Source organism: Microtus oregoni, unplaced genomic scaffold, assembly GCF_018167655.1.
Source record: "Microtus oregoni isolate MIOR12 unplaced genomic scaffold, Mior012 000165F_ref0000029, whole genome shotgun sequence".
Classification (NCBI taxonomy): domain Eukaryota; kingdom Metazoa; phylum Chordata; class Mammalia; order Rodentia; family Cricetidae; genus Microtus; species Microtus oregoni.
In genome coordinates this window covers 565850-634472 of record NW_024544820.1, presented here as the reverse complement: position 1 = coordinate 634472, position 68623 = coordinate 565850, and the positions used below count along the sequence as shown (strand labels likewise).

At 36.4% G+C, this 68623-nt stretch overlaps 1 protein-coding gene across 1 annotated transcript; it reads right to left on the bottom strand.

Moving 5' to 3' along the window:
- Nucleotides 1–11682: 11682 nt before the first annotated feature.
- Nucleotides 11683–58503, bottom strand: LOC121445200 (heat shock factor protein 3-like). The gene is made up of 12 exons (XM_041647210.1): nucleotides 58408–58503; nucleotides 49474–49582; nucleotides 33484–33608; nucleotides 25117–25241; nucleotides 20353–20428; nucleotides 19856–19917; nucleotides 18060–18144; nucleotides 17729–17859; nucleotides 16303–16518; nucleotides 15096–15189; nucleotides 12688–12748; nucleotides 11683–11984 (listed from the first exon to the last, which is right to left on the bottom strand). The coding sequence occupies exons 1-12, from the start codon at nucleotides 58501–58503 to the stop codon at nucleotides 11683–11685; spliced, it is 1482 nt and encodes a 493-aa protein (XP_041503144.1).
- Between the last annotated feature and the right edge of the window lie 10120 nt (nucleotides 58504–68623).

Below are 68623 nucleotides of genomic sequence, written 5' to 3'. Positions count from 1 at the left end.
CAGTTCAGCCACCCTCTCCTCTTCTGCCCAAGGACCTAGCTGGGGCCATCTCCTGAGATAACTAGGAACCCCTCTAGAGCCAAGTCTCTTGCCAATCCCCAAATGGCTCCCTTAATTAAGATATCTCCTTCCCTGCTCCCATATTCACCCTTCCTCCATCTCTATCATCCCATTCCCCCAAGCTCTCCCCAATCCTCCTCTTCTCACTTCTTTCTCCCCATCTCCCCTTCCCCCCAATCAACCCCACCCCCCTGTTCCCAACTTTTGTCTGGCGATCTTGTCAACTTCCAATATCCAGGAGGATAACTATATGTTTTTTCTTTGGGTTCACCTTCTTATTTAGCTTCTCTAGGAGCATGAACTATAGGCTCAATGTCCTTTGTTTATGGCTAGAATCTGCTTATGAGTGAGTACATACTATATTCCTATTTTTGGGTCTGGGTTATCTCACTCAGTAAAGTGTTTTCTATTTCGAAACATTTGCATGCAAAATTCAAGATATCATTGTTTTTTACAGCTGAGTAGAACTATAAAATATATATGTGCCACACCTTCTTTATCCATTCTTGTGTTGAGGGGCACCTAGGTTGTTTCCAGGTTCTGGCTATTACAAATAGTGCTGCTATGAACATAGTTGAACAAATGCTTTTGTAGTATGATTAGGCATCTCTTGAGTATATTCCCAGGAGTGGAATTGCTGGATCCTGAGGTAGGTTGACTCCCAGTTTCCTGAGATACTGCCACATTGATTTCCAAAGTGGTTGCACAAGTTTGCATTCCCACCAACAATGGATGAGTGTTCCCTTTACTCCACAACCTCTCCAGCATAAGCTATCATTGGTGTTTTTGATTTTAGCCATTCTGATAGGTGTAAGATGGTATCTCAAAGTTGTTTTGATTTGCATTTCCCTGATTGCTAAGGAGGTTGAGCATGACCTTAAGTGTCTTTTGGCCATTTGAACTTCTTCTGTTGAGAATTCTCTGTTCAGTTCAGTACCCCATTTTTTAATTGGGTTAATTAGAGTTTTAATGTCTAGTTTCTTGAGTTCTTTATATATTTTTGGAGATCAGACCTTTGTCTGATGCGAAGTTGGTGAAGATCTTCTTTCATTCAGTAGGATGCCTTTTTGTCTTAATGACAGTGTCCTTTGCATTACAGAAGCTTCTCAGTTTCAGGAGGTCCCATTTATTCATTGTTGCTCTTATTGTTTGTGCTACTGGGGTTATATGTAGGAATTGTTCTCCTGTGCCCATGTGTTGCAGACTACTTCCCACTTTCTCTTCTATCAGGTTCAGTGTGGTCAGATTTATATTGAGGTCTTTAATCCATTTGAACTTGAGTTTTGTGCATGGTGATAGATATGGATCTATTTTCATTCTTCTACATGTTGAAATCCAGTTATGCCAGCACCATTGGTTAAAGATGCTTTCTTTTTTCCATTGTATAATTTTAGCTCCTTTGTTGAAAATCAGGTGTTCATAGGTTTGTGGGTTAATATCTGGGTCTTTGATTCAATTCCATTGGTCAACATCTCTGTTTTAATGCCAATACCATGCTGTTTTCATTACTGTAGCTCTGTAATAGAGTTTGAAATCAGGGATGGTAATGCCTCCTGAAGTACTTTTATTATATAGGATTGTTTTGGCTATCCTGGGTTTTATGTTTTTCCATATAAAGTTGATCTCAAGGTCTGTGAAGAATTTTGTTGGGATTTTGATGGGGATTGCATTGAATCTATAGATTGCATTTGATAGAATTGCCATTTTTACTATGTTGATCCTCCCTATTCAAGAGCAAGGGAGATTTTTCCATTTTCTGGTATCCTCTTCAATTTGTTTGTTCAAAGACTTAAAGTTCTTATCAAATAGATCATTCACATCCTTGGTTAGAGTTACCCCAAGATATTTTATGCTATTTGTGGCTATTGTGAAAGGTGATGCTTCTCTGATTTCCCTCTCTGCTTCTTTATCCTTTCTGTATATGAGGGCAACTGATTTTTTGGAGTTGATTTTGTATCCTTTCACATTACTAAAGATGTTTATCAGCTGTAGGAGTTCTTTGGTAGAGTTTTTCGGGTCGCTTATATACACTATCATATCATCTGCGAATAACAAAAGTTTAACTTCTTCCTTTCCAATTTGAATCCCCTTGATCTCCTTATGTTGTCTTATTGATATTGCTAGAACTTCAAGCACTATATTGAAGAGGAATGGAGAGAGTGTACAGTCTTGTCTTGTTCCTGATCTTAGTGAAATGCCTTTGAGTTTCTCTCCATTTAATTTGATGTTAGCTGTTGGCTTGCTGTATATAGCTTTTATTATATTTAGGTATGAACCTTGTATCCCTAATCTCTCCAAGACCTTTATCATAAAGGGGTGTTGAATTCTGTCAAATGCTTTTCAGCATCTAATGAAATGTCATATTTTTTCTTTCAGTTTATTTATATGATGGATTACATTGATAGATTTTCGTATGTTGAACCAGCCATGCATCTCTGGGATGAAGCCTATTTGATCATAATGGATGATTTTTTTAAATGTGTTCTTGGATTTGGTTTGCCAGTATTTTATTTGAGAATTTTTGTGTTGATATTCATGAATAAATTTGGCCTCTAATTCTCTTTCTTGGTTGAGTCTTTGTGTGGTTTTGGTATCAGGGTAACTGTAGCTTCATAAAAGGAATTTGGCAATGACTCTTCTGTTTCTATTTTGTGAAATACATTAAGGAGTATAAGTATTCGCTCTTCTTGGAAGTTCTGGTAGAATTCTGCATTGAAACGATCTGGTCCTTGACTTTTTTTGGTAGGGAGGTTTTTGATAACAGCTTCTAATTCTTCACGACTTACAGTTCTATTTAAATTGTTCACCTGGTCTTGATTTAACTTTGTTATATGATACTTACCAAAAAAATGTCCGTTTCTTTTACATTTTTAAATTTTGTGGCATACAGGCTTTTGTAGTAAGATCTAAAGATTCTCTGAATTTCCTCTGTGTCTGTGGTTATGTCCTTCTTTTCTTTTCTGATCTTATTAATTTGCATGTTCTCTCTCTGCTGTTTGATTAGTTTGGATAGTGGTTTGTCAATCTTGTTGATTTTCTCCAAGAACCAGCTTTTTGTTTCCTTGATTCTTTGGATTGTTTTCTGTGTTTCTATTTTGTTGATTTCTGCCCTCAGTTTGATTATTTCCATTCTTCTACTCCTCATGTGTGAGTCTGCTTCTTTGTTTTTCTAGAGCTTTCACATGTGCTGTTAAGTCTCTAATGTGTGATTTATCTGTTTTTTTTTTTTATGTGAGGACTTAGTGCTATGAACTTTCCTCTTAGCACTGCTTTCATAGTGTCCCATAGGTTTGAGTATGTTGTGTCTTTATTTTCATTAAATTCAAGGAAGATTTTAATTTCTTTCTTTTTTTTCCCCTTACCCAGGGGTGGTTCAGTAGTTGACTCTTCAGTTTCCATGAGTTTGTAGGCTTTCTGGGGGTAGAATTGTTGTTGAATTCTAACTTTATTCCATGGTGATCCAATAGTACACAGGTGGTTACTACAATTTCTTTGTATCTATGGATGTTTGCTTTGTTACCAATAATGTGGTCAATTTTTGAGAAGGTTCCATGAGATGCGGAGAAGAAGGTATATTCTTTTCTGTTTGGGTGGAATGTTCTATAGATGTCTGTTAAGTCCATTTGGTTCATCACATCTGTTAGTTCTCTTATTTCTCTGTTAAGTTTTTATCTGGTTGACCTGTCCATTGGTGAGAGCGGAGTGTTGAAATCTCCTACTATTAGAGTGTTCAGTTTGATGTGTGCTTTGAGTTCTAGTAGTGTTTCTTTGACATATGTGGGTGCTTTTATATTAGGGGCGTAGATATTCAGGATTGAGAATTCATCCTGATGAATTGTTACTGTTATGAGAATAAAGTGTCTTTTTCCATCTCTTCTGATTGATTTTAGTTTGAAGTCAATTTTGTTAGATATTAGTATAGCCACATCTGCTTGTTTCTTTGGACCATTTGATTGGAAAGCCTTTTCCCAACTCTTTACTCTGAGGTAGTGTCTGTCTTTGAGTTTGAGGTGTGTTTCTCATAAACAGCAGAATGTTGGATCCTGCTTTCGTATCCATTCTCTTAACCTGTGCCTTTTTATAGGTGAATTGAGTCCATTGATATTAAGTGATATTAATGAGCAGTGGTTGCTAACTCTGGTTATTTTTTCTGGTGGTAGTGTTTGTGTTTCCCTTTTTTGAGTTGTGCTGGTGGAAAGTTTTTAGATGCTTGTGTTATTATGGGTGTTGTTGGCTTCCTTGGTTTGTGCTTTTCCTTCTCGTATTTTCTGTAAGGCTGGGTTTGTGGCTAAGAATTGTTTAAATCTGTTTTTGTCCTGGAATATCTTTTTTTCTCCATTGATGGTGAATGTGAGCTTTGCTGGATATAGTAGTCTAGGCTTGCATCCATGCTCTCTTAGTGTCTTCAGCACATCTATCCAAGACCTTCTGGCTTTCATGGTTTCCATAGAGAAGTTGAGTGTAATTCTGATAGGTTTCCCTTTATATTTTACTTGACCTTTTTCCCTTGTAGCTCTTAATATTCATTCTTTATTTTGTATGTTTTGTGTTTTGATTATTATATGGCAAGGGGATGATTTTTTTTTGATCCAGTCTATTTGGTGTTCTGTATGCTTCTTGTACCTTCATAATGATATCCTTCTTTCAGTTGGGAAAGTTTTCTTCTATAATTTTATTGAATATATTTTCTGGGCCTTTGAGCTGTAATTCTTCTCCTTCTTCTACCCCTATAATTCTTAGGTTTGGTCTTTTCATGGTGTCCCAGATTTCCTGGATGTTTTGTGTTAAGAATTTGTTGGATTTGTTATTTTCTTTAATCAATGAGCTTTTTTCCTCTATAGTATCTTTGGTGTCTGAGATTCTTTCTTTTATCTCTTATATTCTGTTGGTTATGCTTGTCTCTGTAGTTCCTGATCGATTACCCAGATTTTCCATATCCAACCTTCCCTCGGTTTGTGTTTTCTTCATTACCTCCATTTCATTTTTCAAGTCTTGAACTGTTTCCATTATCTGTTTGATTGCTTTATCATGGTTTTCCTGGGTATTTTTGAGAGATTTATTCATTTCTTCTACCTTTTTGTTTGTCTTCTCCACTTCTTTACAGCAGTTTTTCACATCCTGTTTAAGGTCCTCTATTATTTTCATAATGTTACATTTAAAGTTGATTTCTTCTGCTTCTTCTGGAATAGGGTGCTCAAGTCTTCTTGTTGCATGATTCCTGGAATCTGGTGTTGGCATGTTGCCTTTTAAGTTGTTGGAGGAATTCTTGCATTGATATCTGACAATCTCCTCCTTCAAATGCAGCCAGGAGTGTCTTGGTGTCTTGGTCTAGTCAATGCTGTGACTGACTTTGGGTGGATCTCCTCAGTGCAGGAGCAGGAACTGTTCCTCTCTGGGTGGATAGCCTTAGTGCAGGAGTAGGCACTGTTCCTGAGCCAAGGATCTCACAGCCAATAGGGCAGGCTTTGCGGGGGGTGGGGGGGGTGGGGGGGGTGGGCAGGGAGGTGTGGAACAAAGAAGCCCCTGCAGCAGTAGCTGAAGGGGCCCAGTGCTCCTTTCCCAGATGTTCTGCTCCGCCCCGGGATGGTACCCACTCACCAGTCTGAAAGGTTGTCCTCAGCACAGGCAAAGGAATCTTGGAGGTCGAAGGACCCTGCAGACAAAAGGGCGAACTTGGGGGTGGGTTGGGGAGGGTTGTGTGGAGCCAAATAGCCCCTGCAGCAGGAGCTAGAGGTGTCGTGCACTCCCCTCCGGCCTGGTGGGTGCACACTCACCCCTCTGGGTGGGTAGCCTTAGTGCAGTAGCAGGAACTGTTCCTGGGCCAAAGAACTCACAGACAATAGCAAGTTCATCAAAATCTTAACAAAGAATAGTTTAATTGCTGTTGACTTAATTTCCAAGCTTTGCAGATTGACAATGATACTTTCTTATTTTCCCCATATTTTCTTCCACTTTATATGTATAACCTTAGTTCTATTAGCCTTAACTTGGAAAACCATGGTCTCATAGTTTCATGCACTTCAGAGTGATGAGTTGATTTTTTAATCACTATATTTTAGTATGATATGACAGTCAAACTCATGACAGGGTTGTTGGGAAATACAAGCACACCCAGATAATATGCTGACTAAAGTGGAAAATGGTCTTGTTGACAAAATAGTAAACTCATAATTGCATTCCCATGAAAAAAATGAAGCAACTATGGAAGTGCCCCAAGAGGATGAAAACTGGGGTTCAGAAAGGGCAAGTGAAAAAAAAAAACCAAATTAACAATCAACAAGAACTTAATAAGGTCATCAGAATGCCTGAGGTTGCCAAGTCAACAAGACTTTTGTTCCTGGTTTTTTTTGGTTACTGTCTTAGGTTTTTTTTATTGCTGTGGTGAAACACTGTGGCCAAAAGCAAGATAGGGGGAAAAGGGGTTGTTTCAGCTTAGACTTCCTGGTAACACTCCATCATTGAAGAAAGATAAGGCAAGAACCTGGAGGCAAGGGCTGATGCAGAGACTATAGAAGGGTGCTCCTTGCAGGCTTCCTCCCTATGACTTGCTCAGCCTGTTTTCTTATAGAAAGAACCCAGAACCACCAGCCCAGGCAGGGATAGCACCACTACAATGGGTTGAATGTTTTGAATGCATATTCTCATTTGAGGTTCCTTCCTTTCAGATTTTTCAGAACTCTGGCTTTTGCTAAGTTGACATAAAACTGGCCAGTATAATTACCAAGAAAAAATGGTGAACTTAAATTAATTACTACTTTTTCTTTGCTGAGGTGTTTTGGTTGGTGCTAGTGAGGATGAAACATGAACAAACAACTCTAAAATCCCAGATATCTGCAGCAAAACCGGCCGATTGACTGCTGAGTCTTGTGAGGAGGTAAAATCTTGCAGCAGATGGTTTTTTTAAATAAATATGACTCACATAGCAACTAAAATCTAGCTGCATCTGTCTCTATTTTGGAAACCAATAAAAGAGAAAATTTTATCAAAGTCTTTTAGCTAATACTTCCACTGGGTTACTTTTTTAAGTTGTTATAATCCTTCCAAGTGAGGGTGTTGAGATGTAAATAAATAAATAAATGCATATTCAGGAACAGTTTTGTGGCTGGGTTAATGTTTACATTTCTTTTTTGATAGTGTGTAGAGTATCTGTGTGTAGAGTATTCTGTGCTGAAGATTAGAATGTAGGGATGGAGGTTCTATATAGGCACCAATTTGAGTTCTTCATGTTTAATAAGTTATGTAAGTATTGTCCAACAGTAGGGCCTTGCCATCAGTTTGTAGACAGCAAGCTACAGCTTCAGAAACAGCCTGGGCTCTTTGGAGATTCTCATGAGATCCCTTTGACCAACAACTTAATTAGATGTAACCCAATCTTGTTACTAGAAGCTTAATTTAGTGACAAGAGATGGCCAATTGGGACTAGGTCTCCACAATTATTTGGTAATTTCATTTAAATCACCTTAATATATGTATTTATGTTAGGAAGCTTCAACTGTATCAGGTTTCCATACTACCCCTCAAATGGCACTTACTTTTAGCTGTCTCTCCATACTTTCCCTCCCTGGTCCTACACTCCTTTCCCCTCCCCAATTGATCCTCTTTCCACCAGTCCACCCATCATCCATAGCTATCTATATTTCCCTTCCATAGGGAGATCTATCTGTAATTCCTGGTCCTTTACGAAATAAATACATAACCTCTGTGGTTCTTCAGATTACGGCTTGATTATCATTGACTTAAAAACTAACATCCACATGTAAGTGAATACATACTGTAGACATAAGTCACAAAATAATCTCACACTAGTTTGGAATTATGATTAATAAATGGGTTATTTATTAAGGGGAAAACTTAAGGTTCACTGTCATGGACAACAGCCCTCTATGGGACCAGGAACAGAGTCTAGTAGATGGAAGCGGAGCCCGAAGCAAGAGAGAGAGCAGGGCTACTGCTGCATTTTAAAGCAAAAGAGACCACACCCAATGGCTACTGAACAGTTTAAAAGGCAATAAATGTCCTTAGCTACATAATAGTCAGAATGGTTAAAGCCATGAAAGTAACTGAAATCAAATTTTGGAGGGAATTCACGTGTGCTATTGCAAGTCTAGCCAACTAACCATGGCCGGTGTGTTCATGGTCCCTAGAGGTAAGACTACTGTTGCCAGCTTCCTAAACCAGTATAATTCCTAACTGCTTCTAAATACCCATTCTTGTACTCAGAGATAAATGGAATTCTTAGCCCTCAGTTTTTAGAAAAAAGATGAGCTCCTTTTAGTGGCAGACAGAGACCATTACTAAAATCCATAAATGGACAGGGCAGAGAACAACTAACTGTGGGGTATTCATCCCCAGGTGACGCACCAACAACATAGTCCTCACATCTAAGTTTCAGGGAAGGGAGTGGGAAGATTATCAGAGCCAGAGGACAAAGATGTACACTATCAAATAGTGTTTTGTTTTGTTTCTGTGAAAGGGAAGCTGAACCCAAGAAATCTTAACAATATGTATGCCTAACTAAGATCTACAAAATGACAACACCAGTTGACACTCCATGGGCATGGGGGAAATTTCACAAGGCCACACCCATACATGATGAACTATAGGTAAATAATTGCTAAGAGAGGAAGAATTAATTTTTTATGAATCCTTTGCAGGTTAGGCAGTACCAAATTACAAAGTGGTCATCCTTAAATATCAGAAATAAATAAATCCAGTAGGATATATATATATATATATATATATATATATATATATATATGTGTGTGTGTGTGTGTGTGTGTGTGTGGTGTGTATTAGGATAACATATATATGTACATATAAAAATGTGTGTGAAATAACAATATATATGATATAATAGTGACCAAAGAAGATGAGGTTATATATTTGAGAGGGGTGGAATGGGCATGGGAGGATTTGGATTGGAGAGAGGATTGTTAGAAATGAGGCAAATACGAACTTGGGTCTAAAATGCTCAAAATTAATTGATTAAACAAATAAATGTAAAGAAAGAAAAACTACTTTGAGATTTCATTTTACCCTGGTCAGAATTGCCATCGTTAGGAATACAAATGACAACAAATATTAGTATGCCATGTGGTAAGTCAAAAGCTTACACATTGTTAGTAAGAGTGCCAACTAGTAAAGCCACTTTGAAATTCAGTATGCAGGTTTCTCAAAACACTAGAAATAGTACCACCATATGACCAAGTGAAATGATTCCTGGGCATGTAGCCAATATTTTATGTCCCACTACAGACACACAGACACACACACACACACACACACACACACACACACACACACAGACACACACACACACACACACACAGACACACAGACACAGACACACACACACACACACACACACACATCCATCTTCACTGCAGCTTTATTCACACAGCAACTCAAAGCTGGAATTGGCCGAGATATCCATCAATTGACTTATGAATTAGAAAAATGTGACACATAGACACAATATTGTATTACTCAGTGATAAAAGAAAGATTAAAATAAAAGATAAAAGAAAGTGAAATCTGCAGGTTAATGGACGAAACTGGAAAATATGCAGAGAGCTAAAGCAGGACCAGAGAAAAGCACCCTATATTCTCTTTCCTATGTGGATCCTAGCTTCAAACTTTTGTTTTGTGCACTTAACTTAGTGAATAAGTGGACACCAGGAAACTAGAAAGGGGCAATTGTGGGAGGTGTGTTAAGGGAGTAGAGACAGTAGATTATAGGTAAGAAAAAGTAGAAATGGATTTCTCTAGGTCGAAAGGCTTAACCCAGCAGGAGCACTGGAGTAGGAGGGGAATTAGTAAGAGTGGGGGGGGACTTATTCCAAACGGAGACGGTATGAAAAGTCATTTGAAGCCTACTATATCACATACAGCCAAAACAAATCAACTGCAGGAATTGCAGAGTATCCAATATGTAAACTGCAGGGAGAGAGAAAATATTAGAGGTTAAAGAATTAAACAGAGATGGGGTCCCAAGGATTGCGAGGGAGAGGAGTAGTGAGTGGCTAAACCAATACAAAGGGATGCATGAAAAAGCCTTATGGAAGTTCATTCATTTGTACGTTAATTCCAAAATCCCATAAAAAATGGAGTTAGAACGGATATACTGTGCATGGTGGGGGGTGGTGATAATGTCGCTCCCAGAAGATATGAATTATTAAGTCAAAATCACAGTGCCAAGCATAGTTTTCCTTCCTATGAGTTATAGGTTTCTTTGAAGTGAAAAGAAATAGCACAGGCATAAATTTATGCATGTGTGTGACACGTTTTCCTAACTACACATACATGCATCCTAGAAGTTTCAATCCTTTTGTCACAGGTCCTGGTTTACAGCAAAGAATATGATACCACGAAAAGTATGCTCAGCTCTTTATTGACTTATACAAGACAGCAACAGTTCAGCCAGGGCTACATGAGATCTGGACTGTCCTTGACACTTTTCAAAACTAAACAAACCATTTTATTTAAAACACGCACACACACACGTTTTAAAATTAGACACTGAAAGCAATGAGCTATTTCCTCTTCCTTTTAAAGCTGACTCCATTGTTGTGAGTTTTAACAGATGGAACAGAGCATTAGGAAAGTGCCATAGACCGAAGCCTTTAAAAACATGATGTTTTAGTATTCACGTTACTAACAGAAAACCTTAAATACGCTCCTCAGTGCTTCTTCAATGAAACATAACCCTATAGTCTAAGTGCTATGGCGCTCATTGCTTAGGCATATATGGATGTTAATGTTAATGTTGAAAAAATTTGTATGAAAACTGCTCCAGGCTTATGTAAAACCACACTATTTTTGAAACACTATATTCTATTAAGTAATTACTTAGGAGTCAAAGAATACTGATAAAACTGAAGATGCATTTGGAAATGAGAGACAGAAATAGTTGAAAAATTATTGACTGAGTTTTTTAATTTCTAATAAGTCATTTGCTTTCGGGTTCCCTTATGCTTTAAGTAAAAACTTTGCTAAAGTCTGATTTTTGGAGTTCTTCTCCAAAGTTTTAGGTGAGAATCAATGTGTTGACTTTGATTCTCTATGCAGATGGTCATTAGACAGAAAAATACAATTCTGCTGAAATTTCAACATTCTTTAGGAGTCAAAAGTTGTGTAAGACTGTAATAAAGTGGATAGCTATAGAATAGCTTAACCTATAAAATCAAGGACTTACATTAGCCATACCATTCTCATTAGCTCAAACATTTGCTTTTATACATGAGATTTGTTCCAGTAAATATTGGAATGACTGTTTATTCCAAGCAAAGGTTAGCTACATAAATTTGCTAATTGGAAAAATGCAATAACACTATTACAAGTAAGATATTAGAATATTATTGGCTTAAAAGTAAAAACTAACATTTTGTTATTTTAAAATTTGGATATATTCCTTATCTTTTTGTGGTTTGAATTTCATCCTAGTTGTCAAAGCTTGTCTTCATACTGGGAGGTTGCAATTTTAACATATTTTTAAGTTACAGAAGATCCACGATGAAGATAGATATACCAGCCAACATCTGTGGAATATTTATTTCCCAGCAGGAAGCAAGATCCATTGAAATTCAAAATAAATTATAATAGAAGATTAAGCTTAATATGCTCTTCAAAAAATATTAGTAACAGGATTGAGAAAGAAAAATGGGAATACATTGGATTCCCCACCGGCTTCCATAGACAACTGGGGAACAACATTTTCAATGGTGTTTGCAGTATCTTCTTGTGTAGTGGAAATATTGAAGGATATATAGTCATGATCACATAAAGCTGTTAAGACATTAGGTGGGTTCTTCAGGTTATCCAAAAGGAGGTCACCAGAATCTTGAAGATCTTCTCCAAAATTACATATTGATGTCCCATCTAATAGTAAAAGCTGGGAGTTTTCCACACCTTGTTCCACATGTTTGTCTGTGGAAAGACAGTGCCTTGTTACATGTGACACAGGAGGAGAAGATTTAAAACAAAGCATAATGCACACGTTTTACACTATTCTGTGCTTCGTGGAAGACTTTCAGTCTTATCCCTCTACTCTGCTCGGCTACACTCAGAACTGGTTATATTAGTCAAGACAAAGATACTATTTTCTTAAAAGTTACTATCAGTCTTTCCTACTATACCTGTAGACTATCAGATTTTTTTTTAAAGTAATTCTGTATGGGAAAAGAGGTCTAGTTACATTTAAGTATGTGTTTGGAATTAAGGACAGAAATTTGGTGAACTACACTACCCATAAAATAGAAAACTAATTGTGAATGACCAGGCTTAGTAAACAGCAAAGGAATTCTTTTCTAGAAAAGACCTTGTAGAAACTTTCAATTTCACGTGAGGCACACAAAATTATACTGTGTCTTTTTAATGTTTGCCCATGGGTTTTGTCTTAAAGTCAGTTACATATTAATATACTCTCCCTGAAGTTTATAAAGTCAATATCAGAGATTTTTTCACATAATCTTATTTAAAATAACTTATGAACAAAGAAAAGCAGTTTACACAAGCACAGACTAGGACTTCAGAATATTACATGGCTTGCAGAATGTCATATGGATGGTCAGTTGTCAGCCTGGGTCTAGGACATACATTTACTGATGGTTCTACAAATATTCTTTTGTACCTTTTTCCATATTGGCTTCAAGCAGACTTCCTTTTCCTTCGTTATCCATGAGACTTAGACTCTGTATACAAAGAGAAAACACTAGAGTCCTTATCAACACACCATTTTTTTTTAGTGATAAAGTTAAATAACTGAGGTAAAACCTTTCCCTCGAGGCTGTGACTGTATAACATGCTTTGCAAATGTGAGATTATAGTTTCAATTCTCTGCGCCCAAAGAAGCTTTTTTCTTGAGAGATTAACAAAGGTAAGAAAAGCACATTTCTATTTATCTTGTTTTCTAAAAGTATAGCTTTCTTTTCTAATTGCTTTTTAGACAGAGGAAAAAAAAACCAATTCTAGAGCCAACTATTCCATGTAAGTCTATTTTACATTTAACTTGAACTAGTATCTACTAATATTTATTGGACAAGTGAGAAGCAAACACAGTACACACTGTTTTCCAACATGCATGTTTGACTAGTAGTAATGAGACGCACCAAATATGCCTACTACACCTGACAAAGGGAAACAATACTTCTTTCAAGTCATTCCTGTCTGAACAATATAACAAGAATGAATTACAGCAAGATCTAGCCCCATTACTCATTAATGGTAAAAGAATAACGGTTGCAACTATACAGTTTCCGTAATTGGAAAAATCATTCTGAGAGAATAGGGTTTTAGTTTTGTCTTAAAACAGCAACAGCAATAAGATCTTACTAAGCTATGACAAGGACCTGTAAATATTCTTTTAAAGACAGTTGCCTAGGAAGAATTGTGTTTTCTTACTATTTGAAGGCAAGCGAGGAAGATGTTCAAAAATTTATTTTATTATTTTACACATTTTAATTAATATATAATTATACCACTTACCTCCCTCCAGTCCCTCCAAGCTTCCACCCCTGTAACTCCTTCCATGCACCCAATCTCACTTAGCAAGGAAGATTTTTGCTTGTTTGTTTTGAGATATGGTTTCTCTATGTAATCCTGCCTGTCCAGGAAATCACTCTGTAGACCAGTCTGGCCTTGAACTCAAAGACTGGCCTCTACCTTATAAGCGCTCAGATTAGAGGTGTGCACCACCACACCTGACTTAAGATAATTTTCAACAACTGGCTTTCCTATTTCTTTGTATTTCTCTTTTAATTTCTAGTAGTAACTATACTCATTTCACCACCCAATTAATTCCACTCAAAATTCAGGATTTTTATGATAAAATCTGGGTGATAATTATAATAGTAACAGTAGTAATTTAGTATTCAGATATTTAATCATGTCAGAGACTAAAATGCAGAATTTCCCTCTGTGAAACATTTTACCTATAATTATAAAGTTATGGCATAAGAGAACGGGGGTGGCATTCAATAGAAATATTTTAAAAATTGGTAAAAAGATGGATGATGAAGTAATACTAGTGCTAAGTCAGTCTTACTAACTCAATCCTGCCCCTCAACATTGCTGACATGTCTCTCAATAACTCAACTTTGTCATAAAAAATAATTGGGACAATATATGTAACTTGAAAGATTCTGTTAAGCAAAATAACCTAATCCCAGAAAACCAAATGGACATGATCTTTCTCTTATGTAGATCTTTACTCTGTTAAATATATGTATCATAATAGAAGTAAATATTGGTAAAAGTCAAGAAACTAGAAAGGGGCCCACTAGGATGGAAAAAAGTGGCTTTAAGGAATCAGTATGGTGAAGACAACAGAACAATCTAGAAGAGGGATACTAGGGGTAAATGGGGTACAGCAATAAAAAGAGATAGAGAGATATAAAAAGGAATAGAGACAGACATGGGTCTTACATTGGTGTCTGCCATGTTATCCACATCAAGTAAATTTTCAGGTTTGTTTGTCATCAGAACAGGAAACGCATCACAGGATGGCTGAAAGAAACGAAATCCTCTTAATGTAATGACATATTATAAATAAACATGTAAACATAATGTTTATGTGTTATAAACATCTAAACATAAAGTTTATTTATTATAAATAAACATCTAAAATAATATTTATTTATTATAAATAAATATCTGGCTATCATGGAAAATGGAGATTTTGTACAGCAATGAGAAATACTGAGAAAAGAAGGGAAATTTTGAATACATAAAACCACTATAAATAAAACATCATAATTTCATACCATGGGATACTTCAATGCTTAATATTTTAAGTTATGAGAGAAAGGAAAAGATCATGTAAAGACAAATAGTGATGTTGCTATAAGGAAAGGAGATATAATGATTTGAGAAAAACCAGGAAAATATGAGATATATTAAATTAGAAAAGCCAAGGTAAAAGCACAAGCAGTCCTGAGTCCCAGGCCTGATCTTCTCAGTTCTAATTTTCACATGCCATTCTGCTTTTTGAACAATCAATATAAATGCAAGAAAGTCACAAATCTGAGTTGATAAGCTTACCTCACTGAAATTATCAAAGTCAAAGTCCACTGTCTTCTCAGATAATAATGAATCTAGCATGTCCTCTTCCACATGATGCATATGCGCTTCATCACTTCGAGAAACACAGCGAGAGGGAGCAAAGGTGGAGGCAAACCATGATATTCTTAGTTCAAAGAAACAATCTTAGAGAAATCCAGCAGACAATAAATTGAAAAGATTATGCTGGGTTCTCAACTAAGAAACCATAAACCAATATTGCATTTTTCAGTTAATAGCTTTTCTGAGAAATATTTGCATTTCCATAAATAATTATTATCAATATTGCTACTCAACTTGACTTTAAGAGGCTATTAAATTCTTGTAGGCCAATATCATAGGAAGTCTTTGATTTTCCCTATATCTTTCTTAATCTAGTAGATCTTGGACTCAGCTCTGATGGCCAAGTCCATTAATGTTAAAACAACTTATAATAATCATCCCAATCAACACTGTTATTGTCACAGTTAGTTATGGTTCTGGTGAGACTCAGCACCCTAAAAGATAATTTTCTTGTCTAGAGTTGTTACTTTATGCACATGTCTAAGAGTCTCCACTGAAGTTTGGGATCAAACTGAGGAAGCTCTTTTGGGGTGTGTATGTCAAGAGGATATTTATATAACAGGTATACCAAGGACTAAATGTGACCTCTGTGCCTCTGAGATTGGTCAATAAATGAGAAGCAGTAATGAGGCAGCATAATAGAAACATAAGATGATAACACATGCAAATAGACAATCAGAAGCACTGCTGAGGAAGGTGAAACAGGCAGACATTCTCAGGACAGAGATGTGCTGACAATGGTGCCTTTGGGGCTCCAATTTCGTAGTATTTTTGCTGGAGCATGCACAACCTTCAAGTTTCAGGAAATGAAGCCATTTCTCCTTTTTTTCTTATAGTTCTGTTTCAAGGAGGAAGTTTCATTGAAATTTAAGAGCTAATATTGGGTACAGAATTGAGTATTTTACAATAACAATGCTGGGTGTTCGTTTTCATTCCAGAAGAGAAACACTAAATGCACTATCAGAGTGTATTTGTAATATATGAGAAGCAATGATAATGTCAGGAATTGAGGTACCTCAGGGAAATGTTTCTTTAATCACATCTTGCTTCTCTCAGCATACTATTAAACACTTTTTCAAAACCATGTAAATGTACATCTAGATTAAAGATGGAAGACACTGAATACCTGTTAATTATATTGTTACACTGAGTGTCTGATGTATCCTCCATCAAAACTGAATCCTGAGAAGAAAGCACTGATTCCAAATTAATATCCTCAGGTTCTTGTTCAAAGGACTCGTCAATTATTTTTTCTTGTGAAAACGGTATGGTCAAATCGAATTGAAGGGTCAGTGAATCCTCATTCACAAGTATAACAGGAACTGGCACGTTAGGGTCTTTTCTGAAAGATAGTGCAGAAAAATATTAACTCAACATGATTCAAGAGTTTAAATCACATGAGCTATAATCTATCTATTTATATTGCATAAGCAGATTTTCAACACTCAGATCAAAGAATTTATATAGTGCAAATATGCTCTCCTTTAATTTCATTTATAAAACATATGAGACAATGCTCAAACATACTGACAGTTCAAGTGGTTATTTGGCAATAAAAAATAACTAAACTAGTAATCCTAAATGAAGCAGAAATGAACCTTGGAAACGTGCTAAGAGAAATAAACCAAACACAAAAGATTACTTGTGATGGATGGTGGTGGCCCATGCCTTTAATTCCAGCACTCAGGAGGCAGAGACAGGCAGTTCTCTGTGAGTGTAAGGCCAGCCTAGTCTACAGAGCGAGTTCCAGGACAGCCTCTAAAGCTATAGGAAATCCTGTCTTGAAAAACCAAAAAATTACTTGTGCAATATTATTGATATGAAGCATTTCTATTTAAATTTTTAGCATGTATACAGACTCTAAAAACAATTCAGTGGGTATTGGTGTATGCATGTGTGTGCATTCCTGCTTTCCTGTGCATATGAATGTGGTGGGTAGATGTCAGTAGAGGGTGCCTTTATCTGTCTCTGCCTTGATTTTTGGGGACAGAGTCTCTCCATTCAACATGGACCTCACTATTTAGACTGTAATGGCTGGTCAGCGGGTCTGCAAGACCTAGCCATTTCTGTCCTTCAATACTAGGGTTATCGAATTTTGTCACTATGTTCAGCTTTTATGTGGGTGCTAAGACTTGCACAGCAAGCACTTTACCCACTGAACCATCTCCCTAGTTCCTGAAAATCTTAACTTTGTTGCCCCCCTTTTAAAAAATGTGCTAGCTACATTTATTACACTTGTAATATGTTCTGAATTATTTTTTTTGTAGTGCTGAGTCACTCAACCTAGGAAATTCCATGTGCCAAGGATTACTTTACCAATGTATCTTAACCCTTTTAACTTATATTTTATAAATATATGTCTATGTATCTATATCCTGTTGTGACTGTGCTGTTTTGCAGTAATAGTATTTTTGTTGTTTTCAAAGAGGAATAAGCATTTAAATGGATTCAACTACTACTATATAGTAAATATATACAAATGAATGAAGTATTGCAAATTTATCACCAGTATAATGTTTCATTGCCAATATATTGCCTACTAATTTGCTTACCCATCATCTTCATTTGGCTGGTCTACAGATGAAGTTAAGTTTTTGGATTCTTTCAACATTGGTAAGACTCTGTCAAGAAGACTTTTATATTTGTCATCAATAAATTCATAACCATCTTTTAATATCTCCATCTAAATAGAAAGATTAGAGAAAATGAGAGTTGGATATGCTCCTTTTATACATCTAGTATTTCTTGGATCATAATTGATGGAATTCCCATTCAAACTATTTAACAATTATATAAAAAATAACAGGAACTAGAATTAGAAAATGTACTAATAAATGTTTGTTTCAACCCATCCACCGCCACCATTTTACTTCAGCATCTTACAGCTTCTTTCTTCTTGTCATCTGGAATATGAAAGTACTGATGATCCCATTCAGAATCTGAAACTCCAGATATGGATGATAGTAACCTGCAATGAGACCCACAAGCTTACTGTCTTAAGCTATATTAATGTTGCAATGGTCAGCCAACTTTAGTCCCCCTTTGACATAGTGATTCCTGTTAGAAATTAGTGCTAGAGGTTTTAGACCAAAGGTAAAGGGCACTGCACATTTAAGAGAGAGGTCATTTGGAATTATATCCCTGTACGTTAGCCATCTTTCAAAAAGGTTTAAATCTTTTAGTACATCATGCAATGTAAAATTAAAGCAAAGAGTAAAAGCTCCTTGAATTATACCTGATTCTAGAGCTGGGGAAGACAAAAGACAGATAGAGCCTGGGACATTTTACTATGTTCAAAGTAAATATTAACTGTAACAATGTCAGGATATATTTATTAATGGATCTATTTTAGTAAAGATTAAAATATTTCGGATAAATTATGAATATATGATTATATACTGAAATTAACGAATATAATCAGGAAAAAGAAAATATTCATTCTCAAATAGAATGCAAACTAAACATGAAGAATTATGTAACCACAAAACAATCACAGTGCACCATAATAGCAATAGTACTATAGATTCAATTAGAAACCTTCAAGTAGAGACTTCGGCACCACTCTCAGCCATTCAGTGAGGCGAGAGTGCAAGCTGAGACCTCCGTCCTTGTGGCAGAGCTTCACTCAGCCCTCACTTTTCCTTATTTAATTGATATTCAGGGCAATACAACATGCCAGCTTGGTCCTCCAACTCATGTCTTGTGTTCCTTCCACGCACTCATTGCTTTGTACACTTGCCTACTTCTTTTGCCTCTCCTAAAGACCATAGCCTAGCTTGGTTTGCATGGTCTGAAGGGCTCAACCTCCTGGGAAATGAGACTGTTACCCTTTACTCGAGTGCATATTTTTATTTGTTTACTTCGTCTCTAACCAAAACTCCCATACCCTTCCTTTTTCGTTCTTTTTCTTCTATTATTTCCCTTTCTGTACACTTTCCACTCTTCTTTGTCCTGACTAGCAACCTAATGCTAACACTAGTCCCAGTGATGTCTTGCTTGTTTTCCTTTCTACTCATATTCGCAATACCATAACTATTACTTTACACAGTGCTGTAAGTATTCATTTGTTTCCTAAAACAATTGGCTTTTAAGGAGAAACGACTCAGTGTTTTGTAGTCAACAGGTATTCTAATTTCGTAGTGGCTGTTGGTGTTTTGAATATGAATGGCTCCCATGGACACATACGGTTTGAACGCTCAGCCCATAGGAAGTGGCACTACTAGGAGGTGTGGCCTTGTTGGAGGACATGTGTCACTGTGGAGGCAGGCTTTGAGGTCTTATCTGCTCAAGGTACATACAGTGTGGCAAACAGTTTTTCCTTCTGCTGCCCGCGAATCAAGATGTAAAACTCGCAGCTCCTTTTCTGGCACCAAGTCTGCTTGCAAATTGCCATGTCCCACCATAATGATAATGGACTAAGTATTTGAAATTATAAGCTAGCCCCAATTAAATGGTTTTCCTTTACAAGTGTTGTTCGTGGTCAGGGTGTCGCCTCACAGTAATAAAACCCTAACTAAGACAGTGGGTTTACTGCTGAATAATGAATGATACGGTTTGTTTTTCTTAGCAGGTATTTTTTCCCTCTGGCGGCAATACTCTATCCATACACTATGGCTTGTTTAGAACTAAGCAAGAGAATAAAGGAGCCTTTGGAGAACACTTGGAGTTAGCGAACTGACCTTTTCCTCTTTCTTAGGACTGTATGATTTCCATTCATCAAATCCAAGATAAAATGGAGTACCTGAAAATAACAGACTATTTTAATCCTGACACCGTTCTCAACATTTCGGGAAATCAGCAACAACACAGGAAGGCTGTGAGAGATCCTCTAATGTACCGCCAAAACTTGGCATACTCATTTGGTTTTCACAGGACTTTATATTGTAAATAGTTTGTATTTATGTACGCAGTGCCACAAAATAACAGTAATTCCCAGAAAATAAAAACAAAGACTCCATGGGCTGGAGAGGTGGCTCAGTGGTTAAGAGCACTGACTGCTCTTCCAGAGGTCCTGAGTTCAATTCCCAGCAACCACACGGTGGCTCACAACCATCCGTAATGTGATCTGGTGTTGCCTTTTGGCCTTCAGGCATACATGCAGACAGAATACAGTATACAAAATAAATAAATAAAGATTTAAAAAAGACTCCAAAAAAAAAAAAAACCCAACTTATACCTGTGTTAACAGCTGCTGTTGCTCACAGTACTTCTTTTTTAGGTTTGTAATTTCCAGATGTAAGTTTGAATAGTCCCTGGAACATAAATAGATGACTTAAATGAAGAAAGATATTAGTGTTCCTTAAAAACTTGAAAATATTCAAAAATATAATGAATTATCTGAACTAAGAGTATCCCTTATGCTCTTCACAAAATCATATCTGTATTGTCCTAGTGGAATATTACTGCCTTTTAGTTTAAAGTCACCACCTTTACTAGTTCAGTATGTCGCGCAGATTTAGAGCAATGAGTTTTTAGCAGTGATGGTAATAACTTGGAGCATCGCACATTCTAGGAAATACTTCTACTACTAAGTTGCATCTCCAACCCCATACATTTATATTTTTAAGACTCAGATTAACTTGATATTTTGGACTTCAGTGATGAATGGAATGGCAGATGTCATACTTAGCTTTCTCACAGTACTACCTTAATGCTTTTCTAGACTTAAGCAAAGGAAGAAATAAATTGCTTATTAATTAACTTCAACTGCTTGAAGAGAAAAAGATTCTACAGAAGTATATGAGTACAAATAAATCTTCAGGTTAGGAGTTTTACACCAAACTATCACATTTAAGACATTTAAATAATACAAGAGACACATGCTACAGATTGCATTTATAATGCTGAATTAGTTTTTATATGCAATTTTTCATTGAGTTTTGTGTTTTAAGAATAAACAGCAATATAGCAAAATTTCAATAAGTTGAAAGTGCTTGCAGTTATGCTCCCTCTGGTACTTTTCAATTATTAGAGAGGAACTGCTTGAAATGCACAATATTTGAACATGTCTAATTATCTGTTGATCTTTGACATTTTGACTGGGAAAAGCCTAGTCTATCTGGGACCCTGCTGTGAGATTTTTGTCTTCTAGTAACATCAGAGGCTACTCCCATAAAGTCTCACCAACATGACTGCTCAAATAATGTCAGCATTATACAGACTAAATAGGGTATATATCGGAATATATGTATATGCATATAACATATGCATGTAATAACAATTAATAAAAAAGAGTGAGGATGGATATATGGGAGTGTTTGGAGAAAGTAAAGGGAAAGGAGACATATAATTAAATTACAATTTTAAGAATAAAAAATGGCAACACTAGTAAGAGGAGCAGATAAATGGGTCCAGTGATGGCTTTTTAGAATTAGTTATTTTTTCTTTTATTCAGCGTATAGATTCTTACATCTTCAGTTTTTATTGTGGGCACCTAAATTCTTCAAGAAATTACTTCTAAATATGATATGAAATATAGAACTTCACATGGGAAAATATCACAAATATTTGCTTAGAAAGAACTTCATAAGGCTACTTTTTCACTATTTAGGAGTAGTGTTTTGACTTGTTTGCATATAAACCAGGCAGAACTAACTGGAACATTATCACCCATATGATATATACATATGCAATGGTTAGCATTCAACAACAGACTGACATCTAAAATTAACACGGACTGGCCCATGTTCAATTTCAATGAAAATCTTGGTTTCTTTTCAATGTTGATGAAAAATGCTTCTATCGACTCCATTCCTACTTTCCTTTTTCTGTTTCTGTATATGAAAAGCTTAATTTGTTAAGTCAAAAAAAATCATGAAATTTAAGGTTCATTTGCATGTTACGGTAAAATGTTCAAAAAATTCTATTTTAATTTGAATACTGAAAAAACGAAATATAGGTAGGATTAGCATAATAAAAATGGCAATCTTGTCAAAAGCAATATACAGATGTAATGCAATCCCCATCAAAATCCCAACAAAATTCTTCACAGACCTCGAAAGTACAATACTCAACTTCATATGAAAAAACAGAGTCCAGGATATCCAAAAAATTAAGCACAATAAAGGAACTGCCAGAGGCATCACCATCCCTGACTTCCAGCACTACTATAGAGCTATAGCAATAAAAGCAGCTTAAAAACAGGCATGTGGATCAATGGAATCTAAATGAAGACCCAGACATAAATCCACATACCTATGGATGCCTGATTTTTGACAAGGAAGCCAAAACTGGACAATGGAAAAAAAAGAAAGCATCTTCAACAAATGTTGCTGGCATAACTGAATGTCTACATGTAGAAGATTGCAAAGAGATTCATATCTATCGCCATGCTCAAAATCCAAAGCCAAGTGTATCAAATAACTCAATATAAATCCAGTTACACTGAACCTGATAGAAGAGAAAGTGGGAAGTAGTCTTGACTGAATTGTCACAGGAGACCACTTCCTAAATATAACATCAGCACCACAGACACTGAGAAAAACAACCAATAAACAGGACCTCTTATAACTGAAAAGCTTCTGTAAGGCAAAGAAAATGGTAAATAAAATGAAACAAAAATGGTAAATAAAACAGAATGGGAAAAGATCTTCACCAACCCAACATCTGACGGAGAGTTGATCTCTAATACATATAAGGAACTAAAGAGACTAGACATCAAAATACCAAATAATCCAATTTAAAAATGGGGTGCAAATCTAAACAGAGAATTCTCAATAGAAGAAAGATATTTAAGGAATTGCTCAACATCCTTAGCCATCAGGGAAATACAAATAAAAATGACTCTGAGATATCATATTACACCTATCAGAATAGCTAAGATTAAAAAAAACACTGAGGACAGCATATGTTGGAGAGGGTGTGGAGTTAGGGGAACACTCCTCCACTCTCGTGGGAGTTCAAACTTGTCAGCTACTTTGGAAATCAGTATGGTGATTTCTCAGAAAACTGGGAATCAATCTACCTCACGATCCAGAATTACCAGTCTTGGGCATATACCCAAAGGACACTCAATCATACACAGGGACACCTGTTCAACTATGTTCATAGCTGCATTATTCATAATAGCCAGAACCCGGAAATTATCCAAAGAATGGATAAAGAAAATACAATACATTTACACAATGGAGTATTATTCAGCTGTAAAAAGCAATGACATCATGAAATTGGTAGGCAAATGGGTGGAACTGGAAAAAAAAATCATCCTGAGCAAGGTAACACAGACTCAGAAACAAAACCCAAGTATTTACTTACTCATAAGTGGATATTTGATGTAAAGCAAAAGATAACCAGGATACAATCCATAGCACCAGAGAAACTTAGTAACAAGGAAGACCCTAAGAAGGACACATGGATTTCCCTGGGAAGGTAGATGAGATCTCCTAAGTAAACTGGGGTGGGAGGTAGAGAGAAGGGAACTGGGGAAGAGAACATGAGAGATCAGGATGGTCGAACTTGAGGAGTGACAGAGTAGGAGCAATGAAAGAGATATCTTGTTAGAAGGTGCCATTATGGGGTTAGGGAGAAGCCTCATGTTAGAGTAATTCCCGGGAATCCACAAGGATGACTGTAGCTAAGACTCCTAGGAATAGTGGAGAGGGTGCCAGAACTGGCCTTCCCCTATAATCAGATTGGTGACTCCCCTAATTGTCATCATAGAGCCTTCATCCAGTAACTGATGGAACCAAATGCAGAGATCCACAGCCAAACACCAGGTTGAGTTCTGGGAGTCCAGTCGAAAAAGAGGGAGGAGGGATTATATGATCAAGGGTGGTCAAGATCAAGCGGGACAAGTCCACAGAGATTACAGTACACTGGAGCTCACAGGAACTCACAAACTCTCTACCTGTAGCTAGGGAGCCTGCATGGGACTGAACTAGGCCCTCCACAAGTGAGTGACAATTGTGTAGCTTGATCTGTTTGAGGGGCTCCTGTAAATCGGACTAGGCTCTATCTCTGATGCATGAACTGATTCTTTGGAAACCATTACCTATGGTGGGATGCCTTGTTCATACTTGATACAGGGGAAGGGGCTTGGTTCTTCCTCAACTTCCTCTCCATGGGAAGCCTTACTCTTTCTGAGGAGTGGATGGGGTGGTTTGGGTGGATATGGGGGAGAAACAGTGGAGGAGAGGGAGGGGGAACTGTTGTTGGTAAGTAAAATGAATTAAAAAAATTTAAAATAAAAGAATAAATAAAAAAGAAAATTAGGCCTTAAAGTACAAAAACTTGATTCACTAGAAATCCCAATATGGAAAAGAAAAATAAATATCTTCAGTAAAAACTGAATATTAATGAATATTTGCTAAAACATGTCCACATATATCTCCTGTACGATAATGAATTACAGTATTTCCTCAAATGTATTATTGTGTAAATATCTAGCTAGTTAAAATTTGCCTTATAATATCACTGCCTGGGTAAAAGTCTTACTGTTAGAGATATTTCATGCTGTTAGAGATATTTCATGGTGTCTTATGGACTCTGATTCCTTATAAAACACTGAAGAAGATTATAAAGAATTTATTTGGTAGGCCAAACTAAGGGGGAAAGACTGAAGGAAGAATCAGTAAATGTACAGGGCATGCACATCAGAGTACTTTAATACACAATTTATACATTTAGCAACCTTGTATCATTTTCTTTCTCAGTTAAAATGGAAATTTCTATATACCGTAGTACTCACATTTCTGTTGTCTTCTACCCTGGGAATTTTCCTTCTGACTTGTACAGAGGTATTCTAGGCAATCACAGTTATAGTTGAGCTACCAGCTCATCAATAGCAATTCCAGAATTAAATACTTTGATTTAGTGTTGTGTTTTAACTTAAAAGACATCACACTAAAAAGTTCCATATAAAATAAGAGTGGAGTTTCCCAACTTGGAAGTAATCAAACTTAAAACCCTGGAACCAGGCCCTAGAAAACAGATTAACACCCACTGTTTCATTTGTGAATATCTGGCATCCATGTCGCTCTGCATGTTTCTAAGCTCTTGCATTTCAGTCAGAACTTTCTGAAATTCATCACAGTAGAGGTTGGCATCGTCAATTTTTATTGTTGGCCCCTAAAGTGGGAACAGTACAGTCAGGCTGGTTAAAAATTTGGCAAACTATTAGCTATCCATTATGAGCACTAAAGACAGAGAGAGAGAAAAAAACATGACTAATGGAAAAAATTACATCCGCTTCTGCAAATGTACCTTGATTATAGTGCTACACTATACATGCTTCATGTTATAGTTACTGCATACGTTATTATGCTTTCACGAACTTGGATGCTCCTGGAGGTTAGGAAACTAGAGAGGGGCCTTATCAGTCCATAATACTGGCTGCTCTTCTGGATTATTCTGTAACTTAAGTCTCAGGGGATATGACACCCTCTTCTGGTTTCTGCGAGAACTACATGCTCATAGTAGTAGACATTGAGGCAAAATACCCACACATATAAAAGTTAAATAAGAAATGAAAATATTTAATTTTTGACTATACTTCTTCCTGATCTCAAGAACAATACCTTACACATAGAATACTTTCAATAAACCCAGAATATACATAAATATATATACACACAAACATGTACTTGTATGTATTATATAATACACACATTACATACACAGACATCTATAACACCTTAACTCTGAGGGTTAGGAAGGGATCATAAGTTTGAGGCTGAACATGCCTCAGCCACCGCCACCAAAAAAAAAAAAGAAAACTCTAGTTAAGTATGGCAGAATTTCTATTCCTAACAAAATGATAATACCTTACAAAGACAGAAAAAAATACAATTTATTAAATACTGTAACATAACCAAATACGGTATATATCATTATCTGTGACTTCAACAATATATTATATTCTGTCATACATATATCTCAATTTTTTTAGAGTTGAACTCTGAACTTTTCCCTCCTTTTCCTGTTGTGAGTGATTATGAAAATAATATGTGATTAGTTTTATTGTGTAAATAATATACAATGTGGTCAGCTCTAAGAAATAATCCATAGCAGACTATAGATCCATTTTGGCCTGTTGAATTGTGAGCATATTAAATTATGTTTTTTAATGAAATGAAACACCATACTATGGTTATACAACGTAATACATAATAATGCCTATAATAATGTGAAAATTAATTTTGCAGGTGGTGCTTGGAACAGCTTTAATGATTTGACTGTGTATTATTTCCAAAGGTTTAAGTGCATTATCACCAGAGTTAATAGAACTTTTAAAGTTTCATTCATTCACAATCTCACAGTATGGACATAATAAAAGCTTATTAAAACTTTTTAATGCAGATGAGAGAAGCAATACAAGATAAAAAATTTAAGAGAATAAAACATTATCAATTATTCTAAATTAAAGCTTTATATCAGACCAGCACTACAAATAGGAACTAGAGGCTCCTGGTCCCTCAAAGTAAAACTTCAAAACTGTCAATAAAAACTTCTACCTCGTTTTACCTGCTGGAAATGTGTCAGAAGAATAAGTTGATCTGTGAAACCCTGTTGTATAATTAACAGACTGGAGAGAAACTGGATACTTAAACATAAAACGATGGCCATGAGAAACAGTATGTAGTAAACTGAAAATTAGTAGTATAGACATATTTTTATCAGGATTAACTGCCATCAGACAAACTCTATCCAGTAACTGATGGAAGCAGAGCCAGAGATTCACAGACGAGCACTGCACTGAGCTCTGAGAGTCTTCTGGAAGAAAGGGAGGAGGGATTGTAGGAGCCAGGGGCATCAGGATTGGGGAACCCACAGAGAATGCTGATCTGAGAGCTCAGGGAAGCTCAAGGACGTTAAACTAACAGGGATCCTGCATGCTACAGACCTAGGCCCTCTGCAGGTGTGTGACCATCCTGTAGCTTGGTCTCCTGGCCCTTAGCTGGCTCTTGGCAACCTGTTCCCATACTGGATTACCTTGCCCTGCCTCAGGCCTGTCCCAGCTTGATGTGCCATGCTTTGTGCAAGCTCATGGGAGGTCTGCACCTTTCTGAAAGGAGATGGAGGAACAGAGGATGGGGAGGGCGTAGATGGGACATGAGGAGGGAAGGGAAACTAACTGATACAAAAAAAAAAACCCGAAAAAATGTTATTTAAATAAAATTAAAAAGAAAAAAAGAAGAGGGAGCAATTATATTACCAACAAGCCAGTTCTCTCTTGATTCTGTGAAGAAAAACAAATTGCCTACCACCTGGATAGCTCATAAACTAGGCATCTCCTCTTTAGACAGTCTGTATCCTCTCTATGATATTCACCAAACTAATGGAATAAAAGCTACCAAACCACTGCTGCAAAAATTCTGTCTTTTTTCAATCATAAAAATTAAAATAAAAAGATGGTATCCCTCTTACATATTATCACTTTCAATAACTAATGAGATATGAGAATCATTGTTCCCCATGTGGAAGTTTTAATCTCAAATCAAACACTCTTCAGATCATATGTCTTAAAATTATTCTTAATTAGACCAAGAAGATTAAGTGTTCAGTAGAATCAGCAATGTCTGAACATAACTCCCTTTTCAATGGATTGAAAAATGACTCCACGAAGCATTGTTTTCCATTCTCTAGCTCCTAGAATAGAAACTGTCATTCTGAAATCACCATGACTAAATTGAGAGCAGTTCAATTCGGTATAAGAAAAACAAAATTTGATCTAGTTTCCTTTTAAATTAAAACTATTTTACATACCAGCCGCAGTCCCCCTCTTCTCCTTCTTTTCCCTCCTCCACCTTCTTTCTACCCATCCCCAATCCAGGCCTCAGAAGGGCTAAGAGCCTCCCGTGGAGAGCCAACAAAGCCTGGCACCTTGAGGCAGGACCAAGCTTCTTCTGACTGCATTAAGGCTGAGTAAGGCATTCCACCATAGGGAATGGGTTCCAAAAAGACAGCTCATGTGCCAGGGACAGATCCTGGTCAAATAGATGAAACCACACAACTGTCAATGACATGCAGAGGGCCTAGGTGGGTCCCATGTAGGTTACCTAGCTGTTGGTTTAAAGTCACTGAGCTCCCACTAGCTCTGGTCAGCTATCTCTGTGAGTTTCCCTATCACCATCTTGAACCCCTTTGCTCATATAATCCTCCTCCCTCTCTTCGATTGTACTTATGGAGCTCGGCCTGGTGCTTGCCTGTGGATCTCTGCATCTGCTTTCATCAGTTACTGGGTGAAGGTTCTGTGATGACAGTTAGGGTAGTCACAAATCTGATTACAGGAGAAGGCCAGTTCAGACACCCTCTTCACTATTGTTAGAAGTTTTAGCTGGGGTCATCCTTGTGGATTCCTGGGAGTTTCCCTGGCACCAGGTTTCTCCCTAACCCCATAATGGCCTCCTCTATCAAAATATCTCTTTCATTGCTCCCCCGCTCGTTCCCTTGCCCAACTTTATCAAGGTGTTTTTATTACTATAGCTCTATAGTAGAACTTGAAGTCTGGGATGGTGATCCTTTATTATATATTTATATATATTTATTTTATATTTATATTATGTTATATATAATAGTATTGTTTTGGCTATTTTGTTTTTTTTCATATGAAGTATTGTACTTTTGAGGTCTGTGAAGAATTTTGCTGGGATTTTGATGGGCATTGCATTGAATCTGTAGATTGTTTTTGATAAGATTGCCATTTTTACTATGTTAATTCTACCTACCCAAAATCATGGGAGATCTTTCCATTTTCTGATATCTTCTTTGATTTCTTTCTTCAAAGACTTAAGGTACTTAAAGTCTTTCACTTGTTTAGTTAGAGTTACCCCAAGGTATTTTTTTTTTTTGGTTTTTTCGAGGTATTTTATATTATTTGTGGTTATTGTAAAGGACATTGTTTCCCTGATGTCTTTCTCAGCCGATTTATCATTTGTATATAGGAGAGCTACTGTTTTTTTTTGTTTGTTTGTTTTGCTTTTAAGTTAACTTTTCATCTTGCCACATCACTGAAAATTTTTTATCAGTTGTAGGAATTCTCTGGTAGAATTTTTGGGGTCCTTTGTGTATACTATCATATTATCAGCAAATAATGAAAGTGTGACTTCTTTTCCAATTTGTATCCCCCGATCTCTTTTTCTTGTCTTATTGCTCTAGATAGAACTTCAAGCACTAAATTGAATAGATATGGAGTGGACAGCCTTGTCTTATTGCTTATTTTAGTAGCCTCACTTTGAGATTCTCTCCATTTAATTTGATGTTGGCTGTCAGCTTGCTGTATATTGCCTTTATTATGTTTAGGTATGTTCCTTGTACCCCTGCTCTCTCCAATATCTTTACCATTAAGGGGTGTTGAATTTTGTCAAAGGCCTTTTCAGCATCTAATAAGATGACCATGTGTTTTTTTTTTCTTTCAGTTTGTTTATACTGTGGATTACATTGATAGATTTTCATATGTTTAACCATCCCTGCATCTCTGGGATGAATACTACTTGATTGTGGTGGATGATTTTTCTGATGTGTGTTTGGATTTGGTTTGCCAGTATTTATTGAGTATTTTTGCATCAAGTTCAGGAGGAAGATTGGTCTATAATTCTCTTTTTAGTTGCACCTTTGTGTGATTTGGGTATCAGGGTAACTCTAGCCTTGTAAAAAGTTTTTGGCAATCTCCCTTCTGTTTCTATTGTGTGGAACAATCTGAGGAGTATTAGTATTAGTTCTTTGAAATTCTGGTAGAATTCTGCACTGAAACCATCTGGCTCTGGGTTTTTTGTTGTTGTTGTTGGGGAAGTTTTGATGACTGCTTCTATTTCCTTAAAAGTTATAGGTCTCTTTAAATTGTTTATCTGTCCTTGATTTAATTTTGTTATGTGGTACCAATCTAGAAAAATGTCCATTTCCTTTAAATTTTCCAATTCTGTAGAGTACAGGGTTTTGAAGTATGGCCCAATGATTTTCTGGACACACAGCGTGAATGGGTTTACAGGTCTGAGAAGAAGTAGTGGTGCTAAAAGCATATCAATGCCTTCAAATGGGACTGTGCAGCTCCAAGTGGTTAGTGGAGGGTTAGAAGCAGTCTCAGTTCAGAATAGCTGAAAGATGCTGTTTGGAAAAGACTTCTGTGGACCTAGTGCCTTGACCACTGTGACTGTATGTGAACAGTATCTCCCAGGAAGCTCAGAGTGAATGACACATGCCTACGTGCTGAATTTGGTCTAAGAAAATTCTTCCAGATAATAGGGAAACCCCTTTGAGTCAGAAATAAGCAAGGCGGAATCTAATTTGGAGCCAAATGTTGCCATTGAATGGTATAGGCCCTAAGCTGCTCACCAGATAATGGAAGCAATCTTCCCCCTAGAGATGAGTCGATCATTAGTAACATGATACCTGAGAATTACTCAGAAATATGATCAGCATCTGAGTTTCCACCAGTCAAGCCCTCCCCACTGACAAGAATAGCCCGATCTCCAGGAAGAAAGCATAGAATCAATAACAAGATGGCCAGTCTAAGTCAGATTTCTGGGAGCTAAGCAACAACAGGCTAGATAGAATGCATCCATCCTCTACATTCCACGTTTATCCTCATCCGTATTATCTCTCTCACGCCCCCTTCACTAGTCTTTCTTTTTACATTTTTGTTTCCCAAAGAACATAGGCTCGCAAGGTTTGCATATGTCTCCTCCTTCAATTTACCTTTAATATGTTCCCCCTCCCCCTACTTCTTGTTCCTTTGTAGATATTTTCTTCTCCACTTTTTCTCAGTCAAATAACAAACACTACTGCTCTTACCCTGCATTCTTTCTGTTGCTGTAGCTGTTGCTATTTGTTGATTTTTCTTTCTACTCATATCAAAAGCAACTAATATACTTGTACACAAACTAATATCTGTGTTCCTTTAACTTCTAAATTGGTTACTGAATAAGAACAGATAACTTTTTATTGGGTTAATACCAGATAGTGATTTTTTTCCAGACAATATTGTAACTGCAGGGGAATACTATGGATCAAATCTGGTGTCCTCATTAGCTGTATTGCAGATGAAAACAATACGTCAACCCTATAACAACATAGCTTCACTTGTAAAGACCAGACAGTTCCCCTGAAATAATGAGGACGATTTAAAATTAATGAGTTAGTTAATCATAATGAAATTTAAAAATAAATAAATTCAGTCAAGAGCTAAGCTCCAGATATACAAGACCCAATGGAAAGCCATAATTTGAAAAACCAAAAAAGTAATAGTAGTCCTCCAAAAATCACTAATTCTATAAAACTCATCTCCAGTAAGAATTAGTTACATGAAATTTTAGTTAGGTGACTCTAAAGTATGAAATTAAGAAAGATAAACCGAAGGAATTCTAAGAACTCACACAAAAATTCAAGGAAGTAATAAATATAAAAATAATAAATATAAAAAGTAAATATTACGTATCAAAGAAGAATCCAAACATGGCAACATTAAAGCAAAACCAAACTGAAATATTGGAAAAATGCAAACAAAATGAAAATGTCTGTAGAATGATTCAAGGGCAGGATACAACACTTGTGCTTGAAGTTATAATGGAGGAATCAGAATATTTCAGAAAGGCCTCACATAAATTAACCTAAAAGTATGGCTCATACAGTCAGGATAATCATCATGCTATGATAATACCAAATCTAAGAATCATTGATATAAAAGAACAATAAATTTCCATTATGAAGGTATAGTTAATGGTTTGGGCACCAGAAAATTTCCCAGAGTTGTGAAAAGAGATGCCAACCTAGATATAGGAAGCATTTTGGACACAAACAGAAAATAAACATGAAAGAACTTCACTTCAACTAAACTACTAACTACAGAAACCAAAAACCTATTTTGAAAGCAACACAAGAGACATCACCTACAAAATCAGGCTTGTGAGGGTAACAGTAACAATGGGAAAAAATCTAAAAAGCATGAGATGACATATTTTAAGTTCTGAAAAACAACTACCATCCCAAAATATTATATGCAGCAAAACTATGTGGAAAATTTTAAGGAAAACAGGCTGAAGGCATTCATGACCACGACACCAGATTTATGGAAGATACTTAAAGGAGTCCTTTGGAGTAAAAAGGAAAACATCCATAGGGCCACAGAAAAAATAAACTGCACTCCTGTAACAGTTAGGTAGAAGAATAAGCCCCAAACCAGAAAACAATAAAATATCAGGAATTAACATGCACCCTTCAACAATAACTCTGTTCATGGAAGGTATTAATTCCCTAGGCAAAAGACAAAGATTAAAAGATTAAATTAAAAGCAAGATTTATTGATTTGTTGCCTCCAAACAAATGACAGTTTTTAAGGTGAAAGGATTTTTTTTTTTACTAAGCAAAAGGAAGAGAAAAACAACTCTCTACCATTGGACTTATATAAAATACTTAAAACAGAAAATATAAAGAACAAAAAGAAGGCACAAAAAGCAGCAAGAGAAAAGCCACACATCACAGATAAAGAAAAACCCATCAGAATAACAGCTGAGTTTTCAATGCAAACTTTGAAAGACAGAAAAGGTTAAAACAATGTAATCCTAGTTCTAAAAACACACAAAATCTATACTTCTTCTGTCTAGAAGAAACTCATTTTTGTTTTAATCCTGGGAACCACCTTACAGTGAAGGGATGGAAAAAAAGTTCTACAAACAAATGGGACCAGGAAGTAAACAGGCATTGCTATCTTAATATCTGATAAAATACTGTTAACTTATTTAAAAGCTATAATACTGTGCACACTATACATTAAAATAAAAATACTTATATAATTAAACATCATGTATTACTAAGAATATTGATCTGTGATCATGAGAGAATAAAGATGAAAAAATTACTTCTATAGTTTTTTTTTTTAATGAAAATAGATCATAGTTTTCCAAAAACATCTTAAGACACTTAGAGATTTAAAAAAAAGATGTATTGACAACCACTATTCTTACTGACACTTTCTTTCTGTATTTATTTTTGGTCCTGAACTTCTAGTATATAGACAAAGGTCACATGAATTTCCAACATACAAAGAAATCTTGCAAGTGAAAAACTGTGTAACCGTGCAATCTATCCTAGCCTCCTCTGCTTATTTTCTCAAATCTTATTTCAGTATCTACACAGTAAAAAAAAGACACAAGAAAATAAAATAAAGCACAAAGAACAGTTTATCGCAGAAATTAGTGTTTGGGTAAATTAATTCCTAAAGGTCAATTTACAGCAACCCAAAATACACCTAGCAACCAGTTTCTGATTCCAGCAGCTTCATGCAAAGACTTAGAGAAATCATGAAATGTTTAGAGTAAGGACTGCATGCTACCCTAAATCCTACAAAAAAAGGATAAGAGAAAAATCCACTTCCTACCTTTCGCTTAATATTTTCAAGAAGATAGGCTCCTCCTTTTTTGAAGAGTGGATGCTGAAATTCCATAGAACCTTTCTTTCCCTCATTAGTCTTTTCACTCTGTGGTGAAACCTTTCGGAAACCGTCTAGTATAAAGGGCAAAAGTGAAAGTTAGACAATAATAATGAACGTCATACAAGAGATTCTAACAAGAAATCTAGAAGGATCAGAAGTAAGTAATATTTAAAATTTTTTGATGGTCATAAAAGATAACTGGTACACTCCAATAGCTTAATTTCAAACTTGGATGCTTCCGCTTCTTCTTATTTTTCTTTATGTCGTGTGTGTGTGTGTGTGTGTGTGTGTGTGTGTGTGTGTGTGTGTGTGTGTGTGTGTTTGTACAAGCACCTGTGTTGATGTGGTCTCCTGTGCGCGAGAATATAGAGACCAGAGGTTGATGCCATGATTTCTTCTTCAATCCCCTTTCCACCTTATTTTTTGAGGTAGCATCTCTCATTGAACTTGGAATTTGCTATTCCGTCTAAACTGGCTGGCCAAGTGAGTTCCTTAGATCTGCCTATCTCTGTCCTTTACACCTCAGTGCCGGGATTTAAGATGTGCAATGTCCACTTGACTTTTACATTGGTTAAGGGAACCTGAATCCATTTCCTCACACTTGCACAAGGATTTTACCAACTGAGCTGTTTTCCAAGTCCCAGCATTTGAGATCTAAATTGCTTATGCACAACTTGGGAGCAACTTTAGAGTCAAAATAAATAAGGATGGGTCACACACACACACACACACACACACACACACACACACACACACACACACACACAATACTCAAGCCTCATTTTAACCAACAGGTTCCAATTTTTCCAGTCACTAACTAAATGCCAAGATACCAAAATATCTCATGTATTCCCAAGTGTGTGTGTGTGTGTGAGGGGGATTAACACTATGTGTTCTGGGTCTTATCTCCTTTTGCTACCATGTTAATCATTTGGAAAATACTGAAAAAGAAGACAGTATGAAAAAGGAAGGAAAACAGACATGTTGATCAATGGAATTGAATGGAAGATCTATACATAACTCCAGACACCCATAGACACCAGCTTTTTTGTATAAAGAAGCCAAAAATAGGCACTGGACAAAAGACAGCACTTTCAATAGATGCTGCTGGTCAAGCTGATATCTTCATGTAGAAGAAGACAAATAGACCCATATCTATCACACTGCACAAAACTCAAGTCTAAGTGGATCAAAGACTTCAACATAAAGCCAGACACTTTGAACCTGATAGAAAAGAAAATAGGGAGCAGCCTTGAAATTATTGGCACAGTAGACAACTTCCTGAACAGAACACTGATAGTGCAGGAACTAAGATCAAGAATTAATAAATGGGACCTCATGAAACCAAAAAGCTTCTGTAAGGCAAAGAACACCATCAAAAGGACAAAACACCTGCCTATATAAAGGGAAAGTTTTTTTTTTCAATTCCACATCCAATAGAGGTCTAATATTCAAAATATATAAAGAAGCCTAGGCAGTTTGGATGTTCACCTTATTAGACCTTGATGGAGGTGGGCAGTCCTTGGACTTCCTACAGGTCAGGGAACCCTGATTGCTTTTCGAGCTGATGAGGGAGGGGGACTTGATTGGGGGAGGGGGAGGGAAATGGGAGGCGGTGGCGGGGAGGAGGCAGAAATCCTTAATAAATAAATAAATTTAAAAAAAAACAAAAAAACAAAATATATAAAGAATTCAAGAAAATAGGTATCAAAAAAGAAAATAGTCCAATTAAAAGGTGGGAACAGATCTAAATAGAAAATTATCAATAGAGCACTCTCAAATGGCTGTGGAACACTTAAAGACATCTTCAACATACTTAGCAAGCAGGGAATGCAAATCTAACCTACTTTGAGATCCTATCTTACAACTCTCAGAATGACTAAGATCAATAATACAACTGATAGCTCATGCTGGTGAGGATGTGAAATAAGCCGAACACTTTTCCATTGCTGGTGGGAGTACAAAATTACACAACCACTTTGGAAATCAATGGACTTCAAGATCCAGCTATACAACCCTTGTATATATACACCTAAAGGACACTTGATTTTACTAAAGGGACACTTGCTCAACTATGTTCATTGTTGCTCTATTCATAATAGCCAGAAACTGGAAGCAAGCTAGATGTTCTTCAACAGAAGAGTGGATAAAGAAAATGTGGTACATTTATACAATGGAGTAATTTTAGCTGATAAAGAATGATATCATAAAATTTGCAGGCAAATGGATATAACTAGGAAAAAATAATTTTGTGTGAGGCAATCCAGGCAAAGAAAAATAATATTGTATGTAGTCACTTATATGTGGATAATAGCCATTAAATAAATGATAACTGAGCTACAATCTATAGACCCGGAGAAGTTAGGTATAAAGAAAGGTGTAGGCCATGGATTCTGGGAGGGGAAAACAGAATAAATTTTGCGGGAGGACTGGGGATGGGGAAGTGGAATGGAATGTTTATGTGGGAGTGTAAGGGGAGATAAAGTTGAGGGAGGGGATGCAGGGAGAGACAGCTAGAACTGAAGGGCATTTGAGGGAATGTGTGGAAGCGCAGTGCTGTGGAAGCTTTCTAAAATATGAAGGTGATCCTAATGAAGGATCCAAATAATGAGAGAGATAAAAGCCCAACTGGCTATCTCTTGTCACCAAATGAAACTTCCAGTATTGAGACTTGGTTACACCCAAATGAGTTGTGAGCCAAAGGGGTTCAATGGAAATCCCCCCCCCCCAAAAAAAAAACCCCAGAATATTGCCAAGATCATAGGTTGCTCTCTACAAACTGATGGCAGGAACCCATTGCTGAAGACAACACCCATACAACTCTGTATGGCAAAGGACACCATCAAAAGGACAAAATAGCTGCCTACATAAATGGAAAGGGTTTTTTTTTCCACTATGGAAACATTATGGTGACATAGAGCTGGTGTCCACCTAGAGCCTTCACCCAGTTGCAAAACCTGGAAGAGTTTTCAGCCTGAAAGAGGCTGAAAGAGTATGCCCATGCATGGGAGGAGGAGAGGGAGAAGAAAGTACAACCAAGATGTATTATATGAGAAAAGTATACATTTTTAATAAGAGGGGAAATACATAAATAAGTAAATAAACATATTTCTTAAAAAAGGAAGAAAAACAAAAAGATCTGGAGATGTGCCAAACTAGGTTATATATTCCCAAGCAATAAACATCCTAACCAAATTTATATATATATATATATATATATATATATATATATATATATATATATATATATACTAAATATCTGAATAAAGACTTCTCAAAAGAACAGTGTGTGTGTGCGTGTGTGTGTGTGTGTGTGTGTGTGTGTGTGTGTGTGTGTGTGAATGTGTGTGTATAAAAGACCCTGGATAAGCAAAGAAATCTTGAGAAAAAAAGGATAATGCTGGAATGGCTATCATATCTCTTCTCATGTGATACTTCAGAGACATGGTAGTTAAATCAGCATAGCACTGGCAGAAAATTGGGCCATGGAATAGAACTGAAGACCCAGATTCATGTCCATGCAATTATTACTTCCTGATTTTCTACAAAATTGCCAAAAATGCTCAGATACTTCAACAAATGATCTATAGAATGAAATCAGACCAATTTCTAGCACCCTACACAAAAGTCAACTTGAAGCAGATCAAAGACAGTGTGGAGCCTGAATCCTTACAGTGCTAGAAAAGTTAGCATGTACTCTAAATAGAGCTTCATTCTTTAAACAGTATTTTACAGATTAAATAAAACCGCAGTCAAATTTCCCATAAATTAATATCAACAATAGACTAATAGAACATGGTGAAAATGAAAAGCTTCTTTATATGTTGATTTTGTACCCAGCAACTTTGTGGAAAGTGCAGTAAGTTCTAGAAATCTTCTGGCGGAGTCCTTGGCATCTTTTATAGCATCACATCATCTCCCAGTGATAATTTGACTGCTTCTTTTCCTATTTGTATTCTTTTGTTAAAATTCTATTGTTTTCTGCTCTAGCTAGAACGTTGAGCACTATGTTAAATAGGAGTAAAGACAGTTAGCAGTCTTTTGTTCCTGATTTTAATAATATTGGTTCAAGTTTTTCTCCATTTAAAGGTGATGTTGACTGTGCACTTGTCATATATGGATTTTAATATTTTGAGGAATGTTCCCTCTGATTTGAATTCCTCTAGCAACTTCACTATGAAAAGGATGTTGGATTTTTGTCAAAGACCTTTCTGTTCTCTATTGAGGTAAGCATGAGATTTTTGTCTTTAACACATTTATCAATTTAAATATATTCTGTAATGTTAGGAAATATTCTATAGATGTCTGCTAGAACCATTTGGTCTCTGACATTTAACTCTGATATTTTCCTGTTTGTTTTTTTTTCTTTTCTTTCTGCTGGATTTCCTGTCCATTCTTGACAGTATGATTTCAAAGTAATTTACTCTTACCAACCTGATATTATTCTGTAATTTAGTATCTACCAGTGTTTTTCTTTGTTCTGAAGTATTCCATCCAATAATCTTTGTAAGGCTTGTATAGTTGTCATAAATGCTTTGAGTCTGTTTTAATCATGGATTTTTTTCATTCCTTATCAATTATGACTGATAATTTAGCTGAGTAAAGTTATCTGCTGGAAATGTATCCCATACAAGGACTTCTTAGGTGTTTATAGAGAGTTCTGAGGTGGGTGATGATCTTGGCAACTTTCTTTTTTTAATTGATTTTATTAAGCTATACATTTTTCTCTGCTCCCCTACCTGCCTCTTCCCTCCCCCCTTCAACCCTCTCCCATGGTCCCAATGCACACCCAATTTACTCAGGAGATCTTGTCTTTTTTTTTTTTTTGCTTCCCATGTAGATTAGATCAATGTATGTCTCTCTTAGAGTCCTTATTGTTGTCTAGGTTCTCTGGGATTGTGATTTGTAGGCTGGTTTTCTTTGCTTTATGTTTAAAAACCATTTATGAGTGAGTAAATTTGATAATTGTCTTTCTGGGTCTGGGTTACCACATTCAATATTAAGTTTTCTAGCCCCATGCATTTTTCCTGCAAATTTCAAGATGCCATTATTTTTTTCTGCGGTGTAGTACTCCCCTGTGTAAATGTACCACATTTTCCTTATCTATTCTTTGGTCGAGAGGCATTTAGGTTGTTTCTAGGTTCTGGCAATGACAAACAATGCTGCTCTGAACATAGTTCAGCACATATCCTTGTGGCATGATTGAGCATCCTTTGGATATATACCCCAAAGTGGTATTACTGTGTCTTGAGGAAGGTTGTTTCCTAATTTTCTGAGAAATCGCCATATTGGTATCCAAAGAGGCTGTACCAGCTTGCACTTCCACCAGCAATGCAGGAGTGTTCCCTTTACTTCACAATCTCTCCAGTGTAAGTTGTCATGAGTGTTTTTGATTTTGGCCATTCTTACAGGTGTAAGATGGAATCTCAGAGTTGTTCTGATTTTGGGCAACTTTCTTGATTCCCACGGGTGAAGAGCTCAGAGGAGGAGCTCTGTTTTTCAGATAACGCAGGAAGTAGGAAGGAATGGGACCTAAATTGAGGTAAGACAATATGGAATCCCAAGCCACTTTATCTACTCTTACTTTTTGTAATGTTGAAATTCTTAGTTAAAACAATAAGACAAAAGAAGCAAATAAAAAACATAAATATGAAAAGAAAAGGTATACTTATCCCTACTTAAAGATAATATAATTCTATGCATGATGCACAGTAAATACTTCACCTAAAACTTGAACTGATGAACACTTTCAGCAAAATGGCAAGATACAAAATTAAGCAAATGGTATAATTCTATATATAAGACACTGTAAACTTTCCACTCAATACTGACCTGAGAAACACTTTTATCAAAATGGCATGATACCAAACTAACCCCCACATTGATAGTATTCTTACATACCTATAACAAATATGCTGAAAAAATAGGAAAACAATCTCATTCACAATTGTTGCAAAGTCCTGCCCCAATTCTGAAGTAGACCTAATCAGAGAAATGAAAGACTTGTATAGCGAAAATTTGAAAATATTCAAGAGAAAAGGAAGAAGACACTGAACGATGTAATTACTTTTCATACTCATGGATTAGGAGAATCAACACTGAAAATGACCATTGTACCAAATGCAATTCACAGAATACAATCCGAATCAAGATTCGATTATCAGGCTGGGCAGTGGTGGTGTATGCTTTTAATCCAAGCACTTGGGAGACAAATGCAGGAGGATCTCTGTGAGTTCAAGGCCAGCCTGGTCTACAGGAGCGAGTTCCAGGACAGGCTCCAAAGCTACAGAGAAGCCCTGTCTCGAAAACCAAAAAGAAAGCAAAAAAAAAAAAAAATTCTATTATCATTCTTCACAGAAGTAGAAAAAGATTTTAAAATTCATTTTAGAACCTATAAGACCTTAGATACACAAAACAACATTGAGTAGAAGAGTAATGATAAGAACTGCTATACCTAATTTTAAGGACTATTACAGAGAAGCAGTAACAAATCCAACATAGTCCTGGGACAAAGACAAATCAATGGAAAATAATAGAAGAGCCAGATAGAAAATCACACAGCTACAGACACATGGTTAGACAACACTGATAACAAAAACAAAAGAAAGAAAGGTTATTTAATAAATGATGCTGGGGAAATTGGATAGATACACATAAACAAATGAATTTTATCTCTCATCTTGCACAACAAATCAACTTCAAATCAGTCAAAGACCTCAATGTGAAACCTTAAAGTCTGAAACTGCTAGAGGAAAAAGTAGGAAAAACACTACAAATCATAAGTAGAGGTAAGGGCTTTTTGAATCGCATTCCAGTGACTCGGGAAATGAGGGGGAGGATAAAGTGAGTCCTCTTGAAGTCATAAAGCTTCTGCACAGCAAAAGAGCCATTCTTGAAGGGAAGACACAGCCTTCAGCATGAAAGAAAAGTTTTGCCAATAATGTATCTGAGCATTAATATACAGAATGTACAAATAATTTAAAAATCTAAAGAACAAGAAAACAACTATTCAAAAAAAGCTAGAAATGGAAGAGAGGGTTCTGGAAGAAGGAATTCAAATGGTCAATTAATTTTTTTAATGTTCATTATCTTTAGCAATCCGAATTAAAGTTACTCTAAAATTTCCTCTAACCATAGTCAGAATAGTTATTATCAAAAACAAAACAAAACAAATGACAACAAATTTTGGTGACTGTGTAAGGAAAGAGAAACTCTAAATCACTGTCAGTAGGTATATAAACTGATATAGTCATTGTATAAATTAGTGTGGATTTTTTTTCAGGAAAACTAACAGTAAATTACATATAATACAGCTAGATGATTCTTGCTAATATACTCAAAGGACTCTACATCTTAACAGAAAGATTTCTGCATACCCATTTTAACAACTGTTCTATTCATAATAGGAAAAATTAAATCAGTCTAAATGTCCCTCAACTCTTTAGTAGACAGCATATATATATATGTATATATATACATAAATTTTATTTATCCGAAAGAAAAATGAATTATAGATTCTGAAAACAAATGAACAGAACTAGAAAATATTATATGAAGACTGATAACTCAAGCTGAGAAGATAAACACCACACTTTCTTTTTCATATGGAACCCAGGTTCTACATTTTATACATTGTTATTTATATGGGAGTGAGAGGAGAAAAAAAGTCTTGCAAAAGGAGAGTGAAGAGGGTAATAGAATACATCCTCAGTTAAGAGCATAGCCATAATGTCTATGAAGTAATATACTTAAACACAGATTACTATAAATCCATGCTTAATAAATAGCAGAAAATTGTCCAAGTATATTTAAAAGTAAACATTTATTTCAAGAATTTCTTTCTGAAGGATTATTTACCTATCATGTGATGAGAAGTATAACTTTAATTTCCAATTTCTACATCCCCTATTAAAGCAAATAACATAAAACTAATAAAATGAGGGCTATTTTTCTCATCAAAATACCACATTTTTACAAGAAAGATACAATTCCTTTCCATTTGGAATATACTTACAAGGAAGTTAACATGCTCTCTGGGCATTTAAAGCTATAACTTTAAATATTCTTATCAAGTATCCATTTGCAAACATTTAATGAACATCATTTAATCAAACATAGCTGGTTTGCCAAGTTATGTGGAGTATTTACAAGTCAATAAGATGAGATTCTTGCTTGTAAGAAAGATAACAGAGTAGGAAATATAAATGCATTCAGTTACTACAGTACAACAAAGTTAAATACTAGTACTTGGGAACATATAGGAGACAACAATTAATTATGTCTAGATGGTGATGTCAAGTGTATTTAGAGTAAAACCGACAAAATGAAGACAGCCAGTGTTGTCTATGTTGAAAATTAATTCATAGCAAGAATAAAAATACTTGTATATGAATGCAGGTAGAAAGAATTCAAATATGAACCTACATGAGTGACGACATATATCAGACTCTACATATGTGATTATGCAACTATCTTCATAGAGAGAATCTTAATATTTGCCGAGGAGGGTGACCACATAGAGACAGGCTCTGCATCTACATCCATGCAAGTGAGAACATACAGAAAAATCTTGACCTGAGCCAAGACCAGTGAGCACAGACGGATTTTGCATGTATAGTCAAGTGAGTGACCACTTAGAAATAGATGTTGTGAACCTGCCCAGTTGTCTTTCCATTACTGTCTTAATGTTTTATGTTTATTTATCATGTATGTTCATGTATTCCATATTATATATGTGGAGGTCAGAAGATTGCTGGCAGAAGTTCTCGCTTTCTACCATGTGGGTTCCAGGAACTAAACTCAGGTCATCAGGCTTTGGGGCAATTAGTTTTATTCACTGAACCACATCACTTTGCCTGCCTTCACTTTTAATACTTACCTATAATGTAACTTCAATTTTGTGAACTAGCTTTGTCCTGTCCTGCTCTCTCTCTTCCTCCAACCTCCCTTTCTTTCTATTCTTTCCTCCCACTCTCTTTTCTTTTTTCTCCCCTTCTCTTCTTTTTTCTCCTTGTTTTTCTTCTCTTCCTCTTTTTTCATAAAGATTTGTTTATTTTTAATTTTGTGTATGAGTATCTTGTTCACATGTAGGCTTATCTTCCATGTATGTGCAGTGCCCAAGGATGCCAGAAGAGGAAGTCAGAATCCCCTGAAACTGGGATTAGAAACAGTTATCAGCCACCCTGTCGATGCAAGGAACCAAATATGGATTGTCTAGATGAACAGTCAGTGCTTAACGACTGTTAGGCCAATTTTCCAGCAACCTCAATCTCTTTCTTTTTTGTTTGATTTCTTGCTTTTCTTTAGGGCTATCTTTGAGGCCAAGGGCATCTTTATTCCCTGGCCTCTCAAGTCCTGGCATTGTTTTAGGTCATCTGCATTTCTCTTCCTTTCTGTTTTGATTGTATCTTCAGGCAGTGTTTCTTGATGTGCTACCATTCTTTGGTCATTTCTATTTACATTTTTCCCTTCTACTCTTTTTCTTTGTCTGTTGCTGAGTTTCTGTGGTACTGCAGTCCCTCCATCTGAGAGCTCAGATAACCTGATACCAGCATTTCTGTCTGAGTTTGTGTGTCTACCTGCTTGTCTTTATTATTCTACTAGCTCAGTCAAGTCCATTCATGGAGTGAGGCTGGGCATGGCAGAAAAACAACTCTGATGAACAGATACTAGGAAGAGAAAAGCATTTGGGGGAGGAAAGCATTTGATGTGAATAAAGTATGATTAAGAAAGTCATTGATAAAAGAGAGCGTATGGCAATCCTACACAAAGTGTGGCCCAGGGACTGTTCTTAGCTTGCAGTCATTTTCCTATTAATTGGCTATGTACCTTTTGAAAGTCTATAATAAATGCTAATCTCTGGGCTGAATATGTTCTCTCCAAGAGCCAAAACCCTTCTGTCAAAAAAAAAAAAAAAAAAAACCCTAACGTCAGACTTGAGGAGCTCTCTTTTGAGTTGTTTTTGAGGGTTGTCCAGAGGCTTCCAAAATGTTACAGGCTATTACTATTGCACTTGGTCATCTCCTATCTGTGGAAGATAATTCTCTATTTCTGAATACCCCATGAACTTCAGGCCCAGAGAGCTTTGAGTTGCAACTAACCCGAATGCCTAAGAGAGGTCTGAGGACTGGCTTCCATTGTACCAGAAGGTGAGATGGAAGCTTCTAAAACAGGGAAGCAGCCAATAGTTGTATCCAGCTATGATATCTATTAATTATTAAAAAAAACAGAATGGCATGTTAACTCTATGGGTACAGTAGTGTCATGCATATCTCGGCACTAACCAACAGCTTTCTAAGTGGACAAAAAACCCTCTCAACAAGAGGAAAATTGTGCCTGCTACTGGAAATATAGCAAACTAACCAGAGCTAGTGAAGTCATGGATCTTGAAGGAAAACCAATAATCACCACTCTACTAAACCAAAATAATTCCTAATTGCATTCTAAATGTTTGTCCTTATTCCCTCAGAAAAGTGTAGTTACCACTCCTCATCAAGGGAACTTCTCTTTGCAACAGCTGGAAACCATTATGGAAAACCACAACCAATCAAAAAACAGACTTATGGAGAGCATTCCTAACTGACATATCTGTAAAACACTCTTGAACCCAAGTCTCAGAGAACATTAGAGAAAAGTGGCAGAAATACTGTGGAAAAATTAGAAAAAAAAACCCAGAATTTTCTGTGAAGATTGTGTTTCCTCGTAATGTCGGAAACTACTCCCATATTGTCAGCTACATTACCACTCAAAGTTGAGCTAAATAAGGTTAGCAACAATAGACTTTCTAATGTAGATGGAGGAAAGCCCCAAAAGCTTCAAGCCTACACAAAGAACTACAGACAACCAAAGAGTGTTGAGAACAGGAGAGATACTCACTGCCAGGGAAGAACATGTCAGTTGATTATCCAATAGCACATAATTAGCCCTGAAGAAATATATCCGAATACACATATATTCATATATATGTTTTATATATTGAATTATGGATATGAATGTTATAAATATAACATATAGACTGAGCAGTTATTTAGGAATATATGTAGAAACATATATGTATATAACAATTAATGCAAAAAAGAGGCCATAAATTTGAAAGAAAGAGAGGCTGAGTCTAGGAAAGTTTGAAGGGAGGAAAAGGAAGGGGGAAATGATGTAATTATAATTTCAAAATAGTTTTAAAAATTAAAAAAAGAAATAAAATGCCCAATAAACACTTTTAAAGTATTCAACATCCTTAGCTATCAGAGAAATGAGAATTAAAATGATTTTAAGTTTCTGTCTCATCAGACAGACAGAATGGCCATCATCAGCAATAACAATAAGTGATCATGTGGATGTGGTGGAAAGGGAGAACTTATCCACTGTTGTTGGGAGTGTGGTGGAAACTACTGTAGCCACTTTGAAAATCTGGCTGATGATTTCTCAAAAATAAATAAAGTCAGGGGCTCACAGAGACTGAAGCGACAATCACAGTACCTGCATGGGTTTGTGCTAGGTCCTCTGTATATATGTGTAGCTTGGTGATCTTGTGGGACTCCTAGAAGCGGAAGTGGGAGATGTCTCTGACTTTTGCCTGTTCATAAGACCCTTTCCTACTACTGGGTTGCCTCATCCAGCCTTGATATGAGGGTATGTGCCTAGTATAATTGCATCTTGACATGCCATGTTCAGTTAATATCCCTGGGAGGCCTGCTCTTTTCTGAAGAGAAATGGAGAAGAAGTGACTCTAGGGGAGAGGGGAGGTGGAGGAGGGAAACTGGGAGGAAGGATGGAGGTGAAACTGTGGTCAGGATGTATTGTATGAGAGAAGAATAAAAACTAAAAACAAAAACTCTAAAATTAGATTTACCATATGATTCAGCTATATCACTACTGGGTATATACTGAAATACTCTGTACCTTACTACCAGGATACTTATACAACTATCTTCACTGCTATTTTAATTATAATAATTTATTTTTAATTATTAATTAGGAAATGTATATGGAATCAAGCTAGGTGTCCATCAACTGATGAATGGGTAAAAAATAACACAATATATATATATATATATATACACACACAATAGAATTTCTCCACTACAAAGAAAAATAAAACAAAACTTGCAGGTGAATGGGGAAGACTGGACTGCATTCTACTGCGTGAAATCATTCAGTCTCAGAAAGAGAAATACCACAGATCCTCATATGTGGATCCCAGCTTAGTAAAATATAGGGAAAATGAAAGTAAAGGAGAATATTGGAGGCAAAAATATTCTAAGAAAAAAGTGGCATGGAGAAATTGAGAAAATGGGATGGGGGAAGGATCAAGCAACATAAAATGTATATGGAAAAACTATATGGAAACTATGATCCTGCATAAAAATGAAAAATGTAATAAGAGGCTACAGCCTGAACACATAAGTTCTAAAAAAATGTTAGGGTGAAGCTGAGGGTTAAAGACTTAAGTGGGAATAGGGGTAGAGATGGGGAAAAAGAGGGAGTGGAGGGAAGGTCAGCCAAATCTACATATGTATGAAGCCTTATAAAACCCCAACAATTTGAAAGCTAATTAAAAACATTATTTTGTAAAAGAATATAAACAGAGTTACCCTTCATGAGTGGACAATGCTGCTGCCAGAAAACATGGATTATTAAATGAAGACCTTAAGACCCAGCATAGTTTCCTTTCCTATGAATTATTGGTCTTGGAGAACCAGTGCCCCCCCAAACAACACAGACTATTGTCATCGATCTTGGCTGCCCACCATAACTAGATGTGAAGACCCTGCTGCTGAAGAAACCACACACTGTGGTTGTAGAACATAGGAAAAGCAGTCTCTGACCAGGACATTTTCTCTCTATGGGCTAGCTTTCACAGTTCCAGGAGGTGTTATCAGGTTGCTGGAGGAGAAAAGGCATGAATCACTTTAACCCAGGCCTGAACTCTGCATCTTACAAAACTGACATGTAAAACAAAATGTGCTTAGTTATGCATGACTATTATATGAGCAAACAACCTGGAAATTTGAGATCATTTCCATAGGAGGAAAGTCATGCCAGCATAAACCTAGTCAGCAGTTCATGTTTGGGGAGGTCACTGTCCCTATGGGAAAACTCTATTGTCATTTTGCTACGTGGTCATATTATCAAACTACTATCATCTAAATATTTCTGTTTATACCTATATATTAATATTGCTTCAATTTGATCAGAGAATATTCTTTTTCTTCTGCTGGTGGGAATGCAAGCTGGTACAACCCCTTCAGATATGAGTATGGTGATTTCTCAGAAAATTAGGAAACAACCTTCCTCAAGATCCAATAATACCACTTTGGGGTATATATCCAAAGGATGCTCAATCATGCCACAAGGACATGTGCTCAACTATGTTCAGAGCAGCATTGTTTGTTATAGCCAGAACCTGGAAATAACCTAAATGCCCCTCCACCAAAGAATAGATAAGGAAAATGTGGTATATTTACACAGGGGAGTACTATACAGCAGAAAAAAATGACATCTTGAATTTTGCAGGAAAATGGATGAAGATAGAAAACATCATTTTGAGTGAGGTAACCCGGACCCAAAAATACAATTATCACATGTACTCACTCATAGTTGGTTGTTAAAGCAAAGAAAACCAGCCTACAAACCACAATCCCAGAGAACTTAGAAAACAATGAGGACACTAAGAGAAACTTATATAGATCTAATCTACATGGGAAGTAGAAAAACACAGGATCTCCTGAGTAAATTGGGAGCATGGGGACCCTGGGGGAGGATTGAAGTGGGGAGGGGAGAGGCAGGTAGGGGAGCAGAGAAAAATGTAGAGCTCAATAAAAATCAATAAAAAATTACCACAAATCATGCAGATATTAAAATCAACAGGATATCATGAAAAAACATATTTAGCACTTAATTCAGCATTCCTGGGTAAATACATATTTTATTTATTGACACTCTGTTCATAAAAGCAAGGAAATAAATTCAACGTAGATTTCTATCAACACATGAATGGACAAAAAAAACATGATATGTACATAATGAAATTTTACTCAGACATAAAAAAATAAAGTCTGCAGAAAAATAAGTAGAACTGGAAAATATTATTATTAATGAGGTAATTCAGGCTCTGAAAGCAAAATACTACATGTTCCCCCTATGAGTATTCGTCAATTTTGATTTTTTAAAATATGCATTGGAGAGAGTGAGGGTAGAGAAACTGCACGAGCTAATGAAAATAAAAAGACTTAAAAGAATAGTTTTCTTTTCTCAGTAAGTGTGAAAATAAATTATATCTGTAGTTAAAGTAAGATTGGTTAAATATTATTGTCGTAATGTTGAACAACGAGGAGAAAAATAGGGGAAAATAACTGCATGTATTAATTTTAGAGTTAAAAAGAAATCTTCATCTTTACTTCTTGCTATGCTTACAGCTGTGGTTGGTCCATGTTAAATATGTCAAGTGAAATAGCGTGTGCTATTAAGAAATACCAGGCCGGGCGATGGTGGCGCACGCCTTTAATCCCAGCACTCGGGAGGCAGAGGCAGGCGGATCTCTGTGAGTTCGAGACCAGCCTGGTCTACAGAGCTAGTTCCAGGACAGGCTCCAAAGCCACAGAGAAACCCTGTCTTGAAAAACCAAAAAAAAAAAAAAAAAAAAAAAAAAAAAAGAAATACCAAGTTTCTGCACTTGTTTACCCTGGCTAATTTAGAGCACCACATTGTATACTACTTCTCTCATTTAGGCCTTGAAAGTAGGCGGTGATTGATCAATGAATGTCCCGAAGAGGAAGTCACTGGCTAATTACAAAGTGGATTCAGTATAGCCCTGGAAGCTTTTGTCCTAATTGTGACAAAGTCAGGAAGGACTAGCAATAACAATGTAAACATTAAGTCAGTCCCTCAGCGAAGTTTTACTACCAAAAAGAAATTTGATATTATTTTAAAAGTATTTTGTAACAATAGTACACAATTTTTACTATAATAGAGGTTTATTAAGAAAATCTGAGAGAAATAAAAACAGAAATAACTTTTTAAAGTGTCAAAAATGAAAATAACCTTAATGATGATATGACATAAAATAACACATTTTAAATATTTATAAAACTCTACATTAAAAATAATGAAGACAAAAACACTATTGTTTTCATATACAAACATTATTTGTCTGTACCTTTTGTATTTAGAATTTCTCCATATTAGCAAAACAAAAATTTACGTTAAAAAATCAGGCCTATGGCACAGTATAATTATCATTTGTACTATGTAATACTTTCAGAATTTTAAAGATTAGAAATGGGAGAACTAAAGTATATTTAATGAAGGAACGAATTACCTAGCTGTACAATCTGGATCAAGCATACTTAATCCCTTTAGTCCCCATTCTTTAGCACCGGCACAGGAAGATTAAATTAGATAAATCTTTGGTCCCAGTCAGCTGCATGATTCTGAACTCAAAATTTTAAATCAGATCTTTCCAGAAAGGAAATTTTATGTTTGAAATCTTTAGTGGTTCAAAGGATAATGGCCACCATAAGCACATATATTTTAATATTTGGTCTCTAGTTGGTAAAACAGGTTAGCAGATGTGGCCTTTTGGGAAGAAGTGTGCCACTGGGATAGGCTTTGAGCTTGTGGCTGTGTTTCAAGATGTATGCTCTCAGCTACTGCTCCAGTGCTATGTTTTCCTGCTTGCTGCCCTGCGCTCTTACTCCCTAGAATTATAAGGCCAAATTCCGTGCTTTCTTTTAAAAGTTGCCTTGGTCTTGGTGCTTTATCATATCAATAGAAAAGTAACTAAGGAAGAACTTCAGTCAATAAGAAAGGCTATGCAGACTTTAAACAATATACTGCAGTAAGAGCTTTCACTCAACTTGGACTTCTAATTATTCATTGACAATAAAATAGATATTTTTGTGATAAAAGTTAATAATTGTACAATTAAATCATACTTACACATGTTGAGTTGTCGAATAAAGCTGGCTATTTTGTTATGCTTGAAGTATTTTGGTAGTATTTCATTAGAAAAGTTTTCTTCATTCATAATCTCAAAGCTCTGACCATCCTTGTAATAAAGGAAAACCAAAACATAGTCATTTATAGAAAAAAATAAGGTTTCACTCAAGCAATAATTCAAAATAATGTCACTTGATTCCCCAACTTGTGAAAATTTAAAGTCCAAATTAAATAATTCTTCACACTGGAAGTATAGCTCATTAGTTGAGTATGTTCATATCACGCACAAGACTCTGGTTTCAATCCTTTATCATGGAGGAAAATATATCATAAAGATACAGAATATTAGCAAAAGACATACCATGAGGCCAGGCGGTGGTGGCACACACCTTTAATCCAGGCACTTGGAAGGCAGAGGCGCGTGGATCTCTGTGAGTTCAAGGCCAACCTGGTCTACAAGAGCTAGTTCCAGGATAGGCCCCAAAGCTACAGAGAAACTCTGTCTCAACAAACCAAAAGAAAGAAAGAAGTACTATCAAGCAAAATGCAATGGATTGATCATGAAAGCATGTGTCCTCAAATCTCACAAATTAAACATAAACAGGCAAAATCAGATATGGTTTAGCATATCTGTAATCCCAGCATTTGGAAAGCAAAAGCAAGAAGACTGAGGGTTTAATTTCAGTCTAGATTATACAAGGAAACTTTCTCTCCACAGACTTGGAGACTCTCCACAGACAGTAATTCAAAGAATTAGTCCAGCTGCACGTGGTGGCCCATGCCTTTAATCTCAGAAATTGAGAGGCAGAGGCAGGTGCATCTCTGTGATCTCGAGGCCAGCCCAATCTACAAATTGAGTTTAGGACAGCCAGGACTATTACACAGAGAAATCCTGTTTGTAAAAACCAAAAAGGAAAAAAATAAAATAATTAGCTAATTGTAATGTTTAGTGTTAGTTGTCAACTTGACAAAATCCAGGAACTTTGGATGACTGTCCAGGCAGCCAGCTGTTTCTGTCATCTCTCACATTGTTTGGAAGTCACTTGCTTGCACTTTCTGCTTACTCAGTTAATAATATCTCCTTCTTGGGTCTCTGGGGGAGTTGAAGACTAGATAGATATAGTTTTCCTTGTTTATCTGATGCAGAAAGCAGGTTACGACAGAAAATAAAATAAGTACATGACTTTGGACTCACCAAGATAGCATACATTTGGAGTATTTTCTCTGAATTTGTCAATGCAAATAGACTAGACATTGTTGATGCACTTCTTTGCTGTATTTATTGTATATAGTCATTGTACTTACTGTTCATAGTTTTTCTTATATTAGTTACAGCCTTCTTTTTATTTTAGAAACAAATGGGAAATGTAGTGATATCCCATTTGTATTTTAGTAGATAAAGCTTTACTGAGAATCAGAAAAAAAACAGCTGAACTGTCTTACAGACCAGATAGTGGTGACACACACCTTTAATCCCAATGTCCACACTAGTTTGCCACAGAGACTGGACGATAGTAGTGCATCCCTTCAATCCCAGTACTAGAGAGGAATATAAAACAGGAGGAGACAGCTCTTGCACACAGTCGCAATCTGAGATTCTTGGAAGCAGGATTTCCAGGTAAGATTCACTGGCTGGTTGTTTTCTCTTTCTGACTTTCAGGTTGAACCCCAATTTCTGTCTCTGAGTTTTTATTAGACATGCTACATTAATCATAATGATATATTTCAAATGAAAAAGGCAAAATTTCAAAAGGCATAATAAATGACAGAGATATGTGATAATGATAATTATATAGATCAACGACAGACACCTAAATTCAACCCCTAGCATCAGTGCTCCTCGCAAATGATATTTAAACATACAAAACAATATTATTGCATAAACTGAAGAAAACAGTTATCAGCGGATAGCATTATAACTACTTGCTTTCTATAAAGTAGACTGCAACAAAAAGTATTTTAAAGTAGACAAAGGTGATAATATTGTTTTTGATAATATTCTTATATGCTGCTCATTCTCTTAAATTAGAAATTTAAACTTAAATGAAATTAGAAGAATGAACTAGCTTTAATGTCAGGGTTTTTAAAACTTGATTCCCTACTTCACCTAAGAATAAGAAAATAGGCCCTGCTCATCTATTATTTACCCATAGGATTCCACAGATATTTTAGTTCTTTAGAGGTTACATGGCTCCTTATAATCCCTCCAAACTACCAAGATTGTGTGTGTGTGGTGTATATGTATGTTCAAAGGTGCATGTTCCTGTATACACATTCATGTTCTTCTGGAACCCAGGGGAGGACATTAAGTGACTTACTTGATTTCTCTATCTACTCCTTTGACTCAAGGTTTCTTAATGAACCTGGTACTAGACAGGCTGCCAGAAATCTCCGGTGATTCTCCTGTCTTCAACAAATACAGAGACACACACAGGCACACACACACAGACACACACACACAGAGACACACACACAGAGACACACACACACAGACACACACACACACACACACACACACACACACACACACACACACACACACACACACACCAGACACATATTTCACATGAATTTTGGGATCTGAACTTAGGTCCTCTGCTTGTGTAGCAAGTACTTTTACCCACTGAATCATTTCTCTGGCCCTGGAGCCCAGGATTTTAATTCATTCTATTCTAGTAATTAGTGGAGTCCCCGAGTCACTATAATGAAAGGTATGTGCATTTTAGAAGGATGGGGTTATCTTTAGTTGCTTTTGCTTCTCAAAACTATTCATAAACTAACTTATTGTAAAACCAGAACCCATACCACCTTAGCTTTTCAAAGAACGGACTGGTCTTCAGAGATTAATAAAGAATGTCAGAAAATATCTTCAAAATATCATATTATTCTATTTTTTGATCAACCCTCTGAGGAGATACAAAAAAATAACCCAATTAAAAGGAGTCAAAAAGTTTAAAATGTCATAGAGAAGAATATTAACTATAAACTGGATGAAAGGTTTCTTAATAATTAGAGGCTTGATAATGATACATAATGAAATGAAAGAAAATGTAGTGATGTATGTCTCAAGTTAACCACATTGTTTATTTGGCTCCATCTTTGGATTTTTTTTAAATTTATTTATTTATTAAGGATTTCTGCCTCTTCCCCGCCACCGCCTCCCTTTTTCCTCCCCCAATCAAGTCCCCCTCCCTCATCTGCTGGAAGAGCAATCAGGGTTCCCTGACCTGTGGGAAGTCCAAGGACCGCCCACCTCTATCCAGGTCTAGTAAGGTGAGCATCTAAACTGCCTAGGCTCCCACAAAGCCAGTACGTGCACTTCTTGAATTTTGCATACAAATGGATGGAAATAGAAAACACTATCCTGAGTGAGGTAAGCCAGACCCAAAAGGAGGAACATGGGATGCACTCACTCATATTTGGTTTCTAGCCATAAATAAAGGACATTGAGCTTATAATTCATGTTTCCAGAGAAGCTAAATAAGAAGGTGAATCCAAAGACAAACACATAGGCATCCTTCTGAATATTAACCATCTTTAGATTTTTGAGAATAAAATAGTGAGTACTGAAAATAACATACATATTAGAAAGATCACGGTGACATTGAACAGGAGTGGGGAAGGGACCAGCAAGAGGAGGCTTGGGAAATGGGGTAGGGCAATAAGAGAGGGGGTAAATAAGAATAAATTATAATGACACGTGGATGAAATATCATAATTAGACCCATTGCTTTGTATGATAACTTAAAAATAATTCAAATAGGAAACAGGTAATTGGCTTGGAGTATTATCACACACGTAATTTAGCATTCAGGAGGAGAATTGGGGGAGGATCACAAGTTTAAGAGCAATGTCTCTGTACAGTAAGATCCTACTGAACAAAAACAGGGGTGTCTGGAGATTAGCTCAGTGGCAGGGGTTTGACCAGCAGCACAAGGCCCTAAGTTTGATTCCTAGCATTGGAAAAATTAGAAAATAATTATTTGCATTGTGTTATCAGAACTAAAATCAAAAGAGAAAACATTCATACTAATTTCTTTTCTACAGAAGAGGAGAAAATAGAATCTAATCAGGAGGCTGATAACACCATACTAAATATCATCTACAGAATAGATGGGCACTGTGGTTTTCTAAAAATGATAAAAGTGCAACTTGGCAGACAAACCTACTAATCTTTAAGTCTGATACTACAAAAAGGACTTTGGGCTCATTATCATCTTGCCCAGTAATTTAATAACTAGCTGAGGTAGTGATATTTTATTTGTATTAAATAAGGCTTGCCTGAAGTTCAGAAAGTAAAACAACCACACTGATCAGCCTTATAGTCCAGGCAGTGGTGACACACACCTTTAATCCTAGTAGCCACACTAGTTTGCCACAGAAACAGGGCCATAGTGGTGCATGCCTTTAATCTCAGCACTAGAGAGGAATATAAGACAGGAGGAGACAAGATTCACACAGTCTCATTCTGAGATTCCTGGAGGCAGGATCACCATTTCAGATTGAGGTAGAGGCAAGAGCCAGTGGCTGGCTGTTTTGCTTTTCTAATCTTCAGGTTGAACCCCAATTTCTGTCCCTAGGCTTTTATTCATTGTGCTACAAGATTAGACTTATAACTTATACATGATGGATAGAATTGATCTTTTCAGATAAGAAAAAATGAACTGCAAGTACAATAGCTAATTTCACTGAGTGAACACACATCTGGAGACACTGCTTTCTTTACTGGGGAATTTTCTCACGAATATGTGAGCTATAACAATGTTAGAATTAAAGGTAATAACATAGCAATATGGACTACTGAATCAAAAAAATGAGATACACACATATATGAATATATATATGTATTTAGTAGTCTATAGTGCTATTTTATTAGCACAATGTAAACTATTAATACATATTTATATATCAGTACATTCTATATATGTCAACATATATCAAGAAATATTAGTTTATGTGTGGATGTGGGTATGGGTGTTTCTTTTCAGTGACTGTGATAAAGCACTATGACCAAGATAACTTACAAAAGGGAGAATTTATTAGGGCCTAAGAGAGACCATCAGGGCAGGGAGGCATAGAAGCTGGAGCAGGATGCAAAGAGATAACACCCTCAACCATAAGCATGGTTCACAGAGAATGTGAGAGAATTGGAAGTGGGTAAGATTATAAAACCTCCAAGCCTGTCTCTAATGACATACTTCCTCCAGGAATGCTGAGTCTCCTAAACTGTTGCCAACAGTGACACCACCTGAAAACCAAATGTTCAAATACTCCAGCCTATGGGGGGGTCTCTCATTCAAACAATCACATATGTCAAATACTCCAGCCTATGGGGGGGTCTCTCATTCAAACAATCACATATGTTGAGTATACAGGAAAGGCTAATACTTCCACAAAAGGCATTCTCACACAGCACAGTTAATAAGAATTGCTCCAGCACTGAAATGGGTTTGCTGTTAGAAAAGATATCTTCTGAATGTTCTCATAGGACACTGTGCAAGCAACTGAGATTTGGAACTGAATCCAAGTGTTAGTGAAACAGGGTGACTTGCATTTAAACATGATTCCACATTGGGCACTGACTGAACGAACATAGATTGATAATTTACACAAGATAAAAATGTTCTTAAATTGTGGTGGTAAATGTACCACTTTAAAAACATGTTTGAAAAACTTTGAATTACATTCTTTGAGTGAAATGAACAACACGTCTTAGTAAAACTGTTATTTAAAAACTGATTCTAACTCAGTGTTGCTAGGATGTAGGAGAAGTCTCATTTTTTTCTGTTTCATACTTCTATATCCATTATCAAAAATAATATTTGGAGCTAGAAACCAGCTCAGCAGTTAAGAGCAGGTACTGTTTCTTGAAGAGAATCCAAGTATGTTTCTCAGCATCCACATCAGGCAGTTATGACCACCTGCAATTCCTGTTTCAGGGGACTGAAACCTTCTTCTGGCCTCCATGGGAACTCAACTCATATTCACATGGTACACAGACATACACAGACATACAGGCACACACACACACAGATCACATACATATAATTCAAAAAATAAAGTACAATAGATTAAAAAATATCACTGCTCAAGCGTCCACTATCCTAATTGAAGAATTACAGTATATATATATATATATATATATATATATATATATATATATATATATATATAAAATCTTCAAAATCCATAAATGTTTTTCTGGTCCAATGTGCAATGGCCTGATAAAATCACTGTCACAAACAAGTTTTATATATTTTCAATATTCAAAAAAGAGTTTCCGTTCTATACATAAACAAGCAAATATTCTGGTTTGTACCATTGCGTGTAAGAGTACATTTTTGCTTAATTAAAGAGCATGATACACAAAATACTGTGACATTTTTTAATGACATTATTTTGCTGTACTAACCTCTAACCTCTGATAATTACCATATTTTAACTTCTTTGCTTTTCTGTTTGAGAGCGTTAGTGGTTTTGACTTCTGTTTTTCATTTGCTTTTTCCTTATAAAACTTTGGTGAAGGAGATTTCACTTTACCAAGTCAGAACGGTTAAGATCAAGAAAATCACTGACAACAAATGCTGATTAGAATGTGTGTGTGGGGGGGGTCACACATCATTCACTACTGATGGGATTGAAAACTGCTGCAGTCACTCTCAAATCAGTGGAGAGAATCTTCAAACTCTTTTAAAAGAAAAAGTTACCTTACAACCCAGTTATACCGCTGTTCCACATCTGCCAAAGGCCTAGACATCTCACTACTCCAGCAGACACTTGCTCAGCCACCTTCATGGCTCACTACTCACAATAACTAGGAAAAGGAAATAACTAAAATGTCCTTCACTTGAGGGATGAATGGCAGAAATGGGGAGCAAATATTCATTATTCAGCTACAAAGAAAAATGGATTCATGAAATTTTCAGGTTAATATGTGGAATTAAAAGAGTACACTAAGTGAGGTAATCCAGACCCAGACAGATAAATGCTGAATGTTTTTTATTTGTGGTGCTTAGTTCTTAACTTCAAGTATATGTGAGTATATCACTTCTGGTAACCACAAATACTAAGAAAGTAAAAAAGGACCTGTGGGCGTGGGTGGGGTAGACAGCGTGGAGCTCGAGGGAAAGGAATAGTAGGATATGGGTGCTATGAAAGGAAAAACGGGGGGAAGCAGTGAATCTTGATTCTGGAGAGGAAAATTAAGGACAGCACAAGAGATGGTGGGAGGACAAAAAGAAACACTAAATATGTCTGAAAAGGCCATGAGGAACTAAACTATTTTGTGATTACTTAAAATTAGATAATGCGTATAAGTGTATTATGTTGTATATATATATATATATATATATATATATATATATATATATACAAATAGTTTAATTGAAATTATGTCACTTGGAATGATAGTCTTCCCCCAAAGCCAGAGACTATCTAGCAATACTCTAGCACCAGGCATGGGAAACCCGCTTTCAAAGTTGTCGTTAGGAGAAATCCAAGTGGCTCTCAAAAGAATATAGTTATTGCTGTTGCTTTTGATTGCCTCGCAGAGGTTGAAGATACACCCCTACTGCTGACAACCACAGACATTTAGGACACAAGACTCAGAATATTTGAGCTGAATCGAACCTGAAAACCTCCTTCTTTTAGTCTGACTTCCATAATACAAGAAAGTACTATGTAATTTGCCAAGGGAAGGAAGCAGTCCATAGTCCTACCCAGATATAAAGACTCTAATCACAGCAATGAGAAGCATATATTCCATGGAAACAGCACCTGTGAGCTTTGAATGATTTCTTAATCATGAAAATCCCGCAGTAAGGCTCAGTGCGATACAAAGATTGATTCTAAACTCTTGGAATAAATTAAACAATTTAATTAATTAATAAGATATTATCACTATTTTTGTGGTTTTTGGTGATGCGCCCAGAGCCTTTCATATAAGTACCACCGACCTGCATCCCAGCTCTAATTTCTTTAAATATAAAATATTTACTTCAGTATTTCTTTTGTTTTAAATTTATATTTCTTTTGTTTTAAATATATATTTATGAAGAAGTTATAAATTAAAGATGATACACACTATTTTCTCAAATGAATTATGAGTAAGAGCTGTTTATGAAATAAGAGTGTCTATGAATTGACCACTATTTGAAGTGAGCTGTGGTACTTGGGAATTTATTATACCACTTTATATTTGTGTTGGAAATTTTATTAATAAAAAAGTTTTACCTTGGCTGAGTGTGGTAGTACATTCCTGTATTACCAGTACTGAGCAGGACTGAGGCAAGATAATCATGAACCAAGACCAACCTGGGCTATAGAGTGAGACCTTCTTTTAAAAACAAATGGACACGATGCTTTAGAGAACTAGTCACAATCTGCTTTTAACAGATTCTACCAGATTTTATTCCTAGCCAGAGTGATTAGAAGCTAAATGTAAATCAAAATCTCAGTGAAAAGGGTGCATTTATAATTCACCCAGTTCACACAATGAAAGGCTAGCAAGGCCCCAGTGATAAAATAAGGCGTATCACAAATTCTCTCAGAAACGGTGACAGTAGCTAGCCCTGGAACAGCCAGTTTAGGTACGCTTGGTGGGAAAGTTGGAGTATGTGCTATGCATATTTTTATGGCAAAGCAATAAAATTCTGAGTAAATTTTTACTCATATAACAAGTGTTTAGTGATTATGAAGATGAAAAATGATAGAAAATGAGTGTAGCTTTTGCCAGGAATCACAGCACTGGCTGAAGTAAAGCTTAATCATCTTCTTATGAAACTCAGTGTCCACCAAGCGGCTGTAGGGGCTCGTGAAAACGTCCTGTGCCTCTATCCTTCACCCTGTCTAAAATTTTGCCGCACTCTGAAAAGACTCTTTCCAAAGCTACATTCTTCTATTTACACCCATGCTTCTTCCCATATAGTCTTTTACCTTGCTCCAGCGAATCACATGATCCAAGACGGCGTCGTCGACTATTACCCACAGTTTGGTGAGAAAGGTAGGAACTGTCTTGCAGAATTGTTCCATGTTTCAGGGTGTCAGTACCTCAGAGAAATGTCAGCTCTGGAAAACTACGCAGCAGCGAAAACCTGAGCTACCGTTACTGAGAGCAATTTCACTTCAGGTCGAGCAGCACGGCAAAAAGCGGAATACCCGTCGTCGGAACTTTCCTTGGGGGCGGACCTTAATTCCCAGGGGAGACGTCTCATTGGCTAGCTGTAGTACCGTGTTTTCAGCGTCTTCTGGCACGTGACTACTAAGGAACTTCCGGTAGAGGAAAACCTTTGTAGTGTGAGGAAAAATAAACCATGAGCAAAAACAGTAGGGGGCACCACCTTCGGTGTTTTCTCCACTGCTCTCGTGGCTGTACGTGCTACGTAAGCGCTTTTGCAAGCTCCATCTTTGTTCCTAGCAGGTTAGGTACTTGCGGCTAGGAGAATTCTGGATATTATATTACATAATTTATATCATCACCTTTAAAGGAATAGAAACCCTCACTATGTACAGTCATGACCTGGTAACCAAACGGTGTGGAATGGTACTAAGTGAGCACTGAATTAGCTTAATGCTGCGTATAGCTTAGCAACGAACTTAATGATATTGCAAAGGCAATGCTTTGTAGTGCTTGGTTTGATCTTTTCTCTGGGTAGATGGTGAGAACTGGCTGGTTTTTGTTTTGATTTCTTTGATTGTGTTTTTATTTTCTGTTTGTTTTTCAGAGTCTCACTATGTAACCCAGCTGACTGAACTCACTATATATAACAGACTGTCCAGAAATTTATAGAAATCTACCTGCCTCTGGTTCCCTAGCACTAGGGTTAAAAATGTATGCCACTGTTCCTGGCTGGTGAAAATTCTTGGTATGCATTTTGGTGACATGAGACACTCCTAGAATATTGGAACATTCTTTTCTTCTAATGATAAGGTTAGAAAGAAGATCAAGAAGAAAAAAATTGTCTAAAAATGTACGCAATTGCTTTTGTTGTTGTTGTTTTCTTATTTTCCTTTCATTAGAAAATAGTTGGTTGAGGTGAGTCAGAGAGCCGTATAGTCACCACAGGAGACAGATGCTTACAATGGCACCTGCCTAAACTTTGCAGGTAGACTATGACCTCATGGTGATGCACAGGTTAATGGGAAAAAGTTAATTTAAGATATACGAGCTAGCTAGCAATACACCTAAGGTATTGGCCAAGAAGTGTTTTAAATAAAATAGTTTAGTATAGTTTCTGAGTAATTATTTGGGGTCTGAGCAGAGCCTGCATCAACAGAATAGCACCCACCATCAAAGGGCTTGGATTCACATAAGACCTAAAAAAGTTTTTTTTGTTGTTGTTGTTTTTTAAGACTGTTTCTAGACCCACAGAAATGGGAGTCAATTGGAGCTTGTTGGTAGCAGCATATTTTTAGATAGGCTGTTTGCATGACTCCTTTAAGAGATTTCCTTATTGAATTTTAGCAGCAAAAAATTGCATGTCTTCTTTAAGATCTGGCTTCCTAGTTTAGGCAGCACAAACTCTGTGCCAAGCACTTTAATGGGGTTTGTTGGCAGCTTGCTGCAAGTTACTTAGTGGCAGAATGAGCCACCTGCTTACCAGTGTTGAGGTGGTAAGGACAACTCCCACCTGGCAGTCTCAGAGGCAGTGAACATGTCTCTGCCATGCTGTACTGGGTGGAGCAAGCAGGCAGGGTTGAGTTGATCTGAGCCCTGCCTTCTTAGCATTTATATAAATGCTATTAAAAGGCGCTCATGGTCAAAAAAACAATTACAGATATCCACACAATAAAGACAAATCCAGATAGAAAAGACCTCTAAATAGGTCACAGTGTTAAATAAATGTACATATTCTTGAGAGAGAGAGGAAAAAGAGAATAGACAGCTAAAATATAAAAGAGTACAGAAGTCAGAGATTAAAGGAATAAAGGTAATAAAATAAATATTAAAATTGTAGAAAAATAATAGAAAGAAAAGTAAACCACATAAAGATGAAATATATACAGAGAGTCTGTATTATGTATATAAGACCTCTAAATGGGTCACAGTGTTGGATAAATGTACATAGGCTTGGGAGAGAAAAGAAAAAGAATATAGGCAGTTATTAAAAGAAGTAAATTTTTAAAAAAATTATAAAATAATGTCTTTAAAGAGAGAGACTACAGAGGATTATAGACTAAAGGAGTAAAGAAAAATAAACCAACTAAAGATGGAAAATACACAGCAAGTCTGGATTATGCATATTTTTGTATTTTTTTTTGAATTTTTTGACTACAGAGAGACATTTGATTCTGGGGATTGCTAAGATAAGCCAACACATATTAAGGTATCATGACTTCAAAATTTGTGTCTAAGGATATATTGCTTTGGAAAAGAGGTTCTGTTTTTGTTTCCACAGAGGATGAGAACTTGTGGATTCCTTTCAGACTAATGAGGATTGATGCAGCAAGACCCCCTGAAAGGTATAACCCCAAAATTACTTCACACAACAAAAAGCAGGAAGCAGTTTTGAGGGAACTATGTCCAAATTCCCAAATATTGTTTATAATGTTTGTTTTCTGATGGAAGAAGGTCATTGTTTAAATAAAAAGAAACTGCTTGGCCCTCATTGGTTAGAAGATAGGTGGGAGGAGTAAACAGAACAGAACGCTGGGAGGAAGAGGAAGTGAGCTCAGACTCCACAGCTCTCCTCTCTGGAGCAGATGCCTCAGAGAGACACCATGCTCCCAGCTCCCAGGCAGACGCATGCGATGAAGCTCTGACCCAGGATGGACATAGGCTAGAATCTTCCCGGTAAGCGCACCTAGGGGCGCTACACAGATGATTAGAAATGGGCTAAATTAATATGTGAGAATTAGCCTAGAAGAGACTAGATAGAAATGGGCCAAGCAGTGATTAAATGAATACAGTTTGTGTGTTGTTATTTCGGGCATAAGCTAGCCAGGCAGCTGGGGTGCTGGGGATGCAGCCCCGCCGCCCTTATTACTACAGTTTTCATTTAAAGAAGAATATGCTAGGGGCTGGTGAGATGGCTCAGAGGATAAGAGCACTTGCTGCTCTTCCAGAGGTCCTGAGTTCAATTCCCAGCAACCATATGGTGGCTCATAACCATCTGTAAAGAGATCTGGTGCCCTCTTCTGGCCCACAGGGATACATGTAGGCAGAATATTGTGTATATCATAAATAAATAAATAAATAAATAAATATTTAAAAAAAGAAGAAGAATATGCTATAGAGATAAATACTTTGGACTGGTATAGACCTCGGTTTGTTGGTACAAATTTCAGGTCAATTCTGTTATATGTATATTTCTGCCTTGATTAAGGTATTGTATTTGTGCAGCTCATTTAAAAATGTAATCTATAATTAAGAAATACAGATTACTAGATAGTCATTTATAGTAGTCAAACTTGTAGTCATGTTAGTTCGGTTTTCTAGATGTACAGAGTTATAGTTAAGTTAGATACATAATCTTCAAACCTTTCAAAGACCTATGGAAAATGGCATTTAAAATGTTTTAAGAACTTAAAATTTTTCATGACAATGAGACTCATAAGCTGGTAGGACCAATATACTTCAAGAAGATGATTGGCATCAAAGAGGCTCCTTATGGAGTTTCTTAGCCATTTGGGCAAAAAACTGCTCTTGCCCTGACTGTTTGTTGGTATGCTGTATGACATGCAGGATCCACAGAGAAATGACTGCTAAACTTGCCTAAAGGTGAGATGGTTTTTCAGGGTACCTGCTTCATAAAAGTGTCTGCCAGACATTCTGCAGGAGACATAAGACTGCCCAACTGCCAATATAGAAGGAAATGTCTGAAATTTCTGGCTTCATGGAAAAGTGCGCCGGATACTATGAACCTGTAGGCCGAAGATGGACACTCCAATGATACAGAAAAAGTTTGGGGGACTGTCCAGGCAGCAAGATATCTTTGTTAATTCTAGAGTTTTAGGAGTTGCTTACAATGCATTTCCTGTTAACTTAAGTAATATAATATACTTCTGGGGTCTTTGATGGAGTTGAATAATAGTTATAATTATAGTTTTCCTTAGTTATGATAAAAAATAAATTAGATATAAATATTGTAACTGTAATTCTTGCTTGATACCTGTTTTGTTATATGTAATTTTACTATTTAAAGTTAAAACCTTTCTTCTTATTTAAACAGAAAAGGGAAAATGTTGTGGGAAGTCCTTCTATATATGTGCTGCTTTTATTGGTTAATGATTAAAGCTGTTTTGGCCAATTACTTAACAAGCCAGACAAAAAATCCAGACAGAGATGAGAGAGAGAGAGAGAGAGAGAGAGAGAGAGAGAGAGAGAGAGAGAGAGAGAGAGAGAGAGAGAGAGGAGAGAGAGAGGTCAGAGTCAGACAGAAGTCATATAGCCAACACAGGAGACAGACACCTCTGCTGGAGCCTGCCTAAACTTTTCAGGTAAGCCATGACCTTGTGGTGATGCATAGATTAATGGAAATGGGTTAATTTAAGATATAAGAGCTAGCTAGCAATATGCTTAAGCTATTGACGAAATAGTGTTTTAAATAATACAGTTTTTGAGTAATTATTTCTGCTCTTAACAGAGCCTCTGCCATAAGAGAAGAACAAAGCCAAGTACAGCTTCTTGGTAATCATCTTTTTTTCTGGTCGGCTTTGTTTGCTAGAGGCAAGCAGAGGCATTGCTCCTTTAAGAGAGGCTTCCTGACTCAGCTTTAACTGCAAAAACCACACAGCTCTTTTGAGAGGCTCTGCCACAAGCCAGGTGGTGGTGGCTCACACCTTTAATCCCAGTCCTTGGGAGGCAGAGGCGGGCAGATCTTTGTGAGTTTGAGGCCAGCCTGATCTACAAGAGCTAGTTCCAGAACAGGCTCCAAAGCTACAGGGAAACCTTGTCTCGAAAAAAACAAAAAGAGAGGTTCTGCCACCAAACACTTAAATGGTGTTCATGAGGAGCTGGCAGTATGCTTCTTGGTGGTAGCAGGGACTTGAAATTCCCTAGAGGTATGGCAATAAACATGGCTCCAACCAGTACCTCCTCTGTGAAGCTAGACTCTCATAAATCTAAGAAATGGGGTGGAGCCAGCCACCAAAACTACAGTTTTAATCCAAACCATAATGCTTAGCAGGTTTAAGACTCACGTGCTGAGAAAAAGATAGAGATATATAGCAAAGAAAGATTCAGATGGAAAAAAACAAACTTCTAAATGGCTTACAGTATGTTTCAAAATGTACATAGGCTTGGGAGAGAAAAGACAAAGGATAAAGAAAGTCTTTAAAAAGAAGAAATAGAGTAGCCAGGCATGGTGGCACATGCTTTTAATTCCAGCACTCAAGAGGCAGAGGCAGGCATCTCTTTGTGAGTTTGAGGCCAGCCTAGTCTACAGAGTGAGTTCCAGGATAGCCAAAGACACACAGAGAAAGATTGTCTCAAAAAACCAAAAATTAAAAATAAAAGAAATGAGTAAGAAAAAAAGCCATTTAAAGATGGAAAATACACAGAGAGTCTAGATACTGTATATTATTGTATTGTCTAAATTGTTTGACAGATGAGGAAGGAGCAACAGCTGCTAAAGGACATTTTATTATAAATGCTGCTGGATTAATCATATATATATATATATATATTGCTTTGATTTTAAAATTTAATTCAAAAGATATGTAACTTTGAAGATGAGGTTTTGCTTTTGTTTCCACAGGAAATGAGAGTCTATGGATTCATTGTGTATTAATTAAAAACAAAAGGTTTGATTGAGGAAGACCCCCTGAAAAATCTCTGGTGGGAATGGATGGTCCAGATGATCCATGTTTCAAAGCACCTCTGTTTCTTCTGAGTTTTAGATTCAGAACAGCGTTAAGACTGCTGACTGTGATGATCCAGCCTCACAGAACACTTCAGTCAGTACTTGGCCATAATCCTAAATTTTCTTTGTGTCTCCATGAGATTAACAGTGGCCCCAGTCAGAAGGAAGTAGCCTAGAAAAACTATGCCTGCATTCCCCAAAAAAGTGGATTGTGGATGTCTGTCTTTGTTTAGCGTGTTGGTTATGGATAATGACCAAGAAAAAAAGCTAAACAAAGTAAATTAGATTCAGAGTTCTTATTTTAAAGAGAAAAGAAGGGGAAATGGTGTAAGACAATGTTCTTCTACACTGTAAAGATTGTCACTTAAATTAGTTTAATAAAATGCTGGTTGGTCAGTAAGTAGCCAGGCAGAAATAATAGGCGGGGAAACCAAACTAGGGAGAAATCTGGGAAAAGGAAAGGAGAGATGCAGTCACTAGCCAGATGTAGAGGAAAGAAGATCAGAATGCTTCACTGAGAAAAGTTGGCTAAACATAGATAAGAATTGTGGGTCATTTTATGTCATAATATTTAGTTAAAATAAGCCTTAGCTAATAGGTCAAGCAGTTTATAATTAATATAAGCTTTTGTGTGTTTCTTTGGGACTGAACAAATGTGGTGCCAGGCAGGACAGAAACTTCCACCTACAATTTATTTTTATTTTATCTTCATTGAATGTGTCTTGCTTGCATGTGTGTCTATGTGAGGGCATCAGATTTTCTGAAACTAGAATTATAGACATTTGTGAGCTGACACATGGGTGCTGGGAATTGAATCTATGTCCTCTGGAAGAACAGTCAGTGTTCTTAACCATTGAACTATTTCTTCAGCCTTTACATTCCATTTTAGGATTTATCATAATAGCAATAAATAGCAGCAGGAACTATCAAACTTATAGGCTTACATTCATTTTATTTTATTAGAATAAAATTTTAAGAGCATATGCAAGAAAAATGAGTATGGGATTAAAATATCTGCAGAGAAATTTCACATAGAATAAATTTACCTTTTTACCTTAAAATGCTAGATATAAAAGATAATCAATTTTTTAAATGCTAGATATAAAAGATACTCAAAGGCCCATGCTTTGTTTTAAAGTTAAAGTTATAGAGGAGCTGGATTAACTGCCTAAGGTAACACTGACAGTGATTAGGGGACAGTTTCATACATATTAGCTAAATTTCGAAAGAAGTATACTCGATGATATCCATATAGAAGATGTTTCAAGGTAATCCACAGGTTTAATTTTTCCTTTTTTTTGTTTTTTTCTAGACAGGGTTTCTCTGTGTAGCTTTGGGGCCTGCCCTGAACTCACTCTGTAAACCAGGCTGACCTCGAACTCACAGAGATCTGCCTGCCTCTGCCTCCCGAGTGCTGGGATTAAAGATGTGCACCACCACCGCCCGGCTTAATTTTTCCATTTTTAATTAATATTTTTTTCTTATAACTTATGTGTAGATGCATGTTTGCAGGTGAACTTGTCCATATTGGTGTATCTGAAGATATTTTTTTCTCAGTTGTTTCTGTACCAAAAGTTTTGAAAACCAGGCCTTTCATTAAACATAAATATCATCATTTTGGTTAGAGCAGCTGACCAGTGAGCCTCCTAGGAGCTCTTGTCTTTGCTCCCCCAAACTAGGGTTACAGGTAGACACTGATGTGCCCAGCTTTTATGCAGATCCTAGAGATCTAAATTCAGATCCCCATGCTTAAAAAGCAAGTACTTTACCCACTGAGTTGTCTTTCCAACTCCCAAAGGCTTAATATTTGGATCACAGACTATCATAACCAGATAATGCTAATTATGACTTTTTTCATATGAAGAGCAAAAATATTTTTAACTCAGCCTCAATAAATATTTGAATATATATTAAGAATTGCAACTGCCATGAACCTTGATATTAATATAATAGTAATGGTTTTAATGATATTTCTGCAAATCTTGTTTCTTCTCTGCTCTTCTTTGCCCAGTCAGACTTCATGATTCTGGATAAGAAATAATTAAATTTATATCCCTGGCATGGCTTCATGTAAAATTACTAATAAAGGTGATTTATGAAAAAGTTATCAAAGTACTTGGGCTTTGCTATCAATCTATGACAGTATATCCACTGGAAATTATGACAAGTTTGGTTCTCCAGTGATGTTGAAAGACGTATTAATAATTTGCAGATTAAAAAGTTTCCATCAAGAAGATGAAGAGACCAGTTTTTGTTATCTTTTCATAACTAAACAATGGAACAAATATGACATCATCAAAAATGAGTGGTTAAAAATGAATGGTCATTCTTCCAAGACCCACAAGGATGAATACATCCAGCTCATAATTATTTCAGTGTACTTGGATAGCATGCATGTCAACTCCAAAACCACAGGAACTTCATTCAGGTGTTACCATTAAGTGTCTGTGTGTGGCCACATTGATTCAAAGGTGATAAGGGGAAATTTTTTGGTTCTTAGCAGCTTCATCTTCTTATGAGATCATCATTTCTTCCTACCTGCCTTTCATCAAGATGACCTTTCATAGGACACATGCCATGAAAACAAGGCAGCATCTGAGCATCACAGATTAGTTCTAGGGTTCCAAGACACTGTTCCAGTAATCTGGTTTAGTTCTACATCTCAGTACATATGCAACACCTTTATGTTTGTTTTTATCCCGAACAGGTTCTTTCTTTCTCTTTCTTCAATATATTTTTGGTAATTCCTTGCTTTGTCTCCTATATGTACTTCCTCCACTGAATCAGTGTCTTAGATTTTTAGGCACATTTTAAGAATTTGAAGACTTTTATGTTCATTTTTGTAAAACACATGCACACACAAACACACACACAGAGACTATTACATGTAAATAGTACCTGAAAGTTCAGTTGCTACATTTTCTGGAGGAAATAAATGAAATGCAATCTCTATTTAATTGACTAAACAGTAATTTTTTTAAAATTATTTTTTCATGCTAAGGATGGAATAAAAGCCCTAACACATGCAAGGCAAGTACTCTGTCACTGAGCTATACCCAAACTCCAAATAGTGAATATCTTAAGAGCTAGCAATATGTCACAATTTAAAAATTAGATGGTCTTTCTTGAATGGAAATTAGATACCTAATTATTAAGTTTATTCAATAAAATATAAGATGAAGTTCTTTAATGAAACATATTAACATTAAAATATATTTTGCTTTTCTAGCTTGTTGTACTTCTGTAAGTGCATACAATGTTTTGATCAAGTTCTTCACATTCTTCCAATCACTAATTCCTCACAACTCATGAGGTCATGAGTACACTAGTACTGCCAGTGTATATATTGAGTGTGGAGCCATATGTTGGAGCATGAGTTGTCCTCTCAAGGCCTGAGTCTTTAAAGAAAGTTGACTCTACCTTTCCCAACAGCCATCACTTAAGCATTGCTTCTTAGTTGGAGGTCCTTTCTTAGATTGCTATGAAGTATCCTTTATTATTTAATCTTTATCCTATTCTCTTCTTTAGTCAGTACTTGTTCATGTGTATAGTTTACAGCTTGAAATGGAGTTTAGTGATAGGCTTGCCTGCCTAGCAAGCACAAGGTTCTGGAATTGATCCTGAGTTCCAAATCAAAACAAAACTTTGAATTTTCCTTACTTATTTCTCTGAGTCTTCTCAAATGAATTCAAAATGATAAATACTCATTCCTACTCTGTTTACTTTTATTCTTTTGAGGAACTAGGGGTTTAATCCAGGGCCCAAGGAATGTTCAGTAAGCACTCAGTCACTGAGCTGTAATGCCAGCCTGATTGATCCCTGCTCATTTGAGTAATGTAATAGAGATTCCTAATGTAAAAAAGACTGGCATTAAATTAAGATTGCACAACAACAACTACTTATAATTTTTTCCCAAGACCTTCACACCTCCCCTCCCCACTCCCTTCTTATTTGCTTCTTTTCTTCTCTATACTCCCACCATTCAAGAATAAGCCAAGGAAGATTTTGGAGTTTTTACATTCTTGCCTTCACAGTTAAGGTCAAGCATTTGTTAAAGAAGCTCTTATGTGCTACAATTCACAGCTGCAGAGAGGCTAGCTAACAAAGAGAGCCCAAAGAGGGATACATGAATATCCCTGGAAAAGGAAAAGAGATAAGATTTCCTGGGTAAACAGGGGGCAGATGAAAACGAGTGATTGGGATGGAGGGGTTGGGGAATGATGGAAGAGGAGAATAATCAAAGAGATGTCTTGATGGGGGTACATTTTGGTGTTAGAGAGAAGCCTAACATGTCAGGGAAACTCCCAGGAATCCAGGAAGATGACCCCAGCTAAGATTTCTAGCAATAG

Bases quoted from the DNA above. Each gene is read 5' to 3' on its own strand.
- LOC121445200 (XM_041647210.1), bottom strand. From the start codon at position 58,503: ATGGAACAATTCTGCAAGACAGTTCCTACCTTTCTCACCAAACTGTGG. The intron at 25,242-33,483 runs GTAGGAAGTGGA...TTCCCACTTTAG, and splicing joins TTGAAAATATTAAGCGAAAG to GGGCCAACAATAAAAATTGA. The intron at 19,918-20,352 runs GTATAAGTTGGG...TGTTATTTTCAG, and splicing joins AACAGCAGCTGTTAACACAG to GTACTCCATTTTATCTTGGA.